The sequence below is a fragment of the Gossypium arboreum genome, chromosome 12 (assembly GCF_025698485.1).
Source record: "Gossypium arboreum isolate Shixiya-1 chromosome 12, ASM2569848v2, whole genome shotgun sequence".
In the NCBI taxonomy this organism is placed as follows: domain Eukaryota; kingdom Viridiplantae; phylum Streptophyta; class Magnoliopsida; order Malvales; family Malvaceae; genus Gossypium; species Gossypium arboreum.
This window is the reverse complement of record NC_069081.1, coordinates 11,413,823-11,485,911: the sequence shown is the minus strand read 5'-3', so window position 1 is coordinate 11,485,911 and position 72,089 is coordinate 11,413,823. Positions and strand designations below refer to the sequence as shown.

Genomic DNA, 72,089 nt, shown 5'->3' with positions numbered 1-72,089 from the left:
GCCCAGGCCCAGAAATAAGTCCAAAAACAAAAATAATAAACCCAAAAAAAAAACGAAGTCCATGTTTAATCCAGAATTACAAATATAATTTGGCCCGATCGGAATGGCCCATTACTTGAAAAGATTTAAGGTCTATCTACAAGTTTTGTAACACCCCCTACCTGTATTCCGAGCCTAGAATAGGGTACGAGGCATTACCAAACTTAATATGATCAATCATGTAAAAAAATCAGCCATAAAATTTTTTCTAAATTAAAAACTTTCATACATATGTTTAACGTCCCTTATATGGGCCTACGGGGCCCAAAACATACATTCAGGTTGGTTCGGGACCAAACTGTAAACATATGAAACTTTTGCAACACTTAGAAAATTTTCACACTTTGGAGAGTCACACGCTCGTGTTTTCAACCCGTGTAACTCTCTGTTTATAACTTCATCACCCTTGTCAGTCGTACACTTCATATAAATAACAAGAAACGTGTATGGACTTAATTCTCATTCAATTTCTCATATATATATACACAATTTCACGTTATGTAATCATACAACATATATCACCATATCTCGTAATCTAAATATATTTTCATAACAACTTATCTTGATTTCGAATATTTCATATTTAAGCTTAAATAACCAAAGTATTTGAAATATCATTTTATTCAAATAGTACACATGAGGTAGATAATTCTATAATTATGAATAAACACATTTATCAAACATTTTCATATTCATATATCAATAACCGTCATTTTCATGAATTCCGAGTTCAATTTCATAATTATTTGTCTCGTGTTCAATTTATTCCATATCAGAATTTTATTCATTAAAACATTTAAATTATCAATACATATGGACAGTACATTCAAGATGAACAATTATGTAATCACAAATGAATTCATTTATCAACCAAGTTCTATACTCGTATCTTATCAACTCATACTGCCTTGTATCACATAATTCCATGTAACACTTACCAAACTTTGTCAAATTAGTGAACGTCTTACGGAATTGAGTACTTCGTTTTTTCGATGCTATAGTTCAACTATGGTCTTACACATCTTTACATAATGATGCCATAACCCAGCTATGGTCTTACACATATTCATATATCGATGCCATAGCCTAGCTATGGTCTTACACGCATCACATATCTCACTGATGCCATATCCCAGATATGGTCTTATACGGAAATCACTTGTCACTTGTCACTTGTAGCCGAAGCTACCACTATTCATCGATCGTAGCCGAGCTACCATTTTCACCGATCGTAGCCGTAACTACCACTTTTCATCGATCGCAGCGAAGCTACCACTTTTCATCGATCGTAGTCAAGCTACCACTTTTCACTTGTCATTTGTCATTGATCAGATAAGTGTAGTCGAAGCTATCACTTATCACTTTCACTTTTCCTTCATCAGATAAGTGTAGCCGAAGCTATCACTTATCACTTGTTGCCATGGTCCAACAATGGTCTTTTCCTTCAATTCATCTTGTCACTGAACTGAAATGCTCAATTTGATCATTTATTCAATTTTCATGCTTTTACATTATTCACGATTTTATCATCAATACATATGAAATAATACATCATGAAATTCATAAGATTAACAAATAATCACTAAAATTTAGCCATATAAACTCACAAGTTCAATTTTTGTATTATAACGATAATCATAATTTCATAATAAATATACCAAATAAAACATTATATCATTTCTAACCCAACACTTATCGATTATAATCGGGCATGTGATCAATTTATACACGAGTCATTCATATATTTTTGTATATTTTCCTCCTCCTCCTCTCCATCCACATCCTTAGTATAAACAACACACTTGTAGGTAACATTATCCATAATTTTCACTATCTACTTATGTGAATATTCAAGCTGTCCATCTGTGTCACAGTCACTAAATTATTTTTATCTTGAGCTACAGAACTCCAAATTAAGATCCATAAATTTTCCCAGAAGCTAGACTCATATTTATTCTTACCATAAAAATTTCATAATTTTTGGTTGGGCCAATTAATACAGTTTATTCATTGAAGTCTCCTCTGTTCTGCTGTCTGACAGTTCCGACCCTTCTTCACTAAAAATTAATTATCTTCTCGTAAAAGATTCGAATGATGTCCTCATTTATTTCTCTTGAAAATAGACTCATTCAGGATTCTAAACATATAAATTTAAGCCTCTAATTATTTTTATCCAATTTTTTATGATTTTCCAAATTCATAACAGGGGAACCCCAAATCATTCTGACCTTGTCTCACAAAAGTTATTGTATCTCATGATTTACAATTTCATTGGTTACATAATTTCTTTTATAAGAAATTAGACTCAATAAGATTTAATTTCGTATTTTATTCATCCTCTAATTCGATTTCTAAAATTTTTGGTGATTTTTCAAAGTTAAACTACTGCTGCTGCCCAAAACAGTTTTAGTGCAAAATGTTGATTTTCATTTTACCCCAAATTTCACAATTCATACAATTCACTCCTTGCTCAATTAACCCCTAAATTAAGATAATTTTCTCAATTAATACTTTTTCTAGACATTATAAGTTATTTCATAACTATTGAAATTCAGAATTTCCACATAAAACTCTAACTTCAAACTCTTTTACAATTAGGTCCCAAACATTCACTTTCTATTCAATTCTTTCAATAAAATCAGAATATAAACAATTTAAAGCTCTAATTCCATGCCAAATCATCATATACTTCCAGCACTCATCCATAACAACTTCAAAAATTAGACATGGAATCAAAAACTAATGAAATAGTAAGTTGGACCCAATTGTAAAAGTCCAAAAACATAAAAATTTCAAGGAGAAAGCAAGAATTAAACATACATGAAGCTAGAGTATGAAAACCAGCTTGAACCCTCCTCCATGGATTTTTTTCAGCTGATGAATATGAAGAGAAATGAAGAGTATTCTAGATATTCCAATTTAGTCCCATTTTTATATAGCCAATTTTGTCAATTTTCCAATTTTACCCTTATTTCACCCATTTCCTGATTTTTCCCAACTATTGCCGCCCAAAATATCTCCTTTGGGCTTATTTGCACTTTATGTCCTTACTCATTTGACAATTGAGCTATTTAATCCTTTTAGCAACTTTTACACCCTTTTCAATTTAGTCCTTTTTATTTAATTAACCACCCAAACGTCAAAATTTTCTGACTAAATTTTATTACTACCTCACCAACACTCCATAAATATTTCTAAAAATATTTATGGCTCGATTTATGAAGTTGAGGTCTCGATACCTCATTCTCGACCCAATTTGTGACAGCCCTAATTTGACCCTAGTCGGAAAGTGGTTTCGGGACCACAAAATCGAGACACGAAAATAATTAAATACTATATTCTATGTCTAATATATGTGAAAATGCATGTGTGAATCTTTGAATGCTTTGATTTTTGTCATTTGATGTGAATTAATCAAAAAGGCTTAGTTGTTAAACATTGAAATCTTGCTAGGCAAAATTAAAAAGTGACTGAATAGTTGTAGTTACAAAAAAGGAGTCCTTGCATGTCAAATAGCCCATCTTTAAGTGTAGTGGGCGTAATGATGATGAATCATGAATAAAATATGATTTTATTATTTTTATTTTATAAGTTAAATTCTTTTATAATATGAAATGAATATTATAATATTAAAGGAATATTAATATTATAACAATAGTGATAAAACAATGTTTTCATGGGGGTTCATCTTCTCACCTAGCGAACTTGTGAGGAGGGGAGGAGAAAATTCCTAAGGCATTTGGCACTTTGTTTTCTTCTATTAGGTAAGCTCTCTTGAAAATTTTGATGGAAGCTTGATTATTGAGGTTATTGTTAAGTTGTCTAGCTAACTCATGGTCCAATTCTTGCTTATAATTGTTAAGCATGTTTTGGCCATGGATGCTTTGATAAGAATTCTTGTGTTTGATGCTTTAAAATGTGAAATAATGTTGGAAATTGGGAATTAATAAGAAATTGGGTGGTGAAAACAAAGTTTTCACGCTTTACTTTCCTTCAATTGCCGTAGCTTAAAGAACAAAAAAACAATTAGGCTCTATGGTGTTCGGCCCTTGTGAAGGCAATTTGAGGTATGTTTGATTTTATATCTTGATGAATAAGGTTAGTTGTGGCTAGTTAGATAGATAGTAATTGGCTATAAGGGTTAAAATGCATGAATAGTACATAATGGGTTAAAATAATGCTTGTATGAGGTATATTTGTCCTAAATGGCTATTGATGTTCGACAATTGGCAAGAAATGAATTATGAATTTGAATTTTGAGGGAAAGAACGAATGTTAAATTTTAGTGTATGTGGTTGCCGAATTGGATTATGGATAGTGAATAGAGGGATTATCCTTGTTCTAAATCAAGAACCTCATTGTCGAAATGAGTTTTGAACTTGTTAAATTAGGTATTAATGAATTGGGTTTGATGCTTCAAGTGATATATGCATACGGAACTAAATTTTGAATTTAAGGTTTATTAATTGGTCCTTGCCGAATGTGAATGTGAGTAATAGCTTGGTGATGTTGTGTTTTATATTATTAGTATATACTGGATAGATGCCGAATGACCCTCTTTAGTTAATAGATTGTGTATGTGTTGTAAAAGAAGACGAATTGTTGTGAAGTAGATGATAGGCTAGAATCGGCTGGTGTGCTTAAGTATTTTAACATAATTGCCGAATATAGATTGGAGAATTTAGTTAAGTAAAATTAATGCTAAATCTTTGTATTCATGTGAGCAAATACCGAATGTACTAAATGGTTGAAATGAATTTATTTTGTTTCTATGTAATCTTGGTATAGTAAAATTTAGTTGAAAGTTCCAAGTAGATTATTATGGTAGTGACGAATGTGATATGTGATAGTAGTAACCAAGTGGATTCAACCATTTAGGTTATATGTACTATGGCAATGTGGTATTTTAGTCAAGAAATGATTTAATTGAATTAGTATATAAGCTATGAGCATACGGTAAATTGGTATATAAATGATTTATATAAAGATTTGGTTATGAGTTTATATTTATGTTCGATCATGAGAGAAATGCATTAGTTGGTGTTTTTGATGTTGCAATTGGAAGTATTAGAAAGATAAGGTTGAGTTGGAAAAATGGTTTTATATGTGTAATTTTAAATATACCAAATAATCGGCTAATGAAATTAAATGATTACAAGGTTTGATTTAATAGCTAAGTTAATGTGTAGTTGTGTGTTTGAATATAACTTACAAGTTCATGATTTTGAAAACGAAATTTGTATGTGAACATGAAAAGAAAACATATTTGGCTAAATGCATATGATATTAATGTATAAATTATATATAGATCGGTTGTGAATAAATTTAGTTAAATGATGAACTTGTAGTTTTGGGAGTAGATCATTGAATGGTAAACTTTGTTTTCTTCTATTAGCTCGAGAACCAAGGACACCAAATTCGGATAGGGGGAAAATGAAAGTACTCAAATAGCCGTATATAATCGTTCAAACACTTTTGAGGTAAGTTCTTTTTAAGTACTTGGGGTTGATTCTTTTATAAGTTTTAAGTGACTTATTAAGTGTTGTATTTATTTAATAACATAGTATATCGTGAAAAGAAAGAAAGTCTTAGATGTTGGTATTTGATTTTATTATATGATTTGGTGTTATATCCGGCTAAGCCTCAAGGCATTCGTGTTGTTGTTATATCCGGCTAAGCCTCAAGGCATTCGTTTGGTATTATATCCGAGCTAAGCCCCAAGGCATTCGTCTTTGGTGTTATATCCTGCTAAGCCCCAAGGCATTTGTGCTGGTATTATATTCGCTTAAAGTCCCGCATGCTTTGTGGTGGTGATTGGATTTGGGTTTTAAACCTAGCAGACTTAACGCCGATGATTGGAGTAAGATTATGATTTCGAATGTTCGCAGTAAACTACCATTGAATATGTCAAATACATTAAGTTGATCAAGTATGTATTATATACTTTTATATGCTAGATTGATCGGAATTGAATCATGATTGAGAAATGAGAAGTATATGTGAAAATCTCATATGTGTATTCGGTTATGGTGAAAGGTTATATGAGATTGATTTGGTGATATACATGTTAAATAATATGAATGCAAGAATGGGTAATAAATCTGCTTAGGACAAGAAGAAGAACGTGATTTCGGAAAATCACCATAAATCTTGGAAGTTGAGTTAGAAGCTGAATAAATCATGTCATGAAATCTTAATGAGTCTAGTTTCTTATAAAAGAAACCGTGTGAGCAAAAGAATTGCCAATAATGAGATATTTGAAGTGGCGTGGAATAGAGTCAAAATGACTTCGAGGTCCCCTGCTCGCTTTTCGAAAATCATTATAAATGGTACAAAAATGGTTATAAGATAAAATTTATATCCTTAGACTCCTTAATGAGTCTAGTTTCAAATGAAATAAACGATAACATATTTCAAATTATGTATAATGAGAAAATTGATTCGTAGTGAAGAGTGGTTAGAATAGTCAAATAGTGAAACAGGGGAAACTTCAATAAAAATCTGGTATTGATTGGTCAAACCAAAAATTCTGAAAATTTGATGTATAGAATATATATGAGTCTAATTTCAGGGAAAATTTAGCGGCACTTGATTTGGAGTTTCTTATCTCCATTTATAAATAATTTAGTGACTATTGCTCAGGAAGACAGCTTGTAGTGAATTTGTGATTTTGTTGCAAACATGGTTAAAACTTGTTAATGAGATGCTTTTCGAGTTCTTATGATCTTATTTGTGATTTCAATATTTGGTTTTAATTGAGTTCAGATTCAAGTGAGGTGAATTTGCTAAATATGCATTATGTTCATGGATACTTGGCCAAAATGGCAATTATCTAGGAATGATTTCTTGAAAATTTGAAATAATCGATCTATAAGTAAATTAATTGTTTGCATTGCTTAAAACTTACTAAGCATTGAAGCTTACTCCGTGTTCTCTTTTCCATTTCTTATAGGTTTATACTTTAGCTCGAGTTGGAAGGGCCGGAGATATCATCACACTATCGAGTCATTATGTGAGTTGAGAAGATTGTATATCATCATGGTTTAAGGCATGTATAGGATAGACTATAGGTAGAATGATATTTCGACTTTGTATACATTATAGCCATGCGAAGATGGCTTGCTCATTTTGTTTAGAGAAGCCTTATAATTGAACTAATGTGGTGAAATGTTTTAGTTATAACTTGCAAGTAGTTAATTTGTTATTAGATATTCGGTTATGTTTTGATAGTGAGTATCTTTGACCTTATAGAAGTTTTGTTCAGTCAAGTAATACCTCATAACCTTATTCTGGCAACGGATACAGGTTAGGAGTGTTACACAATTTACCTAATTAATTCTTTTAAATCACCAAATTCACTAATTCAAAAATGCTTTTATATTCACATTTGACTCATAGGTATTAATTTATTAAATTTTTAACTCACCCGTCGGATTTAGTGATCTCAAATCTCTATTCCTGCTACCACTGAAAATTAGGCTGTTACAAGCTTGACTCATATGGAAATATAATCTTCAATGATATGCAATCTTAGATATGATACAATATTAGATATAATTGCAATCTTAGATATGATATGCAATCTTAGAAGATATGATTTTGTAATCTTAGAGATTTAATTTGTAGATACCTTTTAATCATAACCATTGATGTAATTGATCTGTACCGTTGGATTTGAAGAGGTTCAACTATAAATAGAGGCCTCTCCATTCGTTGTAAAGACACTAGAGTTTTGGGAAACAATAAAATTTTTGAGAGCTTTCACTCAAATTTCTCTCCCTCTTACGTTCTTATTTTCTACGATTTGTTCTTATTTTATTCTTTGTTCATCTTCGTTTTTCAACCCTTTTTATTTTGATTTAATCCATGTTTCCCTGTTTTTTTATATATTTTAATTTTTTAAATAATTTTAGTATCATATCAAACTCTTTCATTTTTTAATAATTTTTTAGTATTACTCTTAGTAAATTATTTTTAAAATTTTATTCAAATCATTATTTTAAAAAAATATATTTCATTTTATTGTTATATTTTATCCAAAAGTTTTTCTAAAATGAGGCAATGTTTTCGTATTTAGGAATTCAGGAAATAGTGCCCTAACATGCTGGGTTGCGATTTCCCGTTTGTCTAAATGCCTAAAGTATCCTTCTAAATAAATTTTGTAAATCACGAGATGATTTCGATTTACGAGAGTTTAAGAATATCGTGTCCTATCATGCTAGATGTGATGTTTGTATTCTTTTGAGCTAAGGAATCTCGATTTTCAACGTAAATAATTCGGTTTTAAAAAGGGATCCTATTTTTAAATCCTTTCAAATTTTTGACATTAAGACGAAAACTATTCAATTTGGTACCAATTTTGGGCGTTGCGAGGATGCTAATCCTTCCTCGTACGTAACCGACTCCCGAACCTGTTTTCTTAATTTTCGTAGACCAAAACGTTTTATAAGGTGATCCAATCACACCTAAAAAGGTTGGTGGTGACTCCCGTTTTTGTATTTCAAAAGTCGATCCCCATTTTTCAAACATACCTTTAAAAAATAGTTTCGACAGCTTGGCGACTCCACTGGGGACCAATAAGAGAGTCAAGTCGTAAAATTGATTGATTTTGTAACAGCCTAATTTTCAGTGGTGTCTGAACAGTGATTCGAGATCACTAAATCTGAAAAATGAGTAGGAAATATTATTAATTTAGTGAGTATAAGTTAAATGTGAAGTTAGGAAAAATTTTGAAATAGTGAAATGTACAAAAATATATATATATATTAAAATAATTAGAATTGAAAACGAGGTATCGAGACCTCGGGAATTTTAAATTGAGCCATAAATATTTTTATAAATATTTATGGAGTGTTAATAAGTTAGTATTAAAGTTTCGTCAAGAAATTTTAAAGTACTGATAGCTAATTGAACAAAAAGGACTAAATTGTATCAAATGCAAAATTGTGGGAAATGATTAAATAGCTTAAATGATAAAAGAAAGAGGGTTTAAAAGGAAAATAGACGCAAGGTCTATTTGGGCTGGACGGCAAGAGCATGAAATCACCAAGAAAATAAGGGAAAAATTGGAAAATTGCAAAATTTACTTAATAAAGCTAGGACTAAAGTGCAATTATCTAGATTTCTCTTTATTTTTCTGCATTCTCATCAGCAAAAACACCATGGAAGAGTTCCTTTAAGCTGGTTTTTCATATTTTTACTGCAAGTAAGTTCAATTCTTGATTATTTCTTGAAATTTTTGTGTTTTTGTGACTTTTACAACTAGGTCCATTCGTTGAATTCATTAGTTCTTGATTCTATGAAAGAAATTGAAAGTTTCTATGAATATGTGCTGGAAGTATATGATGACTTGACATAGAATTAGAGCTTTAAATTGTTTATATGCTGATTTTATTGAAAGAATTGGATAGAAAGTGAATGTTTGGGACCTAAATTGTAAAAGAGTTTGAAGTTAGAGTTTTATGAGGAAATTCTGAATTTCAATAGTTATGAAATAACTTATAATGTCTAGGAAAAGTATTAATTGATAAAATTAGTTTAATTGAGGGGTTAATCAAGTAAGGACTGAATTGTATGAACTGTGAAATTTGGAGCAAAATGAAAATCAACATTTTGCACTAAAACAGTTTTGAACAGCAGCAATAGTCTAACTTTGAAAAATCTCCAAAAATTGTAGAAATCTAATTAGAGGATGAATAAAATATGAAATTAAAGCTTATTGAGTCTAGTTTCTTATAGAAGAAACGGTGTAAACAATGGAATTGTAAATCATGAGATATAATAAGTTTTGTGAGACAATGATAGAATGATTTCGGGTTCCCCTGTTCTGACTTTGGAAAATCATCAACAATTGGAGAAAAATAATTAAGGGATTAAATTTATATATTTAAAATCATTAAAGAGTATATTTTCAATAGAAATAAGTAGGAACATCATCCGAATCCCGTACGATGAGATAATTAATTCTTAGTGAAGAAGGGTCGGAACTGTCAGACAGCAGAACAGGGGAAACTTTAAAGAATAAAATGTACGTATTGGCTGAACTAAAAATTCTGAAAATTTTATGGTAATAAGATAAGTAAGTCTAGTTTCAGGAAAAATTAGCGGATCTTAAATTCGAGTTCTATAGCTTAAGATATAAATAATTTAGTGACTATGACGCAAATGGACAGTTTTGAATATACATAAGTAAATAGTGAAATTATTGATAATGTTATTTGTTGCATGTTATATAAATTAAGGATGTGGAATGGAGAGGAGGAGGAGGAAAATATGTATGAATATTCAGCTAGTATGGCTAATTTGTATGTTTTAGGCTCATGGACTAAATTGAATAAAAGTAAAATTTTATGGGCAATTTTGTAAAAAAAATGTTAGAAATGACCAATTTGCATGAAATGGATTAATTTATTATTTAAATTACAAAATTGAATGAAATTATTAATTTAGCTCAAGATCAGGGAAAAACATGTTTTAAGGATTAAATTGAAAAGTGTTGAAATTATGGAAAATTCAGACATTTTATAGAATTCATAGGTTGTTATCAATTTGTGTGAGAATAACTACTGGAAATAAGGATTAAATTGCAATAATTTTATTTTATTTTAACCTAAGGATGAAATCGTCATTAATTAAAAGTTTAGGGGTAAAATGATAATTTTGTTTAGAGCATTAGTTGAATGTATTATAACATGAAATAAATGAAAACGACGATCAAATTTCTTTATAAAGATCCGAATGACTTGAATACGAGACTTGAACGTGGAAAAGAAAAGATATCGGATTAATGAAATATCTGATAAATGAATCGGTAACACCGGTAATGCTCCGTAACTCTATTCCGGTGACGGATTTGGGTTAGGGGCGTTACAGATTTTTGTCCTTTTATCGAAATTTGAAAACTCGATTTGAAAACTATGATCTTTTTTTTTCATGTGTTTGCTGCATATGTTTGTTATTTTTCTCACACACATTGCATTTGCATGACCGTTGTGGTCGCACCCTTAAGTGGAAGTGAGAAGCTAAGCTTTTGTGAGGTTTTCACCTCCGCATGAGTTAGTGGATTACTTCCGGGATATATTTGTACCTATGTCTTCGTGAGATTTTCATCTCCGCATGGTCATAGGGAAATGTATCCTCCTAAACTGAACTTGGTCCATATGAGCCTATAATGGGTGAGGATCGAGGAATCTACTGATTTAGGTACCCTTGCTTTAGAACTAAACTACATATAGTGAACTTTAAGTGCTTGCTCTAGGTAGTATGGTGATGACCTTTAGTACCTACCTTTATAAGTGCTTGTTTATTACATCTTTTTATATGATACTGCCTTATTTTTTTATTTTGTCATCATCGCATACCATTCATCATTAAAATGTGTCGATTCAAGGTTCAATTTCTGAGTTAGGAAGTTTTGTAATAAGGAACGAATATCTTAAAGTGGAGGACAACTCTTCCATTTGTGCGTGGTTAGAGAAAATCCAGTTAGAGAAAGGAGATAGTGTCACCAAGGGATATACATTAGAGTTGTGGGACTTTACTCGTATCAATGCGACACAGAATATTTTCGGGAGATGAAGGACATTTTGGCCCAATGGGATGACGAGGCTAGACAGCTTTTCTTTCAGACTTATGGAGATCTTTCTTATTTGCTAGACATTAAGGTAGATAAGCATCTATTTCGAGCTATGGTACAGTTCTGGAACCCTGCTTATAGTTGCTTTACATTTGGAGAGGTAGATGTAGTGCCTACTTTGGAGGAGTATACAACCTTGCTTCGCTGTCCGAGAATTCAAGGTAACAAAGCTTATGTTAGGCCTGCTAGTCTCCCAATTTTCGTGAGGAAATTAGTGATGATCACAGGGATGAGTGAGCAAAGTGGAAATGTAGCTCGAAAGACAAAGGGTGATAGTAAGTGCATTCCGTGGGCCATTTTGAGGGATCTGATATTGACACACCCAGATGTGACGAAGAAGGTCAACATTTTGGCCTTAAGTATTTACCGCTTGGTGATTTTCCCGAAGGTTATAGGGCACATAGATGAGGCAGTCACAGATTTGTTTGATCGTATTGGTAAACAGAACACACCGGTGCTAGCAATCCTAGCTGAGACGTTTAGATCCTTGAAGTACATGTCGGAGAGCCAGTGAAGTAGATTCATTGGATGCGCATAGTTGTTGTTAGTATAGTTCCATAGTCACTTTTGGAAGCTTGAGAAGGTTCCTTGTCGAGTGTTCTTTGAGGGTTATTCCCCCTTAAAGGAAGTGGCAACTACACCAAGGAGAGATGATATTACAGAAGAAAGGTGGATGGATATTCTTCAGAATCTTTGAGAGGAGGAGGTTTTGTGGAAAGCACCTTGGATGACTCCTAATGAAGTCCTTTATCGCTGTGGTAGTTTTGATTGGGTACGTCTTCCTGGGATTTGGGGAGTCGTTAGCTATGCACCGTTACTCGTCCTAAAGCAATATAAAGCGGGGCAGTTCAGATAGAGGTCGAGAGTTAGCTTTGTTATTAGATAGGGTTAAAACTTTGGGCCTACGAGCGAAAGCATATTTGTAATCCGTTTTATGAAAAGACTTTTGTTTCTTAAATAACGTTTTCTAAAATGAAACAGAATCGATATCGATAGCTTTTTGCATTCATGCATTTGCATTTCCTTACATCAAAGAAAAGAAGGTGTTGATTCGAAATTCAATTTCTAAATAGAATAGTTTGTCATAAGGAAACGAATTTCTTGATAAAGTGGATTATAGTGCGATCGTCTGAATATAGTCCAAGTAAACACGACGAGAGAAAGTTGGTAGTCCACGGAGGAATACATGATGTAATTGCCAGAGATTCAAGCCAACAAAGGCATGACGAGAGAAAGCCGGAAGTCCACGAAGGAATACATGACGTGATTTAATTGCCAATGAAGATTATCCAAGAGCTGGCACTTTTTGATGAGTATCATGGAGATAAGTGAGCAAGAGATCGAGGCTCAGATTAAGCAGCAAGGAGCTAGCAAAGGCATCTTTTGGAGAATTTACAGGATTTAACCATGAGGAAAATATCAGCGTTTACTTGGACTATGAAGGGCAAGACCGCATATGTAATCTATTTTCATGTAAAGAAATTTGTTTTCTAGAAAAGTTATTCTAACGGAATTGAATTCAATATCAACATCTCCTTTTCTTTTGCATTCATGCATTTGCATTGCATCACATCACATGCATTATAATCCATAAAAAGACCCTAATTAAGGTTAAAAAGAGAAAAAAAAAGAGAGAAGAGGGTCACGACTGAGCGAAAAGAAGACGCTCTCTTACATATCCTAGACTTTTGTATCAGGAGGGATAGCTTACCTGGAGATGGGGGTGTTTGAAAATGAAAATCATTCCATCAATGCCATACATGAAGAAGGGACTGATTAAGGAAACCTTGAGGGCATTCACCCTTACAAATCGGAAAGCTCTCTGAACAATTGAACTGCGGAGGAACTTCATGTAGTCTTTAGGAATTTTTCAGTATAATTCTCAAAACATTCTTGTTACTCTAGGGCCTAGGAGTAATAGGATTACATTTGTGGAATGGGCTTACGATCATCTATTATTTTTTAATAAAACATAACTTTTATCAATTTGAACGAGTATTGTTTCATTTTTATCAACCAATATTCCATTAAACTTTTGCAATTCTTATTCTTTCATTCGTAGCACATAAATAATCATTCTTAAATTCATTCATTCTTTGTATATTCTTTATACTTCATAGGTCCCTAGATATCAATGATATGAGCACTGATATTACAAATCCTGATTTCTCTTGTGAGCAAGACATGTGTTTAGAGGAATCTCAGGATTTTGAAGATGTCCGGGATTGTGATATGTCTCTGGATCTATTGAGGATGGTAAAACAGGAGGAGAAATAAATCATGCCCCATGAGAAAGAGGCAATATAGAATGTAGCCCTAGAGGAAGGGAAAAAGGTGAAAATCGGCACGCATATTGCCGAGGACACAAGGTAAGGACTGATTGAGTTGCTACGTGAGTTCAAGGATATCTTCGTATGGTCCTATCAAGATATGCCAAGGTTAAATACCGATATTGTGGTGCATCGTCTTCCAATAGGACAGGATTGTAAGCCAGTCCAACAGAAGTTACGAAGAATGAGGCCAGATATCGTATTGAAGATAAAGGACGAAGTCAAGAAGCAGTTCAATGCAGGATTCTTACAAGAGGTGAAGTACTCTGAATGGGTAGCTAATATTGTACCAGTCCCTGAGAAGGATGGGAAGGTACGAATGTGTGTTGATTACAGAGATCTGAACAAAGCTAGCCCAAAAGATAATTTCCCTCTGCCGCACATAGACACTTTGGTAGACAACACAGCGGGTTATTCATTGTTCTCCTTCATGGATGGTTTCTCGGGGTACAACCAGATAAAGATGCTTCCGGAAGACATGGATTAAACCACTTTCATAACATTGTGGGGCACCTTTTGTTACAAAGTAATGTCATTTGGATTGAAGAATGCAGGGGCAACATACCAACGGGCTATGGTGAACTTATTCCATGATATGATGCACAAGGACATCGAAGTGTATATTGATGACATGATTTCTAAATCTCGAACAGAAAAGGAACATATTGCAGTTTTGAGGAAGCTGTTCTTGAGATTAAGGAAGTTTCAGTTAAAACTTAATCCGGCAAAATGCACTTTCGGAGCCAGGTCGGGGAAGTTACTAGGTTTTGTGGTCAGTGAAAAAGGAATAGAAGTTGATTCAGACAAAGTTAGAGCCATACAAGATTTACCTTCACCGCGTACTCAGGAAGAAGTTCGGGGTTTTCTTGGAAGGTTGAATTATATTACTCGGTTTATTTCACAATTAATTGAGAAATGTGACCCTATATTTCACCTCCTTAGAAAACACAACCAAGGTACTTGGGATGAGGAATGCCAGAGTGCTTTCGATAAGGTTAAGCAATACTTGTTAAATGCTCCTGTGTTATCTCCACCTAATCCAGGTAGACCATTAATTCTGTACTTATCAGTGTTTAGTAATTCTATGGGATGTGTGCTTGGCCAACATGACGAATCGGGAAGAATAGAGAAGGGAATATACTACCTCAGCAAGAAATTCACAGAGTGTGAGATGAGATATTCGCCAATTGAGAAATTGTGTTGTGCTTTAATCTGGATGACTCGAAGGTTGAGGCAATATATGTTATATCATACGACTTGGCTAATTTCAAAACTTGATCCATTAAAGTACATGATGGAGTCAACAGCACTAAATGGAAAAATGGCAAGGCGGCAAATATTGCTTTTAGAATTTGATATAGTCTATGTGAGTCAAAAAGCTATAAAAGGGAGTGCGATAGCAGAATTTCTGGCAAGCAGAGCTCTAGAAGATTATGAACCATTAAAATTTGATTTCCCTAATGAGGAATTGTTGTATATGGCAACTATTGAAGAACGTCCATGGAAGATGAACTTTGACGGCGCATCCAATGCGGTAGGAAATGAAATTGGGGCAGTCTTATTATCCCCAAATGGGGATCATTATCCATTCACATGTAGATTGGATTTTGACTATACGAACAATATGGCTGAGTATGAAACATGCATCATGGGCAGCTATAGAACGAGGAATAAGAACCTCGGAAGTATATGGAGACTCTGTGTTGGTAGTTTACCAGCTTAGAGGTGAATGGGAGACAATGGAACCTAAATTGATCAATTATCGAAAGGTAGTTTTGGGGTTACTTGAGGAATTCGATGACATTACTTTCAATTATATCCCACGAGATGAAAACCAGATGCTCTAGCAACCTTGGCTTCAATGATTAAAGCAAATAAAAAGAAGAAGATGAGACCCATTCAGATGAGTATCTTTGAGGCTCCAGCTCACTGTTGTAACATTGAGGAAGAAGAAATGGATGATAACCCTTGGTGTCAGGATATGTTGCGATATGTGAGAGATCGTAAATACCCAAAACAGGCAACTAAAAATGATAAGCGAACTTTAAGGAGATTAGCCTGCGACTACGTTTTGGATGGGGACATCTTGTACAAAAGAAGAAAGGACCAAGTACTGTTAAGATGTGTTGACGCCGTGGAAGCTAAGTTAATCTTGGAAGAAGTTCACGAGGGTGTTTGTGGGACGCACGCTAATGGTTTCACGATGGCTAGACAAATCATAAGGTTTGGATATTATTGGTCTACTTTGGAAGGGGATTGTATCAACTACGCCAAAAAATGCCATAAATGTCAGATTTATGGAGACAAGATTCATGTACCACCTTCACCTCTACACGTTATGACTTTTCCATGGCCTTTTTTCTATGTGGGGCATGGATGTCATTGGGCCAATATCACCAAAAGCTTCAAATGGGCATCGCTTTATTTTTGTGGTCATTGATTACTTCACGAAGTGGGTAGAGGCTGCTTCTTATGCAAATGTTACTAAGTCGACTATAAGACGTTTCTTGAAGAAAAAGATTATTTGTCGGTATGGGATGCCTGAAAGGATCATATCAGACAATGCACTGAACTTGAACAACAAAACGATAGCAGAAGTTTGCAGTAAGTTCAGGATTAAGCATCATAACTCTTCGCCGTATCACCCAAAGATGAATGGGGCACTGGAAGCTGCTAACAAAAACATCAAGAAGATCATGGGGAAAAAGATAGAAAACTATTCAATTTGGTACCAATTTTGGGCGTTGCGAGGATGCTAATCCTTCCTCGTACGTAATCGACTCCCGAACCTGTTTTCTTAATTTTCGTAGACCAAAACGTTTTATAAGGTGATCCAATCACACCTAAAAAGGTTGGTGGCGACTCCCGTTTTCGTTTTTCAAAAGTCGATCCCCATTTTTTAAACATACCTTTAAAAAATAGTTTCGACAATATTTATCTCTAAGACTCCAAAAATATCAAAATTATAAAAAAAAAAAGAGACTTAATTGACTTACCAAATTAAGCTTGAGGCTTCAAAACCCAAAATTTCCCTTTTCTTTTTCTTTCATTCTTTCTTTCTCTCTTTTTCGTTTCTTTCTCTGTTCTTATTCTTCAATTGTTTTTTTATTTCTTTATTTTATTTCTTTTATTTCTTTTATTTTTAATTAATTATTAATTAATATAATAATATATTATATATAATAAATATCTTATACTTAAAATATAAGTAAATACATATATACTTTACATTTGAATAAATACAATTATTACAAATTTATTAATTTATACCACACATTTGTCTCTTTTTGGTTTATTTACTAATTTAGTCCCTTCAATTTTATTTAGTCTATAATTAAACTTTTGCACTATATTCAATCTAGTCCCTACACTAAATTAACCTTAATTCAGGCTAATTCACCTAGCCAAAATCTAATTAATCACTCATCTAACATTCGTAAATATTTCTAATAAATATTTACAAACCAAATTTTCTGAAATAGTAAGCCAGAAACTCGATTTTCGATACCCGAAAATTTCAGGTCATTACAATATTTCTTTACAAAGGTTCAAGGAAATGAAAGATCATAGAGATAATAGACTCTTGTTGTAGGCTGGGGATAAGACAAATGTTGTTGTTAAAGCAGTGGGAGATGTAAATTTTTATTTTTATAGTTTTAAGAAGATTGTTGTAAAAGATGTTTTTTTATGTACCTAGTTTAAAGAGAAACTTAATTTTAGTTGCTTATTTATTTAAAGATGGTTTGATTGCAACTTTTAATAATAATATTGTAATTTTTAGAGATCGTTGGCTCATATATAAAGGATGGGTCCAAAATTATATTTATTTTATAAAACCAAATATGTAAACACTGCCTGAAACTGAAATAAGGAATAAGAAACTTAAAAATTCTCACTCCAACGAGGCATACCTTTGGCACTTGAGACTTGGTCATATTGACCAAGAAAAAATCACTAGGCTTGTGAAAGACAATACCTTAAATACACTTGGGGAAATCAATCTTCCAAAATGTGAATCTTGCTTGGAAGGTGAGATGACTATGTTGGAAAAATCCAGTTAAGAAAACAATTTATTTGTAATAGTGGAATTTTAAATTTTTTCTAAAACGAGTAATCCCCCATAATTTATTATGGCAAATTATACTCTTTTCCCTAATTAAGGAACTTTTATTCAAGTCATTTTATGGTTTTTATGTTTATTATTAGAATTATTTAGTTTTGAGTTTAGATTGAATAATTTGAGCTTCTGTGTTGTTTTATGACATTTCAGGATGGTTAAAGCCTAAGGAAGAACTAACGAGTTGACTGAGGAAGAACTAATGAGTTAACTGAGTGTGCAAGATAACAACCTAAGCCGAGGAGTTAGTGGACTGCAATAAATGTCACAACATTCAAGGAGAAAGTTGCGACATTGAAGCAAGCCTCAACACTTAGCCAATTTTCCAACTTAAACCCACGAGGCAAGCTATTAGAGACAAATTTGCGACATCGAAAAGGAAAACTCGCGAAATTCATCCTGAATTCCAAAGGCCAAGCAGATTGCCAACAAGGTCGCGACATTGGCACTTAGAAATATGTAATTGGTTTTAGAACTAAAGTGCAGTATCTGCAAGTGAACAAGCCAAAATGTAATATAGTTTTGCAACAAAATACTTTGGAAGTATTCCGAGGATCGTACCAAAGGAGGTTTGTTTAAACTAGATTATCAGTAAATATGAACACAAACCTAGGTCTAAATAGGTACTAATGTACTCATCATATTATGAATAACACTAAAATTGAGAATTTGCATAAAAAGGATTAATTTGCACAAATTAACGAAATTCCAAATTAACAATTAAATTAAGCAGGCAAAAGGATGGATAACTTCCATGGTCATGACTAACCTAGATTCAGGGATTTTTATGAATTAGTTAAGCGTACCAAGTGGTAAAGTTATACACGAGTAAGCATAGATGTTTGTTTGAATCATAGGTTGTTGGAATTTTATCACTCACTTATTAAAATCCATGGATATTGAAACAATATAGTATAATAAGTACAGAATCCTTACAAGTATGTTCTTAAATGAAAACTAATGAGAGAACAAAAGCATTGCGAGGGCTAAAACCAAAGCTAGAGTTATAAAAGCATAGAATGGATAAAAGCAATGTGAGTGAAGCATGAACAAAATGAAAACAAATCAAATAAAAACTATGATTACTTAAGAAATTTTTACTCATAATTGTACAAACACTCGCTGAGTTGTTTATACTTGTTAGTACCATACTAGAGTTCAAAGCATAGGTGAAAGAAACGGAGTATGTGGAATTCAAATTGCTTGTATTCTTTAAACATAGATGTTGTACTCATGTATCTGTTTTGATGGAAGTATATGTTTAGCTATCTTTAACTTGTTCGCATTGAAACTTATTGAACTAACATGGCTGAAGTTAAAAATCGTGAATTGTTTGTATATCTCATTAGAATTGCCCATTTAGCCAAAGTTTCCTATATCAAGTTTCTCGAACTAATTTTGTGCATGAAGCATGCTTAAGTACATGTTTTTTTAAGTGTTTTGTTTTCTTTCTCTTTGTATTGTTGTTTTGTTTACTGGAGAACAAGCAACAAGTTAAGTGTGGGGGAGTTAGATTTGCCACAATTCATTGTGGCAAATTAGAGTCCTTTCGGCACTTAATGTGCTTGTTTTTGAACCATTTTATTATTATTTCAATTAGTTTTCCAATTTAGTAGTTTAGATACAATATTAGTAAAATAAGCATTTTTACGCATATTTTGGTATTGTAACAACCTATTGGGCCAATATAGGTCGAGGGTAGGATTAACGAGCCAATGTAGTGTGTAGGACACAATTTTCAGGTTAAGGAACACCAGGGATGACGCCAATGTCGTGACACCAGCATGCAGTGTCGCAACACCACATTTTGAAGCAAGAAAAGTTCCTCGTAAAGTTCAGTTTTGCAACACCGCTATAATGACGACCAAAATATTGCTAAGGGTGTTTTTGTCTGCAAAATGTACTTTATTCAATTTAACAGCCTATATTTGACTAATTAGGGTAGAAACAATTGTATTGTTTAGGCTTAGATAAGGAGGTCATTTTTAGAGTAGATTTTAGATATTTAATTTTAGTTTCATTTTAGTATTAGTTTCTCAACAAAATTTTTATTGGTTTTTTAGGCTTGGATTCGATTTGGCTCCAAGCTTTTATTTCTTCAGTAATTTATAATTCACTTTGGTTTTCACTTGTAATCTACGTTATTCGACAACTGTTAAAAGGTTTTCTGCTTCTAATTGTGCCCTAGCATGCATGCACTAGGGCTGAGAATCAACATTATAACAATAAAAAATATAACAGTATCTGCAAGTGTGACAGGTTAGTTATAATATTTATAATGTTAAATGGAACACTCGAGTATTCCAACGATCAAACCTACAGGATTTGGTTGTTAAGCAAATTCCTAAACTAAGGAAATGCGAGGAAAATAAAGAAGTTGCAAAAACACTAAATCCTAGAGCTATAGAGAAGAAACTACCCTGAGCCTAAACTAAATGATGAATGAAACCCTAAACTAAAAAGCTCTCTCTAGACTACTCACTTGTTCTCAACCAAAAGTGACTTTTAATATCTGATTCCAACACAAAATTTTGGACCAAATTGCCCCTGAACATCTAATTTTATTCAGGGGACATGGTTGACAAGGACTGCCTCTACAATAATTTTTTGTCTGCCTCGTCAAGGATATTACGATACCCATGGTCTGGTATTGTAATATCCTCCTTAGTCTTGGCTTGGGGGATTCCTTAGGAGTTGGATTTCATTATACCCATGCTTGGATATCATGATATCACTATAAAAGGCCTCAATCCTTTTCAATTCAGCAGTTCAGGGTATCTCTACTTCCAAGATTCAATGTCATGATACCCTTCTTCTAGGTGATGTTTTTGCTCACATTCGGGCTTCCAATGACTCCATACAACACTTAACCAAACATTAGGTCCTTTATGGTGTAACATCCTAATTTTGGGCTTAGTCAGAACAGTGGTTTCGGGACCACAAATTCGACGAGGAAAATTTCATTTTTATTATTTTTTTATAGTCTACGATTTCACGGAATGATTTCGTGAAAATTTCATTCAAAAATTTTGACGTTTGGGCACTCAATTTTGTCAAAAGGACTAAATTGTAAAAAGTGCAAAAGTTGAGTTTTACATGTTAGAAGTGTTTAATTGTTATGAGTTTTTAAAATCAAAGGTCCTTAAATGGTAATTAGACCATTTTGAAGTTTGTGGACAAAAATTGGACATGGATGGAATTTTTTTGAAAGTTTAGTAGTAAGGGCATTTTGGTCATTTGTATATTAAATGAAATAAAATGGGAAAAATAACACAAAATGGTCATCTTCTCCATATGGAGGCCGAAATTAGCATGGGGGAAGCCATGGCTAGGGTTTTCAAGCTTTCCAAGCTCAATAGTAAGTCCATTCTAGCCCCGTTTTTCAAGTTCTTTACGTTTTTAGAATCCTGGTAACTTGATTAAGCTTATGCTAGTAATAATTCAACCTAGGGTTCGTATTTGGAAAAATACCCATAGGTGAAATTTGTGTATTTTGGTGTTTTATGATAGAATATAAGGTTTTAAATTATGTTAGACAACTTGTGTTGCTCGGTTTTAAGTGAAAACGAGTAAAAGGGCTTAATCGGTAAAAATACCTAATAGTCATAAGTGCATGTTAGAGTGAGAATTTTGTAACACCCCAAACCCGGCCCAGACGTTATGGCCGAATCTGACGTGCCACATTGGAGTTGAAAACCCACGCCCGTTTTAGTGTTTTAAAACCATATATTTTGTTGAGTTAACAAAGTGTATGGAAGTCGGGCACCGTGTAGGTATCCGAGATGCAGGAGGTGAGCCATGAAGGTTGCTTAAGTACCAAGCTCTTTGATTAGATCCAATCCTAGACATGCCCACAACCATATCCACACTTTGTTATATCGAGTTTAAATTTGTTTAAGTGGACGTCTTTGATAAATCGATTAATCGTGGTGTTGAGATATTTTGAAAACAAGTATCACTTTGAAAACACGCCCTAAGTCTAGCCCATTTGAACAATTATCAACCGTGTTTGAAGTTATTAAAATAAAATAATCCCGAGAAGAAATAAAAGAAAAGTTAAAACGGCCTTATTACAACCCAAAAATAAATAATAAATAAAGGAAATTAAATGAAAACCAAAGCTTATTTAAAGGTCAAAAGCGATCACCGTGGCCACTCAATCCCTCCATTAAGTCCCCATATCAAGGCTCACCGCAAGGTTAAGGAAAGGGGTGAGTTTGGAAACTCAATGTGCAACAAGCCCTTTCGAGCCCAAAACAATAACAACTGTTGGGTCTAAGCCCAAATCCAATCTCAAACATGTATTGGGCCATAGCCCTTTTCATATTTCATATTTCATAACATTGGGTCAAGCCTTTTCAAATTTCATATTATTGGGTCAAGCCTTTACTAGAAACGGTATGGCCCATAGGCCCATTTCAATATCACATATAATGTCAATGAAAGAATACAAACCCATCCGGGAGACTACTCAACCCACCATCCGCTACTCTCCACCCGCACCAACCAACACACCATGTAGGATTAACTCGACCGCCCGCCATAACTCTCCATCGGCAAATTAGCTGCTTTATCATATAATCAAGGCCTAGCCTCTTTTAATAATCTGGGGCAAAAGCCCTTTTTATAATCGGGGCATAAGCCCTTTAATAATCGGGCATAAGCCCTTTTGATAATCAGGGCATAAGCCCTTTTGATAACGGGGCATAAGCCCTTTAATAATCGGGGCATAAGCCCTTTTCACTTCCTCCATTCATATAAAAACCCAACCCAATGCATTTATGAACATCTCGTGTGCATATCATACATATCATGTGCATATCATACATATCATGTTTATCAAAATCCCATGAGTTAAGTTCATATATAAACCCTAGGGGTATAATGGTCATTTTTACCTAGGGGCAAAACGGTCATTTTCATATTATAAGGGTAATCTTGTAATTTTACCAAAAATTAGGGTTTCCATGTTCATTAACGGTTACAAACAATTCATGGGTGCAAACAGTGATTCTGGCCCACTTTTAGCGAAAACGAGTTATTGGGCCAAAAAAAACCCCTAATAGGCCCTACTTAGCCGATTCTGTCATCTAGGCCCATTTAGCCTATATTCCATAACGGTTTTAACAGTCTTATCATGCAATTTAACAGATTTCCCATTTTCTACCAAATTTACCCAAATTGGCCCGAAAGCCTATTGGGCCCTAATTCAGCCCCTCGAGGCCCAACTTACCGTGAACGTCAAAATCAAGTCCTTACCGTTTCCATTGTTCTCGATCATCGTCTCATTGATTCTAACTAACTAGTGAGCGTTCGCTTGCTCACAAGTCCTCGAAATGCCAGAATTTCGGCATTTCGGCTTTTCGGCATTTTATCGCTTTAAGCTATGAAAAAGGGTTCGTTACACACCTGATTTGCGATATTCCTTGATGAGATCTCCTATGCGATTTCTCCTATAATCAACCACTTATAGATTAGACCATGTTATTATTAAACCAAATCGAAAACTACCTATTATCATCACTTACACATTCGGCCACCATCCACAATGGCCCTTGGGTTCATACCTTTGCCGAAGTTAATGACTAGATTTAGTCACTCCGATGATCCAAGCTTTTCACACACTCCTCAATCGGTAGCCTTTAATCCTCACTAGCACCAACAAACCAAATAACACCAAAAACCCTTTTAGCCTTAGTCGACGAGAGGGTTTTCACTTTTCTTAAACCACAAGATACAAATGGAAAGAAGGTTCAATACTTACCAAGAGATCTACTCGTTGAAGAACGCTCCAAATACCTTCCTACCCCATATCCGCTAGAATCCAACTTAAACGCATGAGAAAATAGATCTAAATATTAATTCCTAATCACTAAAATATGAAGCTTTGACTTTTCGTAAAATATTAATCTAAGCTATTTAGAGGTTAGTACACACCGTTATGGGTTGAAGTTGAAACATTTCCAAAATCAATCGCCTACGATAACCACCACCATCACTCAAACTTAACTAATCCAATATCAATATATGTAAATCCTAAGCACATCACCATACTGAACATAAGGGCATATTCGTCATTTTACCATATGTGGGTATTTTGGTAGTTTTACAAATTGAGGGTATTGCGGTAATTTCACAAACCAAGGGTATTTTAGTAATTTTGTAAATCGAGGTAAAACAAGAATTTCGTAAATCAAGGGTAAAATAGTAATTCTATAAATCGACGGTAAAATAATAATTTTGTAAATCGAGGGTAAAACGGTAATTCTGTAAGTCGAGGGTAAAACAGGGGTAAAATGGTAATTATGTAAATCGAGGGTAAAATGGTAATTCTGTAAATCAAGGGTAAAACAGTAATTCTATAAATCAAGGGTAAAACGGTACTTCTATAAATCGAGGGTAAAACGGTAATTATGTAAATCGAGGGTACTTTGGTAATTTTACAAGTCGAGGGTATTTCAATAATTGGTAAACTAAAGTATTCTAAACATGGATAACAATACTAATGGCTCTAAAGCCCATTCTCGGCCTAAATGGGCCCACACGCTCGTGTGGCCCGTTTAGCCCAAATCTAGCCACAAATATTAGATTCACCTAGCCTAGCCCAATATTTACTACACAATCAAACAACTTATCCAATTGGGCCTGTAGGCCCATTAGGCCCACATGACCCCTTTCGGCCCATCGCGGCCCGAAGTAGCCATCCAACAACAAGAGTAGTGATAAATACACACCTGATAGGAGACTGGAGTTAATCCACGCTCCGAGCACTCTTAGCCAACGCCCAACCCAAACGAGCACGCCATACAAATGAAAGGGATCACCAAGAAAGGTACATTTACTCTCCTCATGGTTCCCTCTATTTAAAGCCAGCTTCACAACCACTCTTATATTAGCTTCCTGATGTGGGATCCCTCCAACATTAGAGTTTAAATCCAACACCAACTCTTGCCGCCCCCTGTTATCAAAATAAATGCTCTTTGCTTTCCATGGGATTCGAACCTATGCCTCCCCTTAAATTCTCCACACGCTACTTGCCACTAAGCCACAAGGCTTTTTGTGTCATATTTTATCCCCAATTAATTATAAGGTCTAAAGGCCAAAGTCCGTGTTCCTTTAAAAAAAAAAAAAATTGCAAGAGCCAAGGCTTGAACCTGTGCTCCCATACAACCTTAATGACACCACAACCACTAGACTACAAGCTTCCTTGTGTCATTTATTTAACACAATAATTTAAAACCCTCATCCAAGCATCCGTGTTTTTTCACTTAATACCAAAATTTTGCTAAAGCCCAAGTTTGAACCCAAGATTTCTCCAACACTTCTCAAAGTCATTAACCACTAAAGCAAACATTTAATTGTTTCATTTCATTGCACAATTAAATACCTATATACAACCTCCTTACGGACCCCCACTCAAGGCCCAATACTTCTAGGCCCAAATTCGGGGTGTTATAAATTTGATGTTGTCATAGAAGGGAAAAATGATCAGCATGTCATAAAACATAATAATAAGGGATGAAGTTTAATTCCCGAGCCTAGGGGAAAAAGTGTAATTATGCAAAAGTTTAGAGGCAAAATGGTAATTTTTCCAAAGTTCGTATTAAAGGCTGTTTTGATGAATGTATGTATTAAATAAATTAATTTGGTATTATAGATCAAGAGAAACGAGATTTAAGTCGTGATCGAGGGAAAAACAAAGTTTACAAGGAATAGGCTCGATTGCTAATATTTTGTATCGAGGTAAGTTCGTATGATAATAATAATGCAATGTTATGTTTGAATTATATTTCTTACTATTATTGCATATATTGTATGATTTAATATATTGGAAAAGTTGATGGAATGGTGTTTATGATGTGGAAATATGACATGAAAGAATGTTACATTGAATGCAAGAAAATGATGATACATGACAAGTGATATATGAAATATGTGATTTATGTTATGTAAATTCTTAAAAGCTGATTTGCTATTTGAGTTTTGTCTTATTATACTATGAATGGACAATTGGTACTATGGATAGTGAGATCGACACTTCGAGTAAGTTCGTATATAAATAATCTATCGATTCTTTTTATGTTAATATATTTTGTTATCATATGAAATGTGGCTGCCTATCAAATGGTTATTTGATGTAAATTATGAATTTAAATTGATTACGGATAATTTAATAAAATTTTGAAAAGTAAGGAATTTCCCGATTGAACCTTCGGAATAGAAACGATACAAATGAGCTATTGTGAGGTCACGTATGTAGTACTAAGTGCAGGCTACTACGTGTACCAGATTGTTGGTCACATGTGTAGTACTAAGTGCGGGCTATTATGCGTACCTGATAACTTCGATCACGTGTGTAGTACTAAGTGCAGGCTACTACGTGTATCAGATGGTTAGGTCACGTGTGTAGTACTAAGTGCAGGCTACTACGTGTACCGGATAATTGGTCGCATGTGTAGTACTAAGTGCAGGCTACTATGCGTACCAGATAGCTTCGACTACAAGTGTGGAAATGAGAAAATGTGCAGGCAATTGTGTATCTGTTATTATTCCAATGAGTTCAACGGGAAATCGATTAAGTGAAAATAAATGTGAAAGTGATTATGTGAAAATAAATGTGAAAGTGATTATGTGATGAACAAGTGGAAGTATATGTTTATTTAAATTTATGAGCAATATGCTCGATATTTGAGCGAACCTCGGTAAAATGGAATGGATTAAGTGAAATTGTGCAAAAGTGAACTTTAGTAGTAAAATAGTGTTCGACAGTAGCAGTGCATGAATTTGAAAATTTACCAAAAATTGTGGAAGTTTAATTAAATTTCAAATAAAATATGGAAGCAAAAGAATTCCATATTATGTGATATTTGAATTCTTGTGAGACAGTGTCTGAATGAATACGAGATCCCCTGTTCTGATTTGGAAAAATTGTAAAAAATTATATAAAAATAATTTTTGGGTATAATTTATATTCCTAGAATCTTGGGTGAGTCTAATTTTAATAAAAACAAACGAGAACATCATCCAAGTTTTGTACTATGAGATAAATAAATTTTAGTGAAGAAAGGTCGAAGCTGTTAAACAGCGAAACAGAGGAGACTTTGAATAATAAACTGTACTTATTCGCTGGACCAAAAATTTTGAAAATTTTATGGTGGAAATATATATGAGTCTAGTTTTTAGGAAAATTTACGGATCTTAATTTGGAGTTCTTTAGCTCTAAATATAAATGATTTAGTGACTATTACTCAAGAAAACAGCTTAACCAAAACATGTGTAAATGTACAAATGAGTTAGTTTTATTGTGGGAAGCATGTTAGTAAATTGTCTGATTATTATTTCATGTGAGCTTACTAAGCATAAAGCTTACCCCCTCCTTTCCATTTCTTTTAGTGTTGTCGTTAGCTCAAAGTTGGAGACCGTCGGAGGCAAAGATCACACTATCAAGCCAACACCTTGACAAGATAAACACATATGCTAGAATTATCAAGTGAGTGGCATGTATAGGGACCTAATTTTATAACATGTGTTATTATAATTTGGCCAAATATATTGGTCTTTAGTGAGCTAATGATTCTGACTTATAAATCTAGTTATTTATGTTTTGTTTGATATTGGTGATGTGCATATGCTTGGTTGTCATGCATGGTTGGTAATAAGTTGTTTAAGTTGTTTAATTGATGAATTAAGTTTAGTAACACTTCGTGCTCGACTCCGGCGATGGTCTCGGGTACGGGGGCATTACAGATGGCGCGTTTGGCCATTTCAGGTCTCAAAAGTAGTTAAAAAAAACATTTCATTTATTAAAGCAGGAAAAAAACTAAATAAAAACATGACAAAAACATATAAATTGCTTGGAAACAACCTTATAAAATGTAATGGGGAGCCTAATTTAACACATCAAATTATGAAAAATCAACTTCCGAGTGCATCCAATATTTAAATGGATCAAATTTTCTTTTCCCTTTTCTTTAGCTTAATATTTTCTTTGTATGTTTCAATTAAATTCGGGAAATTTTGTATTTATATCCATGAGTAGCTAAACCCATAGAGAGATTAACGATTGGAGGTGGAGATTGGGGTTTTCTTTATAATTAATTGGCTTGAATTATGTATGCTTAAACCCTAAGATTGACAACTGACTCGTCACAAATTGTAGTTTCAATTTAAGTACTTTTCGACACTAAACGAGTTTGTTTTCTAATTATTTTAATGTCTTCTATTGCATTTTCACATTTTGTAGCTTAGATTCAAACTATTGAAAAATAAGTGTTTTTATGCATTATTTCGAGTTAGTTGACCTATTGGGCCAATTTCAACCTTAAGGTGGTTTTTACACTTTAATTGAGTGTGCAAGACGCTTATTTTAATGCCCAAAAGCATCAGGAACGACAACTGAGTCACAACACAAGCTTCTGGTGTCACAACATGCCTTAGTCTACATGGCGATATCAGTGTAACGTGGAGCAGAAATTAAGCAAGGATGTTTCCGTTTGCACAACTCATATTTTATGTGATTAAGGCTTGTATTTGACCTAATTAGGATTGCTAAACTTTGCCTATAAATAGTTAAGTTCACGTAAAGCAATGGAGCTTTTTGGCCAAGCCATTTTTAGGTTTTAATTTAGTAATTTAGGATTTTAATTTATTTTGATTCTCTTTTAAAAATAGTTTTATTTTCTTGTTTTTCGACTTGGATTAGATTTGAGTCCAAGTCTTCATTATTTAAGATTTCCATAAATTTCTTTCACTTCTCGCTTATCAATGACAATATCTCGATCACTATTAAAGGATTTCGCGGATCAGAGCACATCCAGTTTATCAAACGAAACAAACTCAAGTTTCGATGTTAATTATAACCACTGAAGTGAGTTAATTTTCTACCCGTTAATTGAGATTTTCTTCGTTGATTTATTTTCTTCTAGTGATTACTTTAATATTCTTATTTATTGTAATATGATTTTTGGTGATTACAGTTAAACCTATTATTATGGAATTAATTTTTTAGATTTAATCCAACCTCCCTTGGGTATGATCCTCAGAATACTTCTTAGTGTTTCGTTATAACACAAAACTATATTAGAATTTGACCTATTCGCTTGCAAATACCACACTTATTTTATATATTTTATTTGCATGATTTTTACTCTAAACATTTGCACGTTAGGAGGCGGTCAACAACCCTAGGAAGTAATTTAGGTAAATGAGGTTGAGAGAATAACTTACCAAGCAACTCTTAATTTAACTCGGTTTAAACTGCGAGGTCGAGAGGTAAGTGGTTTTTTTATTATTTAAATAGTTAGAGGTCGAGAAGTAATAACTAGTTATTTGTTAGCTAATTCATTAAAACCTAAATTTTGAAGTTACTTACGAACACTGAAGTGAGTTAGTCTTCTATTTGTCAATTAAGTGAATTTCGATTGTTAATTCTATTTAATTTATGCTATCTTTGTTGCTTAATTTTGATTTAGTTTTTCGTACTATAATTTTAGATTATTATTATTTAGCCCTGTTAGTGCAGAAAATAGTTTTTGGTTTGATTTAACCTTCTTTGGTTATGATCCTCGGAATACTTCCCGAAGTGTTTCATTATAAACAAAACTATATTACAATTTGACACATATACTTGTGGTCACCACTGTTCTATTTTATATCTTTTTGTTTTAGTATTTTCAGTCCATACGTTCACACGTCTAGCTACAATCGCCTAGTTAATACCTTTCAGCCAATAACTAACTTAATTAATCAGCTCATACCACTTACCTTTCGACATGATGGAACTAAACCGGGCTACATTGAACTAGTGCTAAGTAGAATACCCTTTCGGTCTCATCTACCTAAATTACTTCCTATACTCATCAATTCTAGGGTTTGATCACATTCAACCTAATCCAACTAACCAATTTACGAACCTTAAATCTAAGCTAACCACACCCACTTCGATCAATCAACCTTCCTAGGGTTTAGTTACCGATCATTCTAGTTGCAAACATTCCTAACCAGTTATAATATATTCAAATAAATACAAAATAAACGAAAAGGATAAGAGTTGCTCAAGAATCCGAAAATCCAAGAATTGAAAATAAAGTAAACAAATCATTAAACTAAAAATGAAAAGAAACTTGAATTTAAAATAGAAAAGTGTTTGAACAAGTAATGAAAGAAATCTAGAAATCTAATCCTAAAACCGTAAAGAATCTTGAAAATAACTAAGAATGAACTAAAAACAGCCTTATTAATCTGTTGCTTTGAGCAGATATATATTGTGTGAATGTATTATGACCTAATTAGATCAATTACAAGCTGATTAATAGGTTAAATAAAGTTGTGTGGATGAAAACACCCTTGTAGAGTTATTGGGCTAGTCGAATCTATGTCATGACACCCTATAGCCGATTTCGTGACTTTGTTGGTAGTTTACTTGGGCTTTGGAATTCAGGATGAATGTCACAACTCTACCTCTTCGATGTCTCGACTTTGTCTATAACAGCTTACCTCACGGGTTTGAGTTGGAAAATTATCTAAGTGTTGAGGCTTGTTTCAATATCACGACTTTTTCCTTGAATGTTGTGACATTCATGGTAGTCCACTGAATCCTCTGCTTAGGTTGTTATCATGCACGCTTAATCAACTCGTTAGTTCTTCCTTAGGCCCAAATCAGCCTAAAAGATCATAAAACAACATAAAAGTTCAAATTATTCAATCTAAACTCAAAGTTAAATAATTCTAAAAATAAGCATAAAAACCATAAAATGACTTGAATACAAGATCCTTAAGTAGTAAAAAGATCTTAATTTTCCATAATAAATTATGGCAAATCAACAAGACGATTTATGATATTTAATCAATAATTTTTTATCGAAAAGTATATGTGCTTTGTTTGAGACGGATTTGAATCGTTCTTAGCTTTCAACTGAATGATCATCTCTGTTATACTCATACCCCAAAGTACGTCGAGTGTGGGCTCAAGCAACACGAACCAACCAAAAAACAAGAAAATATTTTATTACTTTCAGTAGGAAAGTAATTCTCTCAATAAAAATCAGTATAAATCATAATTCCTAGAAATTATAATTTATTCTAAGAAAACAAATTCCCACTACTTTTTGGTAGAATAACGATATATGAAACTTGTGTTAATAGCTCGATCAGTGTCATCTATTTATAGGGAGAGATAGGAGAAGCTTGGTTGATAAGACTTACTCAAAAAATATTTATTTAATAGAAAACACACTTTAACTCCAACTGAAGTAGGAGTGGGTAGCACACATGAGTAAGAACTACTATGATTCCCGCCCCTTTCATATTGTATAAAGGGATTTGGGCCTTTCACGTATTGGGTCTTATTATATGTAGTTCCTGAACTTATAAGACCACACTTTATAATTTAACCCAACCTAATACCTATTTTCTATTTTCTAAAACAAATATTATTTAATTTATTAATATAAGTAACAAAATCATTTTTCAATTAAATCATTTTTTAAATCCAATTCTAATTGGATAGATAAGAATGTATGTGACTGAAAGGTTTGTCATTCTTCCGTAGAGTTGCCTAAGTAGGTTTTAGACCTACCATAAATATGTCTAAGTGAGCCCTGAACATTCAAGAGACAAATGTCAATGAAGAACATAACTTGATCATCATGATTGTGCAATATAAGATGAGGTGTTTCCTCTAGCGAGGTAGCTCCTTGGATCTAAGTTGGGTAAGCTCATCATTCTTGATCAACATGGTTGATTTAACGAGGTGATTATGTATAACAAATTGATTCTTTAAAAATTTTATCATCCGTTTTACCATTACATACTTCTAATGATTTATGAAATTTCTAGAAGGAATCTAGGGGTTTCTGTTGGTTTATACCAATGATGAACAATTACAACAAATTTCAAAAACTTTAAGTCAATAACAACAACAACAACTATGATAGCAACGATAACAACAACAGTAGCAATAGAAATAGTAGTAGCAGTAACAACAACAATAGTAGCATTTGTAAAAAAAAAAAAATTCATCCATGTTTTTTTTTCCTTTTTTTTCTTATAGTGAACTTAAAATATTCTTTTTACAAGTAAAAGAAGTGTACAATGAGCTTCAAATTATCTGAATTGTGAAACCAAGTAACTTGATAAAAACTAAAAAAAAAAGGATTAATCTATTTCTCAAAAAAAAATGCAAATTTGTAATAATAATAAAAAACCATCAATGATTTGTGAAACATTTTGTCAAAAACAGCATACCTTTTGTGTTATGAATACAGTAGCACATTATGAAAAAGCCTTATTTAAAGGGTACATGTAACTCAATGATTCATTTAGGATCAAAACCAACACTAGGTTTAAACAGAAAGTTGAGACAAAAAGTGAAATGTGTCATTATAGTTGCACATGTAGGCACAAAACACATCTCTTGGTTTCATTTTCCTGGTGCCATTTTAGTTAGCACATCACTGTGGAGCAAGCTTTGCTACAATTATTTCTTTCCCTTCAATAATTGATAGAAACCTTTTTAGTGTGAAAGGTTTCTTAGCAAAATAGACTAAGAACATCATGCAAGAGGTCATTTTAGTCTTATTTTATAAAGAATTTTAGGAGTCTCGAAATTTGTATTTTGAAATATATTTCAATTATTTAAATAAATAAATAACCTAAGGTGAAAAATAAAAAAGTATAACAAAAGTGTAAATAATTAGAGATGAGCAAAATCAATTATAATTAATTTAAATAACTTAATTGACCCATGATATTAAGTTGATGTTAGTTAAGTCGTTTTTTTGTTAAGACAATTAAGATTTTAGTTAAAATTAGTAAATCGGTTGACTATTAATTATTGAATTTTATAATTAAATCAACTGACTTGATCAAGATGTATTATTTTTATTTTAAAATATTTATAATATGTAAAAATGAATAATATATAATTTAAATTAAACTCAATTCAATTTACATATCCGACCTAAATGGAAAACCCAACCTAAATTTATTTATGTTAGAATTAAATGACCGAATCCTTATTTAAATAAAATATAGTGGTAAAATAAAATAAAAGTAAAATCCATATAGAACTACACTTCTTTTATTTTATTTTAGAATAAGGTTTTTTAAACCTTATTAAACTCCATCTATTTTATATTGATTAGAATAAGGTGTTTCAATCTTACTAGAATATGGCTTTACAAGCCTATAAATAGACATAGTCTATTCCTCTTGTAATTATTTGAATTTGACATAGTGAATTTTCTTCTCCTCTACCCGTGATTTTTTTTTCCCGAAAAGGTTTTCACGTAAAATCTGTGTGTTCTTTATTTTATTTTATTTTATTTCCACAAATTGGTATCCGAGCATTCGGGTAGTTTATCTCGATCACAGTAATGGAATCTTTGAAGTATGAAATTCCGCTGTTGGATCGCAACACCAGATTTGTGTTGTGGCAGGTTAAGATGCAAGCAATTCTTGCGCAAATGGATCTAGAGGATGCCCTAATAGGGATAGATAAGATGCCTTCGACATTAACAGATGAAGAGAAGAAACGCAAGGATCGAAAGGCGTTAACACAATTACATCTACATTTGTCCAATGAAATTTTACAGGATGTGATGAAGGAGAAGATCGTTGATGCATTATGGAAGAGGCTGGAACAAATATGTATGTCGAAAACTCTAACAAGCAAGTTGCATATGAAGCAGCGTCTTTATGCTCATTGTTTGGAGGAAGGTGCGTCTGTACACGAACACTTAATAGTGTTTAAAGTAATTCTCTCAAACTTGGAGGCCATAGAGGTTCTGTATGATAAGGAAGATCTAGAGTTGATTCTACTTTGTTCGTTGCCCCCGTCTTATTCAACCTTTAGAGACACGATTTTATATAGCCGAGAGTCTCTCACAGTTGATGAGGTTTATGATTCTTTGACCTCATATGATAAGATCAAGCATCTTGTGGTTAAACCCGACTCTCAGGGAAAGGGTCTCATTGTTCGTGGAAGACAAGATCGGAATATTGAAGATGATCGTGGAAGGACACAGGAACGGAATCCTCGCGATAAATCTAAGGGTAGATCGAAGTCTTCAAATAGAGGTAAAACTTGTAACTTCTGCAAGAAGAAAGGGCACATTAAATCTGAGTGCTATAAGCTACAGAACAAGCTTAATAGGAAGGCTGCGAATCAAAAGGGAAAACAACAAGAAAATTCTGGTGAAGCTGATGCTGTAGAAGACTACAATGATGTTGAACTTCTAGTCGCTTCTGTCAACAATTCTAAAGTGAGCAAGGAGTGGATACTTGATTCAGGTCGCACCTTCCACATAAGTCTCAATCGAGATTGGTTTACAACTTATGAAACAGTGTCTAAAGGTGTTGTTTTGATGGGAAATAATGTTTCATGTAAAATCGTAGGTGTTGGAACAATTAAAGTTAAGATGTTTGATGGAGTTGTCAGAATACTTAGTGATGTACGACATGTTCCAGAATTGAACAGAAATTTAATTTCGTTGAGCACTCTTGATTCAAATGAGTACAGATACACAGCTGAAAGCGGAGTTTTAAATATTTCCAAAGGTTCCCTTGTTGTGATGAAAGGGCAGAGAAAGACTACCAAGTTATATGTTTTGCAGGGTTCTACTGTTACCGGTGATGTAGCTGTCGCTTTCTCTTCCTTGTCAGATGATGATACTAAAATTTGGCATATGCGCTTAGGAAATATGAGTGAGAATGACATAGCAGAATTGAACAAAAGAGGACTTCTTGATGGGCAAGGAATTTGCAAACTGAAGTTCTGTGGGCACTGTGTTTTTGGAAAGCAAAAGAGAGTTCGATTCACCAGAGGAATCCATAACAAGAAGGGAATGTTGGAGCATATTCATTCTGATCTGTGGGGGCCATCCAGAGTGCCTTCGAGAGGTGAAGCTAATTATATGCTAACTTTTATTGATGATTTTTCCAGAAAAGTTTGGGCGTTCTTCCTAAAGTAGAAAAGTAATGTGCTTTCCACATTTAAGTCTTGGAAAATTATGATTGAAAAATAGACGGGAAAACAAATAAAATATCTCCGCACAGACAATGGCTTAGAGTTCTGTTCTGATGAGTTTAATAGACTGTGCAAGTCAGAAAGGATCGTGAGACACTTCACAGTTCATCATACTCCACAGCAAAATGGCGTTGTAGAACGAATGAATAGAACGATCATGGAGAAGGTTCGATGTATGTTGTCAAATGCCAACTTACCGAAGTCGTTTTGGGCAGAAGCGGGCTCTACTGCATGTTTTTTATCAACGATCTCTATCCGTTGCCATTGAGAAAAAGACTCCACAAAAGGTATGGTCTGGTAATCCTGCTAATTATTCTGACTTAAAGATCTTTGGGTGTCCTGCGTATACTCATATTGATAATGGAAAATTGGTACCGAGATCCATTAAATGTGTTTTTCTTGGTTATAAAGACGGTGTAAAAGAGTATAAGTTATGGTGTCCTGAAAATAAAAACGTTGTGATTAGCAGAGATGTCATTTTTGATGAAACTGCTATGCTACCTAACTTATCTCTTAAAGGCTCTTCCAATAAAGAAAATCAAAAGCAAGTGGAGCATCAGATTAATACAGAGTCGACTCCTCAAGCCAATAAAAAAATTGATAATAGAGTTGCTTCTTCACACAATACTCTATTGCCAAAAAACAGAACTAGAAGAGAAATTAAACGTCCAAAGCAGTATGCCGAGACTAATCTAGTTGCTTATGCTTTAAATGTGGCTGAAGATATAGATGCAAACTAAGAGACATCTAATTATTCTGAGGCAGTTAGCTCTAAAGACTCAGAAAAGTGGATGTTTGCTATGCAATAGGAGATGGAATCACTCCACAAAAATAGGATATGGGATCTTGTGAAACTTCCTAAAGGTAAAAAGGTTGTTCATTGTAAATGTGTGTTTAAAAAGAAAGAAGGGACTCCAGGAGTTGAAGAACCCATATATAAAACAAGGCTTGTTGCAAAGGGTTACAGTCAAATTCCAAAAGTGGACTTCACATATGTGTTCTCCCTAGTTGTGAAGCATAGTTCGGTATTATGGCTATGCATGATTTGGAGCTTGAGCAGTTAGATGTAAAAACTACATTTTTGCATGGAGAACTTGAAAAGGACATTTACATGCGACAACCAGAGGGTTTTGCAGGTTTAGAAAAAGAGGACTATGTTTACTTGCTAAAAAAGTCTCTTTACGGTTTGAAACAGTCACCAAGACAGTGGTACAAGAGGTTTAATTCCTTTATGACTTCTCATGATTTCAAAAGAAGTAGTTTTGACAGTTGTGTTTAGTTTAAGAAAAACAATGATGGTTCTTTCGTGTATCTACTTCTTTATGTTGATGACATGTTAATAGCAGCAAAAGATAAATGAGAGATAAGAAAGGTCAAAGCCCAACTAAGTGAAGAATTTAAGATGAAATATTTGGGACCTGCAAAGAAGATAATTGGTATGGAGATTCTCAGAGATAGAAAAGCAACTAAATTGTACCTAAGTCAGAAGGGGTACATTGAGAAAGTTCCTTGCAGGTTCAATATGCAGAGTGCTAAGCCTGTTAGTACTCCTTTAGCAGCTCATTTCAGACTTTCATCAGCTTTGTCTCCTCAATCAGATTATGAGATTGAGTACATGTCACATGTTCCATACACTAGTGCAATAAGACTCTCATGTATGCTATGATTTGTTCACGTCTAGATTTATCATATGCAGTCAGTGTAGTTAGCAGATACATGGCGAATCCCGGTAAAGAACACTGGAAAGCAGTTCAATAGATTTTAAGATACTTACGAGGTACTACTGATATCTACTTATAGGTTATGTCTTTACAATCGGAGGTTGTGCAATCAGTTGGAAAGCCACTATGCAAACTACAGTCGCTTTGTCTACCACTGAAGCTAAGTACATGACAATTACTGAGGCTTGCAAAGAAGGTATTTAGTTGAAGAGACTCTTTAGTGAACTCAATGAAGACCTTCAAATCAGTACAGTATTTTGTGACAGTCAGAGTGCAATCTTCCCTACAAAAGATCAAATGTTTCATGAGAGAACAAAACACATTAATGTTCAGTATCATTTTTTTTGTGATATTATTGCTCGTGGTGATATTGTTGTGAGCAAAATTAGTACTAATGAAAATCCTGCAGATATGATGACTAAGTCACTTCCCATAACCAAGTTTGAGCATTGCTTAGACTTGGTTGGTGTTCATTGTTGAAGTTAAACCCTTAAGAGGTTTTGTGAAAGAGTTGGAGAACCTGTTCGTTGAGAGTTCGCGATGAAGAACTTGTTCATTGAGAATTCGTGTCAAGGTGGATATTGTTAGAATTAAATGACCCGAATCCTTATTTAAATAAAATACAGTGGTAAAATAAAATAAAAGTAAAATCCATATAGAACTACACTTCTTTTATTTTATTTTAGAATAAGGTTTTTTAAACCTTATTAACCTCCATCTATTTTATATTGATTAGAATAAGGTATTTCAATCTTACTAGAATATGGCTTTACAAGCCTATAAATAGACATAGTCTATTCCTCTTGTAATTATTCGAATTCAACATAGTGAATTTTCTTCTCCTCTGCCCGTGGTTTTTTTTTCCCAAAAGAGTTTCTACGTAAAATCTGTGTGTTCTTTATTTTATTTTATTTTATTTTATTTCCACAATTTGAACCCATAAAAGAGGAGAAGAAAAAATTTATTATAAGAAAAAAATCGATTAATTGATTTAACTGATCGAATTGAACAATATTAAGTCAATTAATTTATGTTATTATTTCATCAATAATAATTTAATTGATAGTTGATCTATTAAGTAGATTATTTATATAAACCGGCCAAACAAATTGATTTCATCTATTGTTGACCTTTACTAATAGGAACAACTGGTGTCTTTGAGCATATGAGTCCTTCTAAACCCTTCTTAGATTTTGGGCCTTAACCTAGAAGAATCTTTTAATTAAGCTGCTGTAACATAATTAGAAACAGGATATGTTGTCAACAATAGTTCCTGCCTCTTCCAAATCTCAGTAGAGACTCATGCTATTTTGCTTTCTCTTACTCTCCATGTGTATGGTACATATCTGATATATGACTGAAAATATGGTACATATCTGATATATGACTGAAAATTTTGAAACATATTTATATCAAACCCATATTATATTTCGCAATTATCCAAATTCGGATAACAGTGAGTAATGCCTTGAAACCTGACTTAAAATCTTTGTCAACATAGCACATTTTGTCTTTTAGATGTGAATTGTATCCAAAAGAAGCCTAAGGAAAGGAGTCAAAGAAAAGGATTTAAAGGTTTGAGAACCCATTTTGGTCCATCTTCTTATGAACATGATATGGCCCATCGAGCTGTCATCTCCAAATCCAAAATTCTTTTGGATGCAATGCACTTGTAGCTGTTTGGTGCCCCTTCAATACTATTTTGTATTCCATAATTTCAATCATTCACCGCATGAATTGCCAACAACTGTGAGATTCTATTTATCAATATACTTTTGGACCCATTACTTATCGTCAATTCTAAGATCATTTCAATTTCAAGCAACAGTCAGAATGGATTTACACAGAGATTTCTAAACATCTTAAAATAAATCCATTTATTGAATAATTTAAATTAACTTAAAACCATCCCAACTTAAAAATAAGAAGTACATAAAACAACTTGAAAAATTCCAAATTTTAAAAGCAAGTTGAGAACTTTATGAAAAGCAAGTGATCCTCATCCACAATTGACTTATGACTTAGCAGCCTTTGTTAATGTATCATTATGTGTTTGTCTCAGAATGTTTTTAAGATTTGATTTACAACATTTGGATTCCGTTGAAAGAAAAAACAACTCACTGCCGGAAAAGCTGACGTTGTTTCTACTGTATCTGAGTGATCTGCTTGTCTTATCCTTTTAATATTGATTAAAAGAGATTAAACCAATGATTGATTTACTCAGAATATCAAGTCTGTTTGTGATGGATAACGTAAGGGTTTATATGTAAATTCACATTCGAATTATATATTTTATTCATTTGGTATTTATCACCTAAGCTAATCATGTCACTGGTTCAGTGGTAAACTTGTGTGGTTTCAAGTTCATTAGCGGTCCAAGGTTTCGTCATTGTGTTTGTAATGAATTGTACTATTGTATAAAAAAAGTACTTATCAACTAAACTACTTCAGCATTTTATGCAACAATGTATGTTGATTAAGGATGCATTTGAAAAGTTACGTATTAATTAGATTTGAATGTAATTGTTTGTAATTATACAATTGTATTATGTTTGGGAAATAATTGTAATTAATGGATCTCACTGAATTAGGAGTTGTTGAGAGGGAATCGGTTATCTTATTAGGAAAAGTCTTTGAAGAATCATCCTCTAAGCAGTCGACCCAGACCTCAAACAATAGAGGTATTGTACCCCAATTACACTTTTCAATTCTTAAGGGAGGATGAGAATTGAAGTAATTATGCGGATAATTACAAACAATTACATTAAAATTCAATTATCTTATGATTTTTTAAACATGTCTGTACATTATTTAATATTGAAAAGTTATTTTTATATAATAAATAATAGTATTTTAATTTTAGAATCTATATTTTTAAATATAATTATTTTTTGTTTTACTAATCTTTTAAATAATTTAAAATTTTATTGATGAGAGATAAGTTTCTATACATTTTGATATGCTAAATAATTAACTAAATTACATAGTATTTATTATAAATTACTTGTACTAAATTTAACTAAATTGCATAATATTTTCTATTAATTATTTATATTTGGTCAAGGATCAATTGGTGATAACAATGAGTATATATTTAATGTTAGAGAGAGAACGACTCAATGAATATCGAATACAAAGTAATCGATAAAATTCTTTAGAATATTTATTTTCTTGCTAATTCAATTAGTAATCATATTATCGAATATTTTTTGGACTAATGTATTGTATACAATGGTTTGATTTTAGGTTTTGTTACTTGTTTAAAGATTTTTCTTATCAAGTATTATTGATAATTTTATAATAATTAATATCATTTTTAAATTGAAAATTATTTTGTTATGTAATTATTATTTATACTTCCAAATATTACATAGGGAATTATGATGTAATTACACTCTATAAGTCAAACACGCCTAAGGAATTAGAACTTCTCATAATTACAAGAGAGTGTAATTACTACTATAATAATTACAATTTCATCCAATTACTATGTGGTGTCCAAATGCATTTTAAATTTAGATACCAAATTTTCTATATCTAATCCATTAAGTCAAGTTCTTTGTAATATCTCAAAAGTGAAAACAACCTAAAAATCTTTCCATATTTCAAATTATCTCCAATACTTTTATTTTGTGAAGAAATATCGAGTAAAATATCTTTTGCGAAATAGCTCATGAAAAAGGTGATATCCTAGATAATCTTGCTTTATATTGAGTTGTTCTATAAAGGTGTTTTGTGACAATATTGTTCTCGGTAGAATTTGTTCTAAAATATAGATATCTTTGAAGAAAATTATTTTAAAACTATTCTAGATAAGAATTATTATTGAAAGACAGATGTTATTGTTGAAAAATTTTGGGTTACACAATGATTTTCTTACACAACGAAAAAATATTTTTTTTCTAAAGTTGAACATTTGTGTTATTAATAGCAATAAACCTTTACCAAATTAGTATTTGTGGCACCCTGAATAATTTATTTCTATTTGTGTAAATTTTGACACAAATGTGTATCTGTTTTAGTGGATAAGTGTTCTGGGTGTTTGTGTAAGGTCTTAGGTTTAAGTCTCATATTTGGCAAATTTTGTTATTTTTTATCCTAGCCTTATCCCTATTTGGTAGGCTTATTTTATATTGTTTGTAAACTCATATTAGAATGAGTCTGCTAGTTCAAGTGGTAAGGACTTAGCTTGTTGGAGGTCTTGTGTTTGACGCTTGTTGGAGGTCTTGTGTTTGAATCCTCGTACGAGCATGAATGTTAATTTTTGTCTTGGTTGTCTGAGAGAGTTTGGATGGGTTTGGAAGTCTGTGTAGTTAGGATTGGGTTAGTAGGAGATCATGCCTAAATTTGAGGGATAAGGGATATTATTTTATTTTATTTTATTTTTTTCAAAATTTGTTTCTCTCTCTTTCAAAAAAAAATTAACGTCAGTCTTTTCTCCCATTTTCTATACACTTCGTTTTTTCCTTTTTTTTGCTACCTTCTCCTTTTCTGTTCAAAAACTATCATCAATCTCTGTGTTTTGGTTTTGTGATCATTGCTCGAATTGTGGTTGGTAAGTATTCTTGAAATTTTGTGCAATTGTAGGTCATTTTCGGTTGCGTTAATGTTGTGTATTCTGGTGTTATGTGCTAATCAAGGGGATCAAAATTCATCGTCTATCGTGTAAAGTGTTAAGGTTGACGTAACTATTCTGGTAAGTGATCGAACTTTTCATTTGTGTACTACGTTCAAGTATGTCGATTAGGGTTTTTATAATTGGTGTTTCGGTACTTAAAATTGATCATAGGAATGTTATTTTTAGGTTCTAGTGGGCTCGGGATCGCAATAGCATTAAAACCAAACCAGTTGTGTACCTAAAACACAAAAAAATGAGGTTCGACAAAAGCCAAAAATTGGGTCTGTCGACTCCAAACAGACGTGTGGCCGACCGCATGACTTTGAGGGTGAGGCCGTGTGCGAGACACAGCCATGTGGGCCACACATGCTAGGCTGGATTGGGCATGTGAGCCACACGGGCGTGTGGGATTTGGGCCAAGTCATGTGGGCCATATGGACAAAGCCAATTTGAGCATGTGGGCCATATAAGCATGTAGGCACAAAATCCTGAAATTTTCCCTAGGGTCGTACGGGTCATTCTAATTGACTGTGGATCTACCGTAGGGTCGGTAAGGGCTAACTAAACCCATTGTATGGGATCTGTTAATCTAATAGTCTGATCTGAGTAGGAAACGGATATGCATGTCTAATTGCTTTGCATAAATAAGTATAATATCTGTATACGAGCGTGTTAATCATGTGATTCTGTATTTGTTATTTGTTATCTGCATGTTGTATCTATATTTGGGGTGGGATTAATATATGTGAAGGAAGTAATCTGTACGGCGACTTTTCACTTAATTTCTGGCAGCTTGACTGCACATTATTCTGTTATATGTCGCATCGATATTACATGGTATGTAGGGATGATTGGATGTTTTTAACCCCACATGGTGTGATGGGGTGGACGGAGATGGTGTGTAGAGGATGGGGTAAGGATTCTGTATATATGTTTGGATTATCTGATTCTAATATATGTATCTGTTAAGAACTTAGGTCTATATTTGTATTTGTTCTGCATATAAGAATACCATTTACATTTGTATGTCTATCTTTTTTAGTTACACACTGAGTTTACAAAAACTCACATATGGTTGCCTGTCTTGTACAGGTAACCCTCGGGCATATGCGGGTCGGTACGATAGAGGCTCAGCGGTGACCACTAATTAAAATTGTATTTGAGTTTTCGGTATTTTTAAAATTCTAGATTTATTTGAGAGTTTGTAACTTTTGGAACGTTTGGGACTATATGGTTTTAACTGTTGGTTTTGGTTTTGATTGTTTTCTATCCTATGTTGCATGTCAAAAAAATTAACGAAAACGATGGCTTTATGCAAACGAAGGTTTTTCTGGAAACACGAACTGAGTTTCTAAAATATAATGACTTTTAAAATTTTTCACTGCAAATTATGTTTTGGCGAATGAATAAATTCACGACGGTTTCTGTAATAATAAACAAGTAAATAAATATGTTTTGTAAAATTTGGACACTTTATAACAAGTAACTTTATAAGGTTTTTGTCGAAATAAATACAGTTTCAAAACTCTTCTTCGTAACACTCCCGGATTCTGCCATAACGTCTAAGCTGGGTTTGGGTTGTTACATTTAGTGGCATCAAAGCCAAGTTGTAAAACTCGAGCTGTGAATTTTGGTTTCCAAAATTCGATTTGAAAAAAGACTGGTTTGCAAAAAAAGAATTGTTTCTTTTTCAGTAAGTATGTGGTACATTGAGTCTCAGGCGTTGATCTTATAAGTACTTCTAGACTTAGAAAACACTGTAGTTAGAACTCTCTGAAACTATGAATTAGTTAGAAACTAAAACCTCTAAAATACTTCTGAACTTCTGATAATTGAAGCATAAAATTTCTGTTAATAAACGTGAAAACTAGTGCATAAAATTTTAAAATGTAAATAAAATCAAATTACGATAAGCGCACAAGAAAAACGTAGTCGAGGATTTCATGAGTGCGGCGGGTGGGCGCCGTAGGGGGCTCAAGTTGAGTCTTCCTCTCTGGGTAGTATGCCAAATTTGGATACGAGTGAGACTCCGGCTACACCTTCTACTGAGACTGGGTCTCAAAGCCGATCGGCTGGGGATGACGCACTGTCCCAAGCCATATTGAGAGTTTTAGAGAGGGTCGCTAGAACCCATTCTAGATCTCTGGGCCGTGCGTTGGTAATTGAATGACTCCGGTCCAATAGAGCTGAGCTGTTTAGGGGTGTTACGAGAGTCGCCCCTACTGTGGTCAAATATTGGTTGGTGGCCACTGAGAGGATAATGAACAACATTGACTGCACTCCTAAGCAGAAATTGAAGGGTACAGTTTCTTTGCTTCGCAATGAAGCTTATTAGTGGTGGTTATCAGTTGAGGAGGGTACTCAACCGAAACGTCTGAACTAGGAATACTTTAAGACTACCTTCTAGGGAAAACATGTGGGCGCGAGCTATGTTGATGCTCGTAGGCGTGAGTTCATAAATCTCACGCAAAGTGGTAAGTTTATGGCTAAGTATGAGGTCAAATTTCTAAGATTGAGCTGCTATGCTCAAAGCATGATGGCATCCGAATATGAAAAATGTGTGTGTTTCGAGGATGGCTTGAGAGATAGTTTGAGGGTATTGATTGCTCCGTAGAGGAAGCGAGATTTTGCTATTTTGTTAGATGATGCGAAGATTGTCGAAGAGGTTAAACGCGTGGAATGTCAAAATAAAGACCGAGAGAGAGGCAAGAATAAGAGGGATTCAGAGCCCTTTAGTTCTATTCAGATGCCTAAGAAACGGGCTAGACCTAATGGGCCTACTAGAGTGGGAGTTCTTGTTGCTCCTGCTAAGATTCAGCCTTGTGGTGACTATGGTAGGCGTCTTTCGGGCAAGTGTTGGAGGAAATTGGGAGCTTGTCTGAGATGTCGGACATTAGAGCATCAGATTAGAGAGTGTCTACATCATGCTGATCAGATGCAAGCTAGGGACTGTGGACCAGCTAAGGTGGTAATAGTATGGGCCGAGGACAAAGAGCATCGGGTAGACTACACTAGTTTATGCTGCTTGACACCGAAAGGATAGAGACGTCATTTATGTGATCATGAGTATGGTTTTTTTATGATTTATATACTACTTTGATTGACATAGGATCCACACATTCCTTCATACCTCGTTTGGCTTCTGAAAACTTCGGGATTACTGTTGAGTGTACTTCTAGTGAGATCTCTGTGCTGAGTCCGTTGGGACAATCTGTTCAGGTAAATAGACTATATGGGAATGTACCGTTGGAAGTACAATGGGTTTTGTTTCTGAAAAATCTGATGGAGCTACCATTTGGGGAGTTCGACTTGATTCCGGGTATAGATTGGTCAGTAGAGCACTGAGTTAGTTTGGATGCACGACTAAGAGGGCCGTTCTAAGGACCGAGGATGATAAGGAAGTGGTTGTAATCTGCAAGCATCAAGATTAACTTTCTAATGTGATATCCACTCTAGTGGTCGAGAAATTGGTTCGGAAAGGGTATGAGGCGTATTTGGCCTACGTCAATGTTTCAGTTTCTGGGGACTCTTCTGTTGGAGATATTAGAACAGTGAAGGAATTTTCAAATTTTTTCCCGATGATTTACCAGGTTTACCTTTAGATCAAGAAGTTGAGTTCCGCATTTAGCTTCTACTAGGTACAACTTCGATGTCCATTGCTCCATACCGTATAGCACTGAATGAGCTTATAGAGCTTAGGGCTCAACTTCAAGAGCTTCTGGATCGTGGTTTCATCTATCCTAGTGTGTCTCCGTGGGGGGCACCAGTTCTATTTGTAAAGAAAAAGAATGGTACCATGAGGATTTTCATCGACTACCAGCAACTGAATAAGTTGATTGTAAAGAACAAGTACCTACTTTCAAAGATCAATGACCTGTTTGATCAGTTCCAAGGTGTTTTAATATTATATAAATAGATCTCTACTCTAGGTATCATCAGCTTAGAGTTAAGGAAGCTGATATTCATAAGACGGCATTTAGGACTCGTTATGGGCACTACGAGTTCCAAATTATGTCTTTTGGTTTGACGAATTCTCCGGTTGCATTAATAGATCTGATGAACCGATTTTTTCAATCATATCTAGATCAGTTCATCAAAGCCTTTATCAACGATATTCTAGTGTACTCTAAGATTGAGAATGAGCATGATGAGTATCTTAGAGTAGTGCTTCAGATACTTCGAGAGAAACAGCTCTACGCTAAGTTGGGTAAGTGTGGATTCTGGTTGCGAGAGCTAACATTTCTAAGGCACGTGGTTTCTGCTGAGGGGATCCAAGTTAATCCTAAAAAGACTGAGGCTGTGTTTGATTGGAAATATCCTAAGAATGTCTCTAAGATTCACAGTTTTCTAGGTCTTGCAAGTAATTCCTTGACAACTTTAATTTCATCCAATTACTATATGGTGTCCCAACAACTTAAGTCGCTCGAGTTAACTTCCATGGTGTTTACGTTAAAGATCTAGAGGCACTATCTGTATGGTGAGAGGTGTATCATCCACACCAATTATAAAAGTCTCAAATACCACCTTACTCAAAAGGAGTTGAATTTTAGGCAGCGTCGATGGATTGAGTTGCTTAAGGATTATGACTGCACGATAGAATATCATCCCGGTAAGGCTAATGTGGTGGCCAATACTCTCAGTCGAAGAGAAATGTCTGATTTGAGGACAATGTTCGCTCTTCTCAATTTGTTTGATAATAGAGGTTTGTTAGCCGAGTTGCAAGTTAAGCCGACTTGGATTGAATAGATTAGGGAAAAGTAGTTAGGGGATGACTCTTTGGGTCTACGATTTCGTCAGATTGAAAGTGGTAGTACATCTGATGTTGGACTGAATAAAGATAAAGCTCTGTGTTTCTGATGATGGGTTTGTGTACCGAATGATTCTGATCTGAGACAGTCAATTCTGAGGGAGTCACATAATAGCCCTTATGATATGCATCCGGTAGTAATAAGATGTATCGAGATCTCCGTGAATTGTATTAGTGGCTGGGGTTAAAAATTTTGTTGCTTGTTGTCTGATGTGCCAGTAAGTTAAGGTTAAGCACCAGTTGCCTTCAGGTTTGCTCCAATCGTTAAGATTCCTTTATAGAAATGAGAATATGTGATGATGGACTTTGTTAGTGGGTTGCCTTTAACACCCACTAAGAAGGATTTTGTTTGGGTCATCGTGGATCGATTGACCAAGTTTGCCCATTTTATTCTAGTTCAGATGGACTACTCACTGCAAAAGTTAACGAACCTTCACATTTTTATTATTGTAAAACTACATAGGGTTCTGATTTCGATAATCTCTGACAAAGATCCTCACTTCACTTCTCAGTTTTGAAAGAAACTTCATGAAGCTCTAGGTTCAATATTAGACTTCAGTACTGCATTCCATCCTTAGACTAATGGTCAATCTGAGAATGTGATTTAGATACTAGAGGATATGCTTTGGAGCTATTTGATTGACTTCTGAGGTAATTGGGAAGATTTTCTATCGTTAGCTGAGTTCACCTACAATAATAGTTTCAAGTCTAACATCCAGATGGCACCTTACGAGGCTCTGCATGGTCGTAAGTGTCGTACTCCACTATGTTGGATTGAGTTGGGTGAACAGCGGGTTTTGGGTCCTGATTTGGTTTTCAAGACTAAAGATAAGGTTAGACTGATTCGGGATCGTTTGAAGGCTATTTCTAATAGACAGAAATATTATGTAGATCTAAAAAGGAGGGATATCGAGTACTCTGTGGGTGATTTCGTATTCCTTAAGGTATCTCCGTGGAAGAAAGTTCTGTGGTTTGATCATAAGGGCAAGTTAAGCCCTAGGTTCATTGGGTCGTATCAGATTTTGAAGCCCGTAGGATTATTTTCTTATCAATTAGAGCTACCTCCAGAGTTTAATCATATAAATGATGTGTTTCACGTTTTGATGTTAAGGCGGTATTAGTCTGACCAATCTCACGTTGTTTCTGTTGAGGAGATTGAGGTTAGACCGGATTTGACCCTTGAGGAGAAGCTGGTTAAGATTTTGGATCGATATGCTAAAGTTCTGAGGAGGAAATTCATTTCGTTAGTTAAGGTTCTATGGCGGAATCATGGCACTGAGGAAGCCACGTAAGAAGTTAAGGACTCGATGCGTCAGCAGTATCCTCATCTGTTTAGATCAGACAAATTTCAAAGCCAAAATTTCTTTTAGGGGGTAGAGTTGTAACGCCCTAAATAATTTATTTATGTTTCTGTAAATCTTGAAACAAATGTGTATCTATTTCAGTGGCTAAATGTTCTGGGTGTGTGTGTGTGAGGTCTTGAGTCTAAGTCCAACTTTTGGTAAATTCTGTTATTTTTCATCCTAGCTTTATCCTTGCTAGGTAGGTTTATGTTATATTGTTTGTAAACTCATATTAGAATAAGCCTGCTGGTGCAAGTGGTAAGAAGTTTGATAAGCTGTAAAAGTAACATATTTTAATCTCATTCTTAACGAGTTTTAGGATGATTAATTATGCAAATAAGTGAATTTGATGTTCCTAATCTTTTAAATTTATGATTTTATACTTAAGAGAGCCTTTGAGAGTGAAATGAGTGAAAAACAAGCCAAAATTAGACAACTAGAGTTGTTTCCAAGATCCACACGGCCTGGGTATTTCCACACAGGCTGACCATAAGCTCATGTGCCAGCTCGTGTTGCTTTTACAACCTGCTTCCCAGATGCATAGAAAAACCCAATTTTTAGGCTTTCGCAGTATTCTAAAGTCTATAAATACCAATTAGAAGAAGACCCAAGGGGGCACTCAGAGAAGATCAACGAAAACACTTGAAGAACGCCATCGGAATCAAGTCAGAAGCAGATCTCTCTCAAGATCGAAGATCTCCATTTAATCTCTTTATGTCTTGTGGTTATCCTAACTTTGAGATGTTTCTATTCAGGATTATGAGCTAAATTCCCCAGATACCTAGGGAAGATGAAACCTATGATGAATCTTATTATTTAATTTCTGTTTTTACGCGATAAATACTTGATTCTTGTTCTCAATTATTTATGTTTATTTTGTGTTTTAATATTTTTGGGATATTAATTCATGTTTAATGTGCTTATTTCAGTGGAGCAAAAGTCCCTGTTTAAGAGTAGATCTAGCATAATTGAGTGGAGTTGCATACAATCCTAGAAATAAGATGACATTAATCTACCGGATTAGAGTCAAATCTAATAGGGAATCTATAGATCGAGTTATGCGATGATAGGGGTTTTAATTAGAAAGAGATTTCAATTAATCAACCTAGAGTCAATTGTTCTTACTCTCGTAAGAGATATTAACATGATTTAGGGATTTCTATAGATCAAATCACAATTGAATAAATCATTTAATTCAGATTCATAATAATAGGTTAAGTCTAGGTGGATTCTTTCTTGCGTATTGTCTATCTCATTAGTTATCTTTGATTATTTTCCTATTTCATTCTCTGTTGCATTTTTAGTTAGGTTAGTTTAGTAATTTTAGATTTAAAATAATCACTCCAATTTGTCGGCTTAATAATAAAAAAATGGTCATTATTAATACTTTTAGTCCTCGTGGATACGATATTCCCTACTCACCATAACTATACTATTGTTCGATAGATGTGCTTACTTTAGTCATTTTTATAGTTAGTTTAGTGATCATCAGAGTTAGCTTGCTAGAAGTCTTGTGTTCGAATCCTTGTGCGAGCGTGAATGTTAATTTTTGTCTCGGTTGTCTAAGAGAGTTTGGATGGATTTGGAAGTCTGTGTAAATGGATGAGAGAGCAGGTAGTTGGGATTAGGTTAGTAGGAGGTCATGCCTAAATTTGAGGGATAAGAAATTCTTTTTTTTCAAAATTTGTTTCTTTTTCAAAAAAAAAAACAGACGTCAGTTTGTTCTCCACTTTTCTCTACACTTTCGTTTTTTCCTTCTTTTTGCTACCTTTTGCTTTTCTGTTCAAAAACTGTCGTCAATCTCTGTGTTTTGGTTCTGTGATCCTTACTTGGATTTTGGTTGGTAAGTGTTCTTGAAGTTTTTTATGATTGTAGGTCATTTTCTGTTGCGTTAATGTTGTGTATTCTGGTGTTAGGTGCTAATCAAAGGGATCAGAATTCATCGTCTATCGTGTAGAGTGTTAGGGCTGTCGTAACTGTTCTAGTAAGTGATTGAACTTTTTGTTTATGTACTACGTTCAAACATGTCGATTAGGGTTTTGATAATTGGTGTTTCGGTACTTAGAATTGATCGTAGAAATGTTGTTTTTAGGTTCCGGTGGGCTCGGGATCGCAATATTATCAAAACCAAACCAGGTGTGTACCTAAAACACGACAAAACAACGATCAGTGAAAACTAAAAATTGCGTCTACCGACGTCACATGGGCGTGTGGCCGACCGTGTGCCTGGCCGTATATAACACATAGCCATGTGACTATCGAGGGTAAGGCTGTGTGCGAGACACGGTCGTGTGACGGTGATTGTGTGGCCGTGTGGGCCACATGGGCTAGGCCGGATTGGCCGTATGGGCTTTAGGCCAAGTCATGTGGGCCACACGGGCAAGGCCAATTTGGGAATGTAAGCCACACGGACATGTGGGCCCAAAATTTTAAAATTTTCCCTAGGGTCTCACAGGTCATTCCGATCGACTGTGGACCTATCATAGGGTTGGTAAGGGCTAACTAAACCCATTGTATGTGATCTATTAATCTAATAGTCTGATCTGAGTAGAGAACGGGTATGCATGTCTAACTATTTTGCGTAAATAAGTATAATATCTGTATACGATCATGTTAATCATGTGATTCTGTATCTATTATTTGTTATCTGCATGTTGTATTTGTATTTGGGGTGGGATTGGTATATGTAAAGGAAGTAATCTGTACAGAGACTTTTCGCCTAATTTCTTACAGCTTGACTGCACATTATTCTGCTATGTGTCGCATCGACACTATATGGTGTGTAAGGATGGTTGGGTGTTTTTAACCCCACATGGTGTAATGGGATGGACGAAGATGGTGTGTAGAGGATGGGGGTATGATTCTGTATATTTGTCTGGATTATCTGATTCTGATATTTGTATCTATTAAAGACTTAGGCCTGAATTTGTATATGTTCTACATATAATAACACCATGTACATTTGCATGTCTATCTCTGTTGGTTACACACTAAGTTTACGAATACCACATCTTTTTGTTTGTTTTGTACAGGTAACCCTCAGACATAGGCGGATCGGTGCAACGGAGGCTTAGCGGTGACCACTAGTTAAAATTGCCTTTGAGTTTTCGGTATTTTTAAAATTCTGGATTTTTTTGAGAGTTTGTAACTTTTAGGACTCTCTGGACTATATGGTTTTAACTGTTGGTTTTGGTTTTGATTGTTTTCTATCCTACGTTGTATGTCGAAACGATTTATGAAAACAATGGCTTTACGCAAACAAAGGTTTTTTTGGAAACACGAACTGGGTTTCTAAAATATAATGACTTTCAGAATTTTCCACTACAAATTATGTTTTGGCGAATGAATAAACTCACGACGGTTTCAGTAATAAACAAGTAAATGACTATGTTTTGTAAAATTTGGACACTTTATAACAAGTAACTTTATAAGTTTTTTGTCGAAATAAAAACAGTTTCAAAACCCTTCTTCGTAACACTCCCAGATTCGGCCATAACGTCTAGGCCGAGTTTTGGGTGTTACAGTATCTTTGTTTCAGGCTAGGTGGACTTAGTCGTTTCTTGGCTTTCTACTGACACGATCTTCCCCGCTATTCTCGAACCCTAGTTCTACTTAGAGTATGGGCTCTAAATTCATGAATTTTTTAACATAATAAAAAATTTATTAATATTCTAGTGGGGAAGATCAATTTCTCTTGGTGGGCTAGAAACCAAAGTTAAGATCCCTTGGAAAATAGAATTCAGTGTAAAATAAATCTCATTATAAAATAACATAGTAACAACGATTATTGTGGTATAGTTTGGTTTAGCCCATAATCTCTATTTCGAGAGAAAAATATAAGATTTCTAGTCAAATAAGAATAGGCAAGATAATAATATTTAAAAGGAAAATACACATACAACTCCTCTCGGAACCAAGGCTTGACACCCATCATGTGTCAGATGGGCCATTGGGCATGTCTAATGTATTAAGTTTAATTATATGTGTTATTTGGACCTTTAATCAACTCATATAATTTAATCAAATCAATTATCAACTTTTTATTCCCAAAATATTACTTATTTAATTAATTAAACATAAATTTATTTAATTTACTTAATTTAATTGTTTTCTCAACTCAATTCTAATTTCGTTAAAGTTGTGACAATTTTATCATACCAAAATCTTTAAGTAAACAATTTTGATTATCCGGTTCAACAAAGTCGCGATAAATAATTTATTTAATTTCCACTTCGAACTTCAATTATTTAATTGCAATCAATTAAATAATAATTTAAAAATAATAATTTAACCTCTAAGTCATCTCTTGCTTATACTGAGAAAAAACATTCATTGCGGATAGTGGATATATGCAGTCTATTTTTTTAATTCATTTTTTTCACATATTCATCATACTGGTTCAAATGCAAACTATTAAGCGTTGAGTTAAGCTAGTGGAGAGACAAATTGAACATATATTAAAAGTCAAATCAAATCTTATGTTGCATCTCACATGATACTAAGGTCAACACTTAGTTTTCATATTCTTATCACTTCGTTATTAAACTTCAAAAATGCATAATTCAACCTTTACATATATACTACTTTCAAAGTTTCAGAGGAATAATTTCATTTTTCAAATTGATTGTGTCTCATAATTCACAAACTTCCTATGATCAAATCACTTATTCCCATGATAATTAATTCACATTCCTGATTCCTTACTCATTGCCAAATCTTATTTTAATTTCTCATGCTCAACTTAGGTCAATAATATAATGCAGAACTTACCAAAGTTGCTAACTTTGGTCACTTTCACATTTCTAACTCCTACCTCTAATATCTTTCCTCGAGACCGGATCATTGACTACTCGAAGGTGTCTGACATGGTGAATGTTTTAGAAGAATTCTCATACCCCTAATTTGATTTGGATTGGAGTAAAGCATCTTGATCCTATCCTCCAGGTCATACTGACTTACACCACTAAAGGAGCCTGAAGGTAATTGTTAGTGATTAGAGTTCATCTCCTTTTAAACATTCACGACCCTAACTCAATTCAACCTTAAAGCAAAAATGCTAGGTTGTTCACTTTACATATCCTTTGTAACACCCCTTACCCAGCCCGACCAACGAGCTCGGGTACCAGAGGTTACAACAACCCGATTTAACACAACAAATTATTTTGAGCTATTATCTCAAATGGTTTAACAGTATCAATTTACAATTTGAGACGTCAACTATAATTCATGCCATTAAAGATTGGGCCCTACTGATTTACTATTTTAGCTAATCTATCAATATTTACAACTCAAACAAAACTTTACACAAAATCTTCCAAATCAATCCCTAAGGCGTGGCCTCTAAGGGGACCTTCTATATACATAAACGATATCCATACGTCTCACATATCTGGCGTTATCTGGCTTGGTCCCTCCACTCGATTTTAGATTAAAGTTTTATCCTGCAATAAGTAGACCATTTATAAGTTCAAATTAACTTAGTGAAATTCTGCAATACAATGTAAAATAAAAAATACAAAACTTCAAAAATGAAGTTTTAAGGAGAGATTTAAACTCCCTAATCATCTTTGGCCATTCACTGATTTTAATGATGTGGTTGGAACTTTTCCCCCTTTTTCGTAGCTTATCGTTAGGAAATTTACTCTTTATCTAAGACGTGCGTATGTACTTTACGGTAACAGCTCTTTATGGTATGGACCAGATTTTTGCCATATTCCAAATTTCCTTTTTTCCCCTGACTTGTTCAACATTTCACAATACTGGCTACATGGCCAAACCATTTACAGGGATGCCCTACCGTTAATGTGGCTTCGCACTTTTCTATTTTGTCCAGCTAATCGTTCTTCTCTTTCCCAGTCGCCAGATGATTGATAGTAACATTTAAATCCCTACTGATCCATATTCTCTGTTTCCTTTTGGCAAAATTCTGTCCCTATAGTCTTTGGCAAACTTTCATGTGGTCTATTTTGTGTTACTTACTCCTAATTAAGTTGCTCACCTCTTGATAAATGATCGGGCATCTTCCTCTACTTGACCTTTTGGAAATCGATATCTTCTAGTGGTCCTTAGCGGGGACCTACCAAGCAATAGATGTCTCTTATTACTCGTGAACCTTTGGTATTAGGTTCCGCTCAAACATCTTATGGTTATCATAAATCCTGGCTTATTAGCCAAACCTAAGAACTTGTACCCGGGTTTTCTATCAACCCTACTACTCTTTACTTGAGTTATACCTACATTTTCTTTTCCTCAATCTGACAACTTCTGGGTTCCTTGTCCTAACAAACCTTACTCGCTGTCATTGCAAACTCTGACCTTGCACACCTTAATTCACATATTTAATGTTTGGGCAGACTACCCTATGTTTAGTGTCTCGGCTGACTATCCCGTGTTTAATGTCCCGTCGAACCATCGCTTGTTTGGTGGACTATCTTGTGTTTAGTGTCCCAACAGACTATCTATTATGTCATAATGTCTTTCAGCTATGGTCTAACATAACCTGTGTTTACCATCCCGTGGACTATTAGGATGCCATTGCATCTTTTAGCTATGGTCGTAGTCCTGTTTACCATGATGCCATAACAACTTTCAGCCATTGTTTTACTCATTTATATCATGATGCCATACCACCTTTCAGCTATGGTCTTCTTCATTTTAGGCATATAGCCTCCGATTGGTCCCATGGCCTAACCATGATCTTTCATGTTTACTCTTCCTATTGCGCTCGTTCCATTCCTCCATTTCATCATTTCTAACCTTCATACATAAACACCACAAAGTCTCATCCGCAATGCTCAGAGCATCGCTCATCACGGGTGCACACAACACTACTGTATAGCGATATCTAATAGAATCATTCTATTTTTCCTTCCTAACTTCACCTAAACTCGATAATGTCTCCCTTATATGCATTTCATGGATGCAATACCATGGAATCATAGTTAATTCATGCACATTGAACTAAAATTTCAGATACTCATAAACTCATGCAATCTTACAACATACTTAGCTTTTCAAAGGTTGAGTGCAGAAACTCACATCTCTTCCTTATTCTCAACAACTTTGTTTTGCCTAGACACCAGGGTCTCTTTTTTCTTGACAACCTAACATAACAACCATCTATCGATTATTTTGATGGCATTCAGACATCGAAAACCCAGAATTTATTATTATAGGAAGCATTTAAGAGTTCTTATCGTAAATCCTCAGTCCATAAGTATAGAAGGGTAAGGAAACTTACCAATTACTAAATTTCCCCACTTTCATACTTCAACTCACATAACAACCATCGCTTGTAAAGCTTTCTTCAATTGAATTATCTTCCTCTCAAGGTAGCTGGAGAAGGTGATCCTACCGAAAGGAGAATATATAAAACCAATTTTAAGAATCATGTCTTCATACGCGCCTGCCTATTTATATACTCATTTGGCATGATTTCCATTGGTTTCCACCACCGTACCTTCTTAATCATTTTGTCTCCCCCTAAAGAACTAGTCAACTCCATCCTAACCGAACCAAAATTGGGACCTAACTATTCGCATTTCAATCACTAAATTTTCTAATCTCCCTCCGAAGCTCAACAATTTCTGAGCTCGTTTAATTAAATCCTAGTTTCCAAAATCCCGAGTCAATTTGGGTAACCGAGCGTTACAACTCCCCCACCCTTAAAGAAAATTCATCCTCGAAATTTTCTTTATAACCTGATCTTTTCAAACCGGTGTCCACTTTAATTTCCCTTGTCTTAGGGAATTAGCTGCATATCTAAGGGCAGTTGCTCCAACACTCCTCAGGGTCACGTTATCGCCCTAACACCTTAAATCTCAACCGATTCTTACCTCACCTACCAGGGTTCTACCTTGACCCTCTATAGAAAATGGTGTGGCACAAAGACCATTTGTGTTCATTCTTGCGAACTCTCACTTACACTATCAACCAGTCGTGTCTTGGCATATCACTTCCAGGCACTTTCGGAGTGATCATGAGTCATATGGCGGACACTTGATTAACGACTAGCTTTGGCGGACATTTTTGTGGAATTTATTACTTTGTAAAAATAAGTGTTGGATCGAACCCGAATTCTGCAATGAACACGAACGAAAATTGAGAAAATTGAACACAAATATTTTTGTGGGAAAATCCCTCTGAAGAGGATAAAAAAAACCACGAACAAAGAAAACTTCACTAAAACAGAAAAAAACCAAAAAGGTACAAGATGGAAAAAGAAACAAACCTTAAACCCGAAATACGAAGATTTCTTGAAATACCCACCTCTTTATTTTGTTGTTATTCTAAACTATCTAGGGTTGCTAAGGGGCCTATTTATAGGTTGAATTTCGTGTATAAATATTACTAAAATATCCCTAGAATAATTAGAGTTTGACTGGAAAATATAATATAGTTTAACTAGGAGAAGAAACCTGGTTGAGTGGGGAACATGTCGTGACGTCGCTATCGGCTCATCGGAACATCCATCTTCGCATCATCGGGCCGTGGCATTACTTCTCGTCGGGACGTCGTAGTCGCGTCATCGGGACGACGGCTCTTCCTCATCACAATGTCAACCATGTTTCATCTGAAATGTAAGGCACACTCCACAATAAGAGAATTTTGGTAACTTTACAACTGAATTGAGATCCAATTAATAAATAACACCAACTCAATTAAAATCTTAAATATAATTTTATACTGCATACAACAATACGGTCCATTATGGACGAACCTGATCCCGACAACAAAAGAATGTATTAGATCTGTGACTCTTATGTTCTGGAAAGACATACTAGTTTTGGATACCCATGCCTGAATTATTCGGTTTGATACGATACACCCCTCCTGGACAATCTGTTTGATCTTTTTGTACAAGAATTGTTGAGTTGTTGGTTTTCTCCATTAATGTCGACAGGTTTGAAGAAGATATAACCTGAATTCAATGCTTTTATAATCATGATAACTTTCTCATGCCAAAAAGAAACATGAAAATGGGACCATGCAGGCATCGGACTAGGCCACTATGAGCTCAAAATCAAATAATGGGACGGAAGAATAAAGAAATGAACATGAATTTCAACTTTCTTAGTTCATGCAGCCATTCAATAGATTTTAATTCTATCAGATTGGCATTCTTTATATCAACCAAAGAAAAAATAGAGAATTTAAACGTAACATTGTAATTTATTTTTTTTATTAAAAAAAAGACAAATTAGTATATCTTAGATTAAAGAGTAAATTAGTGTTTTTATTAAAAAAAATTATCAATTTCTACTATTAAAAACTAGTGTAGCTAACAAAATAACCAGACAATTACACGTGACATGTCAAGTGTACCTCATACTGATGTATAAGGACTAATTTTTAACAATAAAACTTTATGTAACTTTTAACAGAAGAATTAATTTGCTCTTTCATCTAACATACAAAAACTAATTTACTCATTTTTTAAATAAAGAGAGTAAAATATAATCTAACTCTTACTACGAAAGCCTTCACAATACTTTTATCAAATTTAAACTTATTTTAATTTTTAATTTATACGATTATTTTGAAAGATAATCTAACAGATTTTAATTCAAATTTTAATATCTAGTATAACCTTTTGGTATAGTGACATCCTTCATATAAAAAATGAAAAAGAATATTATCTTCTATCGGTACCACTTTCATTTCTTCCACTTTACCATATTTTTCAATGGAAAAAAGGAAAAATGGAACTTTAAACCATGTACAGTCTAATGTTTGAACTCCGCTTTAAGCATTACAATGACCCATTCCATTGGATATATTTAATGTGTGTGTGATTTTCTTAGAAGAGCCTACCAAAAGGAAATTGAGGATTAGAAAATGAAATCTCATGTGTTTTCAGCTTTACTTGATTGAAAAACAAATTTAAATTTAGTGAGATGCCCTACAGGATTATGATTTGGACATCTTAATATTTTATTATTAGATAAAAATATCATAGTATTTATATTAAAAGTCATATTATATTTTTTATTTTTATTTAAAATAAATAAATTAATCTATATACATTAAATGAAAGAGTAAATTAATTCTTTCTGCTAAAGATTTCATCAATTTGTACTATTGAAAACTAATGTAACCATCGGAATAGCCAAAAGTGACAAATGACATGCCACATATACCTCATTTAGAATTAGTTTTTAACAACAAAAATGGATAAAAATCTTAATAAAAAAATTATTTTACTCTTTAATTTAATATATAAAGACTAATTTATCTATTTTTTAAATAAAAAAAATAAAATACAATTTAATAACCTCTACTGTGCTCTTACTCTCACTATTAATGCAATTGCATTATATAATCTGTGACCAGTATCTACAGTCTCAAACTGCTTATAAAACATTACATAAATTGAGGTCTTTTAGAACATCCTTCTTCCAATATGGGTGAGTTTAGACAACATGTGCAGCCAATGTCAGAAATGGAAATGACAAAGCAGCAGTGTTCAGAGTTGAATCCAACTCCAATGGAGAATTTCACCATTGCAGACTTCTCTCTCCAAACCTTACTGGCCCACCAACTTCCTGAATTCCCACCAATCCTCTCCTTCACTGTGCTTGCCGGCGGCAGCCCTACTGCCACCGCGGATGAACATGTTTCTCTCCAAACCAACAAGAGAAAAGCAACGGAACAATCCACATGCAAATCCCAAATCATTTCTCCAGCAGCTTCGACCACTGAATTTGAAGGAAACACCAAGACGAGGAAAAAGATTGTATGGTGTCCCATCACTCGGTTTTACAAATTACAAATTTCAATCCTCATGTCAATTTCATCCTTTTTAACATATTTGGCGTTTGCAGAGACAAGGCAAAGGGAAGAAATCAAAAGAAGCAGAGGAAATCATTCATGTTAGAGCAAGAAGAGGCCAAGCTACTGATAGTCACAGTTTAGCAGAAAGGGTATCTAATTTTTTTCTTGCTTTGGTTCAGTACAAATGGAGATGAGTGAACACTAGTATTGATCTTCTTTTGTTTTCCAGGTTAGAAGAGAGAAAATAAATGAGAAAATGAGATGCTTACAAGACCTTGTTCCTGGATGCCACAAGGTAAAACCTTGTTCGATACATTATGCTTCTACATTCATCAGCATAGATTTTAACAGAGTTTGAGTGGATGCAACAGACAATGGGAATGGCAGTTATGCTGGAGGAGATAATAAATTACGTTCATTCATTACAGAATCAAGTAGAGGTAAATTTCAATGTCAAGATATTCTACTACACCAACAACACATCCTCTACTAATTTTGCTTCTTCTTAATCAGTTTCTTTCAATGGAGCTTGCGGCTGCCAGTTCTTATGTTGAAACACAAGGCGACAAAATGGCACAGGTTCTGAATTTCAAAGCTACTTTGATGGGTTTTTTTCTTTATTCTTCTTCTATAAACGGAAATAATTGAATCTCGTACAAACCATTTTAAAAATAGTTTAAAATAGTTTAAGTTTGTAATAAAATATTATCTTTCAAGTTTATAGATATGTTTAATGTATCTGTTAATGTCACAAATTAATTAGGTATCAATTCAGTTGAAAAATGATTCAAATACTTTTATATATGCTAAGTAAGTTATATTATTATGATAATTTTTTTTATATTTTATAAATCAATAAAAATTTACCCACAATGAGAAACATTTAACTTTATTATCACAACCAAAATATCATTTAATTTTTATATAAATTTTAATAAATATATTTGTTACCGTATTACAGATATACCAACTTTCTATTAATTTAATAAAGTAAACATTGATTGAAGTACAAATGATTTGATTACGATTTAGAAATTGTTTTATATTTCAATTGTTAAATAAGCTAACAATTCAAATAATAAATTAAAAAGAAATTATTTAAAAATTAATTAAAATTAACGTAATAAAATCACATATAAATATTTTTTACTTTTTCTATAAGAAGGGATTTGATTGTCAAAATTCAAACATAAAATATGTTGTCAACTAAAACTCCAAATCAACCAAGTCTTTTATCACTAAAGTAATTAAATTTGAAGTTGATGATTTTAAACCTTTCGTATTAAAGTAAGAGAAATGGTTAAAAATGAGTGATTGTGGACGCAGGAGGGGACAAATTCACATGTGGCACGACAACAACAAGAGATGGAGAAATGGGCAATGGATAGGTATGGAGAACAGCATTGGTTCCATTCGACATGGCCACTTTGACTGCACTTTTGGCCCTTTTCTTTTCCTTCTTCTTCTTGTTTTTGTTATATATATATAAAAGCACATGAATTATGGTAATGCAAATAAAAATCACATCTTGTTTCCAGATACCATGGCAAATGTTTCATCTGCTTTCTTGCACGTCACATCTATTTCTAATTGGACCTCATTTTTCATAATTATTTTATTTTTTTCACATTTCAAATCACATATGACTATCCATTCTTCTCTTTTGTCTAAATCAATGTCCTCTTTCTTACATCCCTTTGAGAAAAACATGAAATTATTCGTCCAAGCTTAAAAATAAATTCAAAAGGAGTTTGAGTAAAAAGAAAAGTCATTTTTAATTTATTATCGAGACATTTTTAATTTGTTCTTATAACAAGCATTTACATATTATCTTCAAGTGTCTTATATTTCAACTTATGAAATTAGTTGCTTGCATCCTAGGCATAGAAGCTTAACATGTGTTGAGTTTAGAGCATCATTGACGTCTTGTCTTGATAATATGACTTTCAAGAACAACTTGGGAATCACGACTTTAATGCATAAAGATCTTATAACAATAACTCTTTATAATTCACTTGCATAACCTAATGTGCTCCATGAGCTTTATCTACATAAGTGTTAAAAGAAATATCTACATTTATTATTATAAAACTATAATAATATCAGTACAATTAAATATTTATTAAGTGCTTACAAGCGAATCACGGTTAGCTAGTAAGGCTTTCACTAAGAATCTCTCACTAGCACTAAAGTCAATCGCCCATATGTCTAAGCCCTAAATCATCCATGCGACGATGGTGTTTTCTTGTGTTAAAACCTTAGTGAATGGATTAGCTAGATTATCATTTGTGGATATCTTTTTTGTACTTATATCATGTCTATCAATGATCTCTTGGATCAAGTGATATTGACATAATACATTTTTCGATTTGTGAAGAGCCATTGGTTCCTTAGCTTGTGATGTGACTCCATTGTTATTACATTACAAATGTACTAGATTAACAATGCTCGGAACTGCATCTAGTTCAATGATGAACTTTTTAATCCAAATAACTTTCTTTGCAGCCTCACACATGGAGATGTATTCAACTTTAATTTTTTGAGTCTATTGTCGTCACTTGTTTGGAACTTTTCCAACTAACAGCATCATCGTTAAATATAAACACAAATCCATCATGTGATTTGTTGTCATCCTTATCTAATTGGAATGCAGCCTCTGTATGACCCCTAACTTGTAGTTTAATCCCTCCATAAACAAAAAAAAAAATCCTTAGTTCTTCATAAGTGCTTTAGGATATTTTTCACAGCAATCCAATAACCATCACTTGGATTACTTTGGTTCCGACTCATGATACTTAGAGCATAAGATACATCTAGTATTGTGATCTGTCGTAATTTGATACGTCAAATCAGTCTCTCCGTTATTCTCAAACAAATTAGTGTATTTTTTGTTGCATTTATTGAGTTTTCATTCTTGTCATTAATAAAGTGTTTTTATTAGTTTTATGTTATTTTTTAGACCCAACTTGGCCAAACGCGCTATTGGGAACTAACAATATGGTTGAATGGTGTAGGAAGTTTAGAATGGCCCAAAATCGAAGAAATTACCATCAAAATGAGGGGTATTTTAACACCCTAATCCGATCGGGGTAGTCTAACCTGAACTTGGAATGTTACATCAGCCACTGGAGTGACTCTCCGTTTTATTTCCAATCGAACCTCTAGCACACCATCAAACCAAGTGAATAAAATAAGAAACATGCAAGCTTTAAAATTTTAACTCACAATACTTAGCTTTCATAGGAAAAGGGGTTCGCATGTCACAGCAAGACATGTAAACACAAGGTGAACTCATGCGCTCACATAAATACGCAAAAGACTTTTAACACATATAGTAACCTACTTCTAAGGCTCACAACCTACACAGCTCACAGGTTCTAGTTTTCGCAAAATAAGTCTCCTTAAACAGGTTAAGTCTCACGAACGATCCTTTTGCGTTGAGATTCTGCGAATTCGTATCGTAGAGACTCTCTCATCCCATGTATCGTAAATTATTAAGGGTTCATGCGTGGCAATTTGTTAAACGTTAGGGTTCACACCTTGCACAATTAGACAACTTTGTCACTTCGTAGCGACTTTGACAAACTCTATAAAAATTAGTCAGTTTTGAATATTTTGTACTCTAACTTATGGCAGATATTTTGATTAGAAAATAAATTCATAGACATGAACTCGTAAATTAAGAAAACATCAACATGGTTTTGAATTATATTCATAATGACAAGAAGTTGAAATACTTAACATTTAGGAATATATATAGTTTTATCGATTCGCGAGCTTGTATAAATAAATTTAAAAAAAAAACTAAGTCTTAGAAAAAAAGGCGAGGTATAGAGAGAAAGGTATTTCTATGCCCAAGCGGGGTTCCACATTTTCTTTTAATCTAGAGTTCGTTTGTACTACCTATTCAATGTTTATGCCTCGTCTGGGTCATTCGCTTCGCCACTACACACCATGTAATCTAATTGTCTGTAGTGTTTAGAAAAGTGTGTATGAGCTCTTGCGAACTAGGTGAATGTATAGGAAAACCACATAGTACATACAAAAAAATAAGTAAACAAGAAAGTTATTAGGGTTATTGTTCTGCGAACTAGGTTCGACATATCTACTTGAAGCCTAGTTCACGGTTACTTGCTATCAGTTAACCTAAATCAGTAAAACATAATGTTTTGGAAAACATAATTTTATTTACATGTTCTTTTCTGTTAGATAAACAGATATCCTTATGACTCCTCAATTTGACTCAAAGAGTCCAACATATCCCATAAGTGTAGAATTAAGCTAACACTCTCCGTCACACTAGCATATCTCATTAAATGAAGCTTGGTTTTATATTCTCGTATTTCTCCTAACCTATCCCAAGGCCTCTAGCCCAAATCATAAAACACAAGAGCGAGTACTTAAAATCCTATGGCATGCCATTATATCCAACAATTACCAAAGATTATAGTGTCAACATTTATTTAAACTTAGAGCTCGCGATTCATGGCAAGCTCTCGAAACACTGTTCATGACTAGCTTTCATATCAATGTTCATAAAAATACACATTTAAGCACATTCATAAAATAAAGTTTTTAAAGAAGAATTTCTTGAAACTTAGGATAAAGCCTTAAGCTTCTGATTAAATTTATGGTTTACACATACAAATGGTGATCCCTAAACACTTACCAGTTTGTTGAAAGTTTTAAACAAGCTTCATTGTGTTTGCTTGTAAACGGCTCTATCAAGTTTTGGAACTTCACAAACATTCAAAAGTCACTGACAATTGAAGCACAATAAAACTCATACATAAACACAAGTGAGCCTAGGTTCACACATATTAATCTTTTGGTGAACCTAGTCTCTTTTGTTGCAAACCTTCTTAAAAGTTCTAAAGAAACAGAGTCTTAACTTAAGTTCTAAGAGCTAAGTTTTGGATTCATGATTTCATAAAAACATGACAACAATAGAAAGAAGTAATCAATAGAGAAGTTTGAAAGAGTTTTTTCGTTCAAAAAATATGTAATTTTTAATGAAAAGAATTTAATTTATAGGCACTAAGTGTTTTTATGTCCTTAAGATGCCCTAATAGACGTAGGAAAGGGTTAAGTGCATATGTGGTGTTGTGAAGAGAAAAATAAGTTGACTTCCTAAATTTTGTATAATTATCTTTGGCTATTCTTAACTATTTTTACAATTGAGACCCTACTTTCACTCTCGACCCAAACTATTGACCGCAACTCACCAAGCCTACTGGCGACTCTTTGGCTGAATGAAAAGAAGGGACTCTTTTGTTTAGGTTTTCTATCATCTTTTTTTCTTAATTTTAGTTTAGGTTTAGGGTTAATGTTCTTTTCTTTTCTTTTTCTTTTCATTTTTAGTTTAGGTTTTCTCTTTTCTTTTTTTAGGTTAGATTTTAATTTTGTTGTTTACTTTCTTCCTTATTGTTAAAAGATTTTGTAAACAATGATGGACAAACTCTTGGGCTTTAATGAAATTTCATCAATTGAATGAGCATTTTCTTAAACCCTTCACTTTCATTTTATGCTTACAATATGTTTCATAAAATACTTGTTTGGAATTTGAGTTTGAGTATGTGCTAAACTTTTTGGATGGTTGATTGTTTGGTTGTTTGTTAGCTTAAGTTAATGCCTATTCTTGATTGATTGGTTGTTCGATTATATTGATATGCTTAATACGCTAAAATTGACACATCTAGCTTTAACACTCTTTGCTCGTCGTCAGGTTCGAGTTATAGAATGCTACAATAAGAACTGGAACAGTTACTATGTTAATGCCTAAATGGTCAAGTATTGATATGTGTGAAAGTGACAATTGGCAAGTATATTTTGACAATATGTGAATTGGTAACAGAGGTTTATATACATGTTTGAATTGGATAAATGACTTGAAAGTTTCTTAGATCTTGTTTGTGATGGTTCCATTGAGGCATATTGGTTAAATAATTAGAAGTTTACATGGTATGTTTATGAAATGTTTTGGATTGTTTTGAATAGGTTTTTCATTGGTCAATTTGTGTTATGAAGTTGTCCTTTTGGGTTAAAAATTTAATCAAGTGCTTTAGAACATAAATTCGTACTACACGGCCGTGTGTCACACATGAACTTGTAACTTGGTTGTGTGCCTATTGGATAATAAGGAGAATTAGAAGCACACGTTTTCCAATTGTTACACGAGTTGGCCACACGTCTGTGTGAGTACTGTAGATTTTTTCATTTTGTTTTCACGTGGTCTCAGTTTGTTACACAACCCAGCCACACAACCATATGACGTTTGATGAATTTTTGTAATTTTGACCCACACGGCTTTAGTGAGTTACACGACTGTGTGACTCTTGTTTTGAAAAACTAATCTGCTTTTTTAAAAGTTTTAAATTTGGTCCATATTTGTGCTCAGGTCAACTTAAGAGCTTTTGTAAGCTCAATTGAAACTCAGATTAGTTTGTAAATCATAGTATGCATGGATTATGAAATGTTTTAATGTATAATTGAATTTTAAAGTCAGAATTGTATGTAATTTACTCTGTTAACTATTGTAGCATCATATAGCTCAAGTTTGGTGACTAAACCAGGTGAGGGGTGTTACATTCCATGAATGTCGCAGGAGCATTCATCAGTCCAAAAGGCATCACCAAGAATTCATAGTGACTGTATTGCATGCAAAGCGCTATTTTTAGCACATCACTATCATTTACTTTCAACTGATAATATCTCGATCCAGGTCGATTTTAGAAAAGACTGAAGTTCATTTCAACTGATTGAATAAATCATTGATACGAGGTAAGGGGTACCGATTCTTGATCGTAACTTATTCAATTGCCAGAAATCTATACAGAGCCGCATGGAACCATCTTTCATTTTTACAAACAAAACTAGAGCTCCCCAAGGCGATATACTAGGGCGTATAAAGTTGCGATCTAGTAAGTCTTGCAATTGAATTTTCAATTCCTTCAACTCTGTTGGAGTCATTTAATAGGGGCAATAGATACCGAAGCCATACTAGGAAATACTTCGAATAAAAACTCAACTTCTCAATCTACTAGTAATCTCGGTAATTCCTCGAGAAACATATTAGAAAATTCACACATATTTTGAATCTTTTTTATCTAATTATCATTATAACATAGGCTAGAAAAGTTTCACAATATTGATTTAAGAGCTTATCAGCTCGAACTGACAAAATAATCTGAGTCGAACCTTTCGTTTTGACACCATTCACTTCCACGATATCGCCATTTGGTTCCTAAACGGAAAACTTTTTTTTACGGCAGTCTAAAATCACTCCATGCTCTGTTATCCAATCCATTCCCAAAATCAAATCAAAATTGCCAAATGGCATAATCAGTAGGTCCATATGGAATAATATATTCTGAATTTCTAATGGGCATTGTTTGCACATTTGATCAACTAAATGCGTCTATCTTAAAGAACTCAATACAGACATCAGTAGCATTACCCTCCTCACGGGTCCAAACAATATAAGATCGTGTCAGGGTTTTGGCCTATGACTGATGACCAGATGTCCCATTCTTCTTTCAAAAACCACCTCTCAATGCAGAGCCACCCCGATTACTCCCTCGACCATTGATAGTTGGAGTAGATCTCTAAGTAGAAGCAGGTGGATCAATGTCACGTACAAAATGATCCAGTGATCCACATGTAACAACCCAAAACTGTCCTAGACGTTATGGCCGAATCTAGTGATGTCATATGGAATGGAATTTGAAATTGAATTTATCGAGTTAAAACAATTTTTGTTTATTAACTTCTTTTTATCTTTCATCAATCTCAAAACTATTTTCCTGTTAATTAGTTTCGTTTAAAATCATGTTTTGTAGCGGAAGCTTTCAAAACCATGCCATTTAAAGAAAATCATTCGCGTTTAGGAAAAACATTGTGCTTAATAAAACCGAGTTTATGAAAACAGTTAAAAACCCAAAACAAATGCAAACAGTCCAAAAGTCTCAAATTACATAAAAAAAATACCCAGAAACAAATAGGAATTAAAACCATAAGAGAAATTAAAGTCGTTCAATAAACTTGCGATCATCGCTAAGTCCTTCGCCGCACCAAACCATCTAAGTCTGGGGATTACTTGTATAGATAAAACAGAAAGGGTAAACTCAGTGTGTAATCCCCATAAAAGACATGCATACAGTCAAACAACAGTTATCAGTCCAATGCAATCTGGGCACTTTAGTTTCAGTAGCAGTTCGAGCCTTAGCCCATTTCAGTTTCAGTATCAGATATGCATTAGAGCCTGAGCCCATCACAGTAACAGTATCAGATATACATTAATCAATAAACAGAGTTCTACCCAACCAGCCTCTACACACCCGTCCATCCCTACACTCTATGTGGGGTTTAAAACACCTATCCCTACACTCCAAGTAGTACCGAATTCGGCACATAATAAGTATATTACAGCTAAGTTACCAGATAATAGGCTTAAGAGCCTTTCAGTACACTTCCTCCAAATATCAACATCCCAACCCAATGCAATGCAACATACAATATTTGACATACTAATACATGAATATCAGTTACACATACAGTTCAGTATTCATTCATTTAATCATCATGCTCAGTACATACATCATACATATAGTTCAAGCATTTAAGGGTCTAAGTAGTGCTTACCGACCCTACGGTAGGTTCACAGTCGACTTGGGAGACCCGTGCAACCTTAGAACACATTTCGGTTAAATGGAATCACATGCCCATATAGCCTAATTTGGCCTTGGTCGTGTGGTTCACACGGTCTGGCCCAGATTTCCACACGCCAGTGTGGACTACCCGTATGGGCCCATATGCCCATGTGGCCCATACAGCCTAATTCAGTCGAGCCAATGTGTCACGCATGGCCTACATGGCCATCACACGGCCGTGTCTAGCGCACAGCCTGGCCTTCGTCGATCAAACCCATGTCGTCGAACACAGTCTACCACACGGCCGTGTAGCGTCTACAGAATGGATTTCAGCTTTTTCTAAAAATGCGTTTTCTTGCAATTCGGGTGCACACCTGGTATCGATTCGCTGTGGAACCACTCCCGAGCCTAATATCGACATAACAACACCCAAAATTAGACCTAAAACACAATCAATTCAAGACTACAAAATCGAAAACAATTCAATTCACACGATTAGCACTTACCCCTACTCACAGAACGTTAACGACTATGATTCCGCAAGAGGAGAGCCCCATTCTCCCTAATTCGTTGCTGGCAAAACTTAACATCAGTCAACGAAATGAACGAGTAGAACAATTTGTACACGCTAAAGAACAACCACTCCAATTCACGCGAGTATCACGCCTTATACTTACCAAAATGCCCAATTACACGGAAGAATTGGAAACCAAAATTGTTGAACGGATTTGACAGGATTCGAACACGAGATAAAAAAAAGTATTTTTTTTGCCAGACAACAAAAAGAACATCAACTATTTGGGAATTTTTCAAAAAGAAGAAAAATAAAAAAAATAAAAAGATTAACCCACTAATCCCTTAATTTACTCTCCCACTTAACCACTACATCCACTACTCAGAATCCCACTCTCTCAAGGGCTCTAACCGAGAACTGAGCAAAAAATATTACCAATCCCGTTTGTGCAATGATTCAAACATAAGACCTCCAACTTACTGAGACTCAACTTAACCACCAGACCAGCAGACCCATTCTGATATGTTTCTACAAATACTTAAATATAAGCCCACACTCCAAACGCAAGGCTTAGATCAGAAAGATAACAAAATTTTCTAAAAATAGAGCTTGAACTTGGGACCTCTCACACATACCCAGAACACTTAACCACTGAAGCAGATAGATATTTATTTCAAATTTACCTAGAAACAGAAATATGAATTTTGGGGTGTTACGCCACATCGGAAACAAGCTCTGGTTTTCTTCTAACGTTTGCCCATGTGTCTCTTCCCACACAATGTACAACCTAAAATATCATCATACCTTCTAAGGCCTTTCACACTTTCCACAGACACTATCAGATGTCCATCTCGGCTTCTCTCTAAAATGGCAAATACCGAAGCCGGTCTCCAACATTTCCAAGACTCTCTAGTCCATGTAGGCAATGGATGCAAGCTAGAGGTCCTGACTCACTTCTCAGGGACTCGGGGGTTTCAGGTTTCTTATCAAGTCTCATTGCTTATTTAACTATCTTCGCTCGATCAATCAAGTTTGTAATTTCTTTTTATCTTATGCGAGACCAACTGAACCCTAAGCTCATCACATAGTCTTCGAAGAAATTGTTTACAACTTTCTTCTTCCATCAGTAACAATTCCACGGCATATTTACTGAGCCTCAGAAATTCTCATTCATAATCAACTGTTGTCTACTCACCTTGTTTGAACAATAGAAATTCTTGCTTTCGGTCTTCTAAATATAGTTCACCAACATACTTTTTCATCAATTCTGACTGAAAGAAATCCCAACCAATCTAATCAACAGATACATGTTGAGTAATACTTTGCGACCATGTATATGCCTATCTTTGTGAAAGAGAAACGACGCATGTGACACATTCTCGAGAAGTGTATTCAAGCTGTTGTAGGACTCAATTCATCACCTATAACCACATTTCTACTGTTAAGGATCAACTCTTCTTACTCCCATGAATTCAATGGCACCATACTTTCATAATTCTTTTATAAAAGCTTGTCAGATTGTCGAAGTTGGCGCAATCGAATGGGTAGTCCCTGCCAATCATTAAAGAGCTTTTGCAATAGAGCGGAGTAAATTCTCATCCCCCTTACCCTCAGGTCTCTGTCCGACAACACTAGGCTAACAGGTACTAGTTGAGTCCGCACTCAGTCTTTTGATTTCAAATCTATTTTCATTCTCGACGAATTCACCGCTACTATTAATATCATACTCAACATAATTTTTGGATTCACCTGACACATTTAGCTACAAACAAGAACATTTTATAATTAGCATCCAATTTTCGGCCTAGACTTGACTCGACCTTGGCATGTACCTTCTAGACTCATTTTCAAGCTTGATTTAGTTCAAGAATCAACTAAACCTATAGCTTTGATACCACTAAATGTAACACTAATTGCCAATCCCCGTCATCGGGTTCGAGTTACAAAATGCTATAATACGAAACAAAAAAATTACAGACAATTAACAATCACAATTTAATAACTTTAATCATTTCAATCATGTATTACCATTTAAAACTTTTCCAAAATATTATATGAGCTTACTTAAGCTTTAGAGATGACCTATGAACAAAAAAGGATTAGATTGTAACATTTTCAAAAGATAAAGGTAAACATGTAAAACAACGGTCACACGGTTATGTGTCCAAGCCTTGTAACTCTCTGAAGCCATGTGGATCAAATTGCAAAATTTCTTCAAAATTCGCACGACCATCTGGCTGGGTCGTGTAACAAACTAAAACTGTGTGAAATCCAAATGACCAAATCTATAATATCCACACGAGCGTGTAGCCAGCCCGTGTGACAGTCGAGAACAGTGTGCTTCTAATGCATCTTATATTTCAGTGGCACACAGACGTGTCACTAACCCATGTATGACACACAGTTGTGTGACTAAAACAAATGGCACAAAATACTTCATCTAGGGCCTACTTCATGCCAAACTATATCCAAAGCATAACCTATGTTCAATTGCATAATTATACCTACTTAAAACCCACATAAAATCAATAGAACACATACCAATTTGTCACATTTATACCACATGCAAACAATATATCAATATGCCACAAATTGGCACCATTTCTCAAGTAAAACATGACATATGTCATTTCTCAACATCTATACATTCAATCTCCTACCAAACTTACCATAACATTATACAATCATCATACCATTTACAACTTTCAATTAAATTCAATACCATATATAATCAACATCCTTCCAATCTCACAACATAAAGTGCAAATTGTCCATACTACAAAAACTAGACATTAATCATTCACTAGAGCACATATTAACAATTTCAAACATATATAAACCACCTAAAATTCAAAACGACAACCCTAGGTACATGCCAATTTGTATAGCCAAAAGGAGAACAAACTTTAAGGAGTCTGAGGTCTCGGTTGGATGCTGAAGTGAAACTCAAAACGTAGCTATAAACCTAACCTGCACACAAAAAGTGAATTTCACAATAAGTAGATAATTCAACTTATTTCTCTAAATTGAGATGGTATAGTGAAATCAACTTAATCCATATTCATTTGAATTAATATTTAAAATTCATGCCATTAAGTTTCAACATGAATCTTTTGTCACTGATTATCCTCTTCCATATTTAATAACATCATTTCGTATTATGCTACCACTGGAATTTTGAACTCATGAACTCATTTTAACTCACTTTAATTTTGTCATCCCGGATTTCTCGTCTATGATGGCTTGCTATCCCAGATTGCCCGGAAACAATGGCTCACCACCCCGAATTGCCCAGAAATGATAGTTCCTTAATTCATTTATGTCATCCCAGGTTGCCCGACAACGATGACCTACTAACCCGAATTTCTCGACAATAATGGCTTACCACCCTAGGTTGCCCAGAAACGATGGTTTGTCGAATCTAGTCCACTGACACATCAATCACCTCCACCAATTATCATATAGCCAAAAGTCAATACACCTTCAAATGTCGACTAATATACTCAAAATGCTTCTGTACAATTTCATACCCAATGACAAATATAATTCAATAATATACTCGAAATGCTTCTGTAAAATTTCACACCCAATGATAGATATAATTTAATATCATAATTATAATTCTATTCATTTTGGTACTTATCTTGGTATTCAAGTTCAAATATTCCACATCATTTCAATTCACCATAAAAATTTACTTTAGCAATGTACAATGTATAATATCATGAAAATATAGAAATTAAATAAGTGTAAAATCGTACAAATAGTTACGGAAAACTCGAACTACTCTTCATCGATTTTCACTTTCCCCGTTCCTTTTTATGCTCTTGCGTCGTCTTTAGCTACGATTAATAATTTGAAAATGTATAACATTAATTTCCAGGTAAATTCAAAATTAATTATAAGTTCACACATATTTTACAGTTTATTCAATTTAGTCCCTAAAACTCTGACTAACATAACTTTCAATTTAGAACTCAAATTTTTAATTTAATTTCACTATAGTCCATTTAGGACCTCTTATTTTTCATTTATACTACTAATTTCAAAATTTATACATTTTAGTCCCTATTAAAAAACTATAAATTAACATTATAATTTAATCTTTTTCACTTCTAAGCTTAAAATCTATCAATTTAGTACCCCTAAACTTCAAAGATTCATCAATAACATCATTCGAAAACTTTAACAGTTACGAAAAATAAAACATGGGTCAGTTAGATTAAGCTCCTAGGATTTAAAAAACATAAAAGTTACAAGAAAAAGACCTAATTGAACTAACCAATTTTGTGATTGAAAATTAAACATTTTAAGGCTGACACCCTTTCTTATTCTCTTTCTTCCTACGGCTTGAATGAAGAAAAGAAAGAAAATACATTTCCCTCTTTTTTCACTAAACCAAATATAGTTTTAATGTTATGCTTTTTATTTTAATTATTATTTTTATTAACATTTTATAACATATATAGATAAATTGTCGCCCACTATGTTTCCATTGTGGTATTATTACCACTTTGG

At 34.0% G+C, this 72,089-nt stretch overlaps 1 protein-coding gene across 1 annotated transcript; it reads left to right on the top strand.

Moving 5' to 3' along the window:
* Positions 1-57,948: 57,948 nt before the first annotated feature.
* LOC108478988 (transcription factor BEE 3-like) lies at positions 57,949-59,948 on the top strand. Its single transcript, XM_017781435.2, has 6 exons — positions 57,949-58,371; positions 58,460-58,558; positions 58,639-58,704; positions 58,781-58,849; positions 58,923-58,988; positions 59,736-59,948. The coding sequence occupies exons 1-6, from the start codon at positions 58,039-58,041 to the stop codon at positions 59,838-59,840; spliced, it is 738 nt and encodes a 245-aa protein (XP_017636924.1). The 5' UTR covers positions 57,949-58,038; the 3' UTR covers positions 59,841-59,948.
* Positions 59,949-72,089: the final 12,141 nt, after the last annotated feature.

Bases quoted from the DNA above. Each gene is read 5' to 3' on its own strand.
- LOC108478988 (XM_017781435.2), top strand. From the start codon at position 58,039: ATGGGTGAGTTTAGACAACATGTGCAGCCAATGTCAGAAATGGAAATG. The intron at 58,705-58,780 runs GTAAAACCTTGT...TGGATGCAACAG, and splicing joins TTGTTCCTGGATGCCACAAG to ACAATGGGAATGGCAGTTAT. The intron at 58,850-58,922 runs GTAAATTTCAAT...CTTCTTAATCAG, and splicing joins CATTACAGAATCAAGTAGAG to TTTCTTTCAATGGAGCTTGC.